This window comes from Aphis gossypii, chromosome 2 (assembly GCF_020184175.1).
Source record: "Aphis gossypii isolate Hap1 chromosome 2, ASM2018417v2, whole genome shotgun sequence".
NCBI classification, from domain to species: Eukaryota; Metazoa; Arthropoda; class Insecta; order Hemiptera; family Aphididae; genus Aphis; species Aphis gossypii.
Genome location: NC_065531.1, coordinates 15911520 through 15976082, shown reverse-complemented (window position 1 = coordinate 15976082; position 64563 = coordinate 15911520). Strand labels below are relative to the sequence as shown.

At 26.0% G+C, this 64563-nt stretch overlaps 6 protein-coding genes across 18 annotated transcripts; 3 read left to right on the top strand and 3 right to left on the bottom strand.

Moving 5' to 3' along the window:
- The first annotated feature begins 5355 nt into the window (after positions 1 to 5355).
- LOC114125447 (general transcription and DNA repair factor IIH helicase subunit XPB) lies at positions 5356 to 10426 on the top strand. The gene is made up of 12 exons (XM_027989100.2): positions 5356 to 5615; positions 6299 to 6388; positions 6472 to 6713; positions 6813 to 7124; positions 7871 to 8115; positions 8171 to 8277; positions 8593 to 8715; positions 8780 to 8953; positions 9024 to 9292; positions 9366 to 9530; positions 9607 to 9942; positions 10011 to 10426. Exons 1-12 carry the CDS (start codon positions 5588 to 5590, stop codon positions 10245 to 10247), a joined length of 2328 nt encoding a protein of 775 aa, XP_027844901.2. The 5' UTR covers positions 5356 to 5587; the 3' UTR covers positions 10248 to 10426.
- On the bottom strand, positions 6721 to 13549 carry LOC114125449 (calmodulin-A-like). 7 transcript variants are annotated; one of them, XR_007604028.1, is made up of 7 exons: positions 13233 to 13549; positions 13120 to 13153; positions 11166 to 11267; positions 10482 to 10766; positions 10369 to 10411; positions 9034 to 9317; positions 6721 to 7095 (listed from the first exon to the last, which is right to left on the bottom strand). XR_007604028.1 is itself a non-coding variant. In XM_027989102.2 (6 exons), the coding sequence occupies exons 1-5, from the start codon at positions 13323 to 13325 to the stop codon at positions 10380 to 10382; spliced, it is 546 nt and encodes a 181-aa protein (XP_027844903.1). In that variant the 5' UTR covers positions 13326 to 13547; the 3' UTR covers positions 6721 to 7095; positions 10369 to 10379. The 7 variants fall into 7 exon arrangements, 4 of the variants coding, with proteins under 4 accessions (XP_027844903.1, XP_050056669.1, XP_027844905.1 ...); XR_007604030.1 differs by having other exon boundaries at positions 9034 to 9184; XR_007604029.1 differs by lacking the exon at positions 6721 to 7095 and adding an exon at positions 7680 to 7922.
- A 1118-nt stretch (positions 13550 to 14667) lies between these two features.
- On the bottom strand, positions 14668 to 25782 carry LOC114125448 (cytochrome b5-related protein-like). Of its 3 annotated transcripts, none has more exons than XM_027989101.2 (6): positions 25645 to 25782; positions 19229 to 19447; positions 18411 to 18808; positions 17794 to 17982; positions 17419 to 17622; positions 14668 to 15749 (listed from the first exon to the last, which is right to left on the bottom strand). In XM_027989101.2, the coding sequence occupies exons 1-6, from the start codon at positions 25672 to 25674 to the stop codon at positions 15455 to 15457; spliced, it is 1335 nt and encodes a 444-aa protein (XP_027844902.2). In that variant the 5' UTR covers positions 25675 to 25782; the 3' UTR covers positions 14668 to 15454. The 3 variants fall into 3 exon arrangements, with proteins under 3 accessions (XP_027844902.2, XP_050056394.1, XP_050056393.1); XM_050200437.1 differs by lacking the exon at positions 25645 to 25782 and adding an exon at positions 22099 to 22348; XM_050200436.1 differs by lacking the exon at positions 25645 to 25782 and adding an exon at positions 22514 to 22635 and having other exon boundaries at positions 14669 to 15749.
- Positions 25783 to 25791: 9 nt separating this feature from the next.
- LOC114125446 (glycogen debranching enzyme) lies at positions 25792 to 39727 on the top strand. Of its 5 annotated transcripts, none has more exons than XM_027989095.2 (21): positions 25792 to 26208; positions 28396 to 28499; positions 28569 to 28800; positions 28870 to 29053; positions 30614 to 30748; positions 30815 to 31033; positions 31329 to 31567; positions 31663 to 31875; positions 31938 to 32120; positions 32472 to 32601; positions 32678 to 32801; positions 32897 to 33162; positions 33518 to 33840; positions 33914 to 34858; positions 34921 to 35137; positions 35211 to 35574; positions 35641 to 35858; positions 35919 to 36104; positions 36172 to 36390; positions 38609 to 38711; positions 38829 to 39727. In XM_027989095.2, exons 1-20 carry the CDS (start codon positions 26183 to 26185, stop codon positions 38693 to 38695), a joined length of 4614 nt encoding a protein of 1537 aa, XP_027844896.2. In that variant the 5' UTR covers positions 25792 to 26182; the 3' UTR covers positions 38696 to 38711; positions 38829 to 39727. The 5 variants fall into 5 exon arrangements, with proteins under 5 accessions (XP_027844896.2, XP_027844899.2, XP_050056392.1 ...); XM_050200435.1 differs by lacking the exon at positions 25792 to 26208 and adding an exon at positions 27281 to 27414; XM_027989096.2 differs by lacking the exon at positions 25792 to 26208 and adding an exon at positions 27827 to 27967.
- Positions 39728 to 44104: 4377 nt separating this feature from the next.
- On the top strand, positions 44105 to 50497 carry LOC114125453 (serine/threonine-protein kinase STK11-like). Its single transcript, XM_027989108.2, has 7 exons — positions 44105 to 44745; positions 46873 to 47046; positions 47130 to 47262; positions 47328 to 47464; positions 47536 to 47721; positions 49539 to 49705; positions 49781 to 50497. The coding sequence occupies exons 1-7, from the start codon at positions 44399 to 44401 to the stop codon at positions 49897 to 49899; spliced, it is 1263 nt and encodes a 420-aa protein (XP_027844909.1). The 5' UTR covers positions 44105 to 44398; the 3' UTR covers positions 49900 to 50497.
- A 3656-nt stretch (positions 50498 to 54153) lies between these two features.
- LOC114125450 (esterase E4-like) lies at positions 54154 to 62157 on the bottom strand. Its single transcript, XM_027989106.2, has 8 exons — positions 61247 to 62157; positions 60135 to 60272; positions 58345 to 58693; positions 56600 to 56790; positions 56162 to 56503; positions 55458 to 55614; positions 55257 to 55383; positions 54154 to 54589 (listed from the first exon to the last, which is right to left on the bottom strand). The coding sequence occupies exons 1-8, from the start codon at positions 61463 to 61465 to the stop codon at positions 54382 to 54384; spliced, it is 1731 nt and encodes a 576-aa protein (XP_027844907.2). The 5' UTR covers positions 61466 to 62157; the 3' UTR covers positions 54154 to 54381.
- Positions 62158 to 64563: the final 2406 nt, after the last annotated feature.

Sequence of the window (64563 nt, the reverse complement as noted above, 5' to 3'; positions counted from 1 at the left end):
AGTTTAATAAAAAACTTAAGCATAATTTTGTACCTATATAGGTACTCACAATTCAGCGTCGGTTTTGAACTTAAAATTATTAAAAATGTTTAGATAACATTAGTAATACGTATTATGTTTCTATTTCCAACTCCATACTTCAAATACAATAAATGAATAAACATAATACAATATTATAATATTATATATATATATATTGCGTATTTAATAATATAAATAAATTCAATCAATAATATTATTATTCAGATTTTCTTTATATTTCTATAAATTCTCAAACATCATAATTAAATAAAGAAAGTTTATATTTAAATTAGATTTATTTTTATTTAATAAGCCATCGTATTTATTTTCACACATTAGGTTTTTTCTACATAGTAGTTTATTAAATATTATATACCTACTAAAACTTTTCTTTGAAATTATTATAACGAAAGACTTTTTTTTATGTACCTGTTTAAATAAAAAAAAAAATAATGAATAAAATAATAATAACTATAAAATATTTATATTTTATAGAAATTACAACACATATTCAGATTTCCCATGAATTATCAAATTCTTTCATAAGATATAAATTTGGTTTACAGAATTTATAAAATTAATTAAATATGTAAATTAAATTAAAATAAAAAATATTTTTAATTTAATTATATAATGGTGGATTAATCATATTCAAACGTTATATAAAGAAAAACAAGAATCGATATACCTAACTTTTTTTATATACCTATTATGCTAAGGTGTTTTTATGCGAGCATTGTCGACGATTCGTGGTCACGTGAGAACTTATTTCGCAAAATAATACATAAGTTATAATACTTACAAAATACGTAACGTCGTAATGCAGTATTATTAATAAATATAGGTACTTCAGAATAAAAGTTCAACGTGCGTAAAAATAGTATTATTTTTAGTTAAATTATACTAAATAGGTACACTATAATATCAAATATCAAACGTGTAGATATTTCGATAATAATAATACATTATAATATAATCATAGACGTGAGTGCATAACTACTCTTATTCTCACCCAAAGCGGCAAAAGCCACCTAGAAAGTATATTCTTTAATGACCTGCACCCATAGACTTAAAAATAGATTAACTGATTACAGAGACTAAAGAGAGAGGTCCAGGAGCCGACAATTTTAGAAAAAGAGAGTATACACTTTGGGTTCCATCATATGAACAAGTATTGAATATCTCTTTCTAACAATGTTGGCTTTTAGAAGCCTATAGCTGGAGAATGGGGGACTCGTTGTCCATGTATTAAGTATCGATATGACTTAAAATTTTAAACATACCAATTTTTAAGATCAGCGGTGGTCACTGGACACACAGGGCTGTGAGGGAAAGATAATGATCCTCCAACTATATTTTTGGTTTAATATAATGAGTTTTGTAAAGCAATACTGTCATATTTTATTAATTTAGAAAAAAATGAAACATGAAAACAGCCAACAGGTAACGAAAAACCTATGGAATAGATAGTCTGTGCCCTAAAGCAGGGGTCGATCGCGAGGTGAACGAGGGTCGATCGCGACACTAATATCATTTTCCTAAATTTTTTTTCCGAGAACAAAATTTTTTTTTGTAAATTAGTGTATCTTTGTACATCCATATCCCACTAATATGAAAACTAAATTTAGAAAAATGAGTCTATAAACAGTGTAAACTAATATCCAGTAATTTTTTTTTTTTATTGACATCCTTTTATTTATTTTTTGGTCGATCGCGAAAATCTAGAAGAACTCAACACAAGTCACAAGTCTTTTAAAGTTGGCCACCCCTGCCCTATAGAACATATAATAATAAATTACTATAATATATTAATTCAAATATATACATTTACTCTTATCTGTAGACCGGTCACACTTTTTTAAAATGTCAGAAGTCAGAGATACTAGGTACGTCATATTAGTTATTACAGCCTTTTCTACACTAGGCTAAACCTAAAAAATACTTTTTTTAAATGGGAACCAATTCTGCTCAACCTTATAAAATACCTTTTTCAAACGTGAACCAATTCGGTTACTCTTTATGTTCCGACTTATCTCAGGTAAATAATGATGAAAATTGGTAAAGCCAACAGAAAAATTGTGGATCTAAGTAAAAAAGTTTTTCTGCTACTCAAATCTCTTATAGTGTTTAAACTTAATTTTTTTTAAATTATTATAGTGTACTAAATACAGCATTATAAGAGACACGGATTATAATAAAAAAAAGTGTTAGGTTAAGTATGAGTGTACGACAGATGAAAGTTAACGTTATGTATGAACTTTTATAATACTCATTAGTATAACTAGTAAAGTTCTATCAAAAAAAAAAATAATAATAATAATAATTTACAAAGTACCTACTTCCCAACAACAAATAAGTATAACAGACACAATTTTTTTTTATATATATATATATATATACTCGTATACATTTGAAATTATAATTTTGTCAATATTCGTCAAAATTTCAAAAAAAATACATTCCTACTATTTTGAAGTTAAAAATTCATAAAAACTTTTTTTTTTTAGTAGATATCTATAAGTTTTAAAAGTTTAATACAAGATTCTTCATAAGCAGTTCATACTATCAAATTTAAATCATTAAATCTAAAAAATGTATAAAGACAATTATTTTTTATAGACATTTTAAGTTCTAATTTGGACGAAACTACTTATTTAAATGATAAATAACGATGTGTTGATGATTTTGTCATAATTTAAAAACATTATTCGTGGGAACTTATATTTTTATGTTTTATATTATTATGAATTTTATTATACCTACGCAATAATATTTTTGATTTATTTTAAAATAGGTATTATCTATTTAAGCACTATGAATTTATTTTTACTGTTTTGCGGTATTTATAGAAATATGTTATTAAATATTTTTGAGTTACGTACCTATATTTAATATTTATATAAGTTCATATAATATAGTATTAACTATAAATATTATAATACTATTACCTAATAATAAAAAATAAAGTTTTTTATTTTTACTATTGATGGAAGCTGGCAAGACTTATTTTTATTTTTCATTTATTTTTTATTTAACGTCTTTTAGCGTGGGTAAACGGCGCGTACGAACGACCGGTATGGATGACTAAAGCGAACAACACTCGTGACAATTAAAAATGTCAATCGGCTATACAATATAAATGATGATACAATAAAAAAATGAACGAGATCATTGAAGTACCTACCTATAATGTACTCGTTACTTAATGAACATTGAACACTTAATTTTAATTTTATAAATAATATATTATGCATTTATTACATCTTACATTGGTATATATATATACGTCTATAACCGTCTCTTACCTGAATGCCTGCAATATCACAAATTGTTAAAGATCAAACAATGTATTGATTCGTGGACTCGTAGATATTTCGAGATGTACTTCACGACGGTATTCTCTCTTGAGTTCGAATATTATCGATTATCTAATGTCTATAATAATCAAATTTATTTTTTTTTTTTTTTCGAAAATGGATAAAGGAACATTGAATAATAGTTAATACGCCAGTTAATAAACCAATTTGGCCACCTCGATTATGTTTATCAGCTATAATTATACTCTTATAAGTGAACCACATTTTCGTATGGTACAGAATTGATTTAAAGATGGTCGGCAATGGATTATATAAATTATGGATAAATAATTTTATGTATTTAATAATACAGAGTGGTACGAAAACAAAAAAAATTCTTGTGAAACCGTTTTAAGTTTTTAGAGGTTGGTACTTTACTTTTTTTATATATCACAATCCTTATCACATTTCGTGTTTTACCGCTCGGATAATATAAAGAAGGGTAACCACTGAGATAGATAAGATATACTGGAGCGCGCACTCGCCATTCCCGCAATGATACAAAAAACGAGCCGTCTCGAATCCCGCTTCCCCCACCATCGAAGGGCAAAACATTTCATTTTTACATACGATATACGTGTAGTTATGATTATATTCGTTCATAATTCTTAATTTATTTTCTTATTTCTTTAACAAATTAAATGTAGTAGTAATTATTCATTACCTTATTGTATTACCATGATTATAATATAAGATATAACGATATGGAAAGTGATCAAGCAGGGATTTTGAGATTTACAATGGACATTTTTGTTTATAAATAGTTGTTCACTACATAAAGTGCTATACATTATAGGTATAAAATTCTTCCTTTTAACTTCAATCAACCATTTTTTAAGTAATTCAGGATTATTAAGTGGAAATCTATATATTATAAAATATTAATATTTAGGTAGGTATAATAACTTAATTTGTTAGTTATTTTTGTTCAATCAAACTTATTAATATAATATAACTTATTCAGTTAAATTTTGTATTGTTTTAACTTAGCTTTTATAGTTAATTATCATTATTATACAATTAAGTTAATTTTAATTTTTTTATGTATAGATATAGCCTAGAGGTTATTGTTGAATTTTATCATGATTGTATAGACTACTTGTCGAAAATTATTTTTTAAATTAACAATTTACTATTATTATATTATTTAATTATTATGACTATGATCTCTGGTATTATAATTATTAGTTATTATTATGTTACCACAAACGAGAATATTTTGTATTTTTAATATTTTTTTCCTATGTTCTATTAAATAATTATATGATAAAATTATTTAAAAAATATTATTATTTATTATTAAAAATGTATTATATGATTATAAATCCATTGTATAATCAACAATCAACCACAGTTTATAAAATATTTCAAAATACAAGATTACAATGATAGCACTTTTATTTTCTTGGGCTTTTTTTCAGGTGTGATTGTAGTTTGGGTTTTTTTTCGTGGGTATTTTTTCCGCTTCTTATTGATTAAATATTTAATTATATAAAATTATAAAACCATCGGGGCTTCAAGAAACCTCTGGGCCCCTGGCCACAAATAAAACTGTATAAAATGTTAATATTTAGGTACTTGTGGAACTAAATACTTCCACCTTTAATGTGCCTATTAGTACATCCAAAAGCTGAACACGAGACAACCATATTGAATATAGGTACTAGGTATACAAAATTGTAACAAATTACAAACTAACGAAAAGGCTTGAGATTATATAGGCATTTGATTAAATATCTCAGCTATTAAGAACGAAAATAAATTGTTATTTACAAATTCATCGTATTTTCCTATGTAAAAATGAAATGTTTTGCCCTTCGGTGGTGGGGGTAACGTCAAACACGACGGCTCGTTTTTACGGCCGAGTGCGCGCTCCAGTATATCTTATCTATCTCAGTGAGGGTAACCTAGGTTCGCTCGCCGTTCGCGGTTGATGGTCTTTGATAATTTGATAATAATATTTTTATCATAAACTGAATTAAGATAGTTGTGTATGTTGTAAAATGTAAATTGTGAGTTGTGAACTTGTGACTATTCATATTTATTATTTCATTACCTACGCTAATGAGTAATGCCTAATTGCCTAAAACTGAATTATCGATGGTTCTTCTGAAGTACTTACAACAATATTAGTCTGTATAATAGTAATACACTATACCATCATATGCATTAATTTTTCACTGTTTACTTTTTCATTGCATTAAATAAAAATGGGCAAAACAAGAAAAGAACATCCAGGTAATTTTTATAGTAGTTTACTATAGTTCGTGAATGGTCTATAGACTATTGTACTCTCGATATCAATAAATAATATCCCCTAATTATACCACTATGATCATTAAGTTAAATTGTAGATATAGAATCATAATAATTCTTTATTTTTATTTATTAATGGGTCAAAAAGATTTTATCATTAACTCACTAGACCAATTTGCTCCTGATGGGACTAAAATATTAAACAACTCTGTGATACAGTATTAATGTATTATATACAATATGCTGTATACTTTCATAATGTATGGTTTACATACTTTTAATGAAGTTGTATTATAGAACTAAAAGACAAGCTATTAAAGTATAACCTGTTTAAAGATTTATAAAATATTAACATTTTAATTACCCCAAAAAAAGTATTATTTTGAATTATAATTAATCAACTATTAGTTATTCATCTATTTCTATAGTTGTTAAATAGTAATACAATTTTAAAATTAGGCGAATGTTATAAATGTAATAATTTGAAGTACCATTATTTTTATTCAAAACTTTTTAAATTTTATAATTTTTTAAGCTATTTGCTAATGATTATATTTTAAATCAACTTTATTTAGCTATAGTATAATGTATTTTTTATTATTTTATATTTTATAATGTATTAATATTTTTTCTATATTTTTTTAAATAAACATTTCTTTTTTTAGAAAAAAGAGGCAGAAAACGAAAGAAAGATGATTTTGATGAAAATTCTATGGGTTTGGATGATCCTGTGTTATTAGCTGTTGATGAAGAAGGTCTTTAGTCAAATTGTTTTAAATTATTTAATACTTATTGTAATTAAATGTTTAAATAATATTTTCTTTAATTTTTAATTCAGAGGGTTTACCGAATGCAGCTAAAAAGACTGCCGAAACTACAATAAACAGTGTCGAAGATGAATTTGGAGCTAAAGACTATAGATCACAAATGAACCTTAAAATAGATCACGCATCTCGACCATTATGGGTTGCTCCTGATGGACATATATTTCTTGAATCATATTCTCCTGTGTATCGCCATGCTCATGATTTTATGATTGCTATTGCTGAACCAGTTTGTAGGCCAATTCATTTACACGAAGTAAACATTTTTGATTATTTTTATTTATTTTGTATAATATCTAAAACTTGATAGTTATTATTCTAATACATTAATTATAAATATGATTTTTAATTTCAGTATAAATTAACTGCTTATTCATTGTATGCAGCTGTAAGTGTTGGATTAGAGACTAAAGACATAATTGAATACTTGAAACGTTTGAGTAAAACAAGTATACCTGATGGTATAATAGAGTTTATAACTGTCTGTACACTTTCTTATGGAAAAGTTAAGCTTGTACTTAAACATAATCGATACTTCATTGAATCACAACATCCAGATATCTTACAAAAGCTTCTTAAAGATCCTGTTATTGGTTCTTGTCGTCTTAAAAGGCTGGAGGATACTGATGCATTAATCACTGAAGAAAAAAAAATAGAAAAATCACATGTAATATACTTTTATTTATTTCTATTTTTATTTTTAGTGCAGGGTAAGTTACTTTTTGAAAGTAACTAAGTGACATAAAATAAAACAACAACTAGATAGTGACTTGAATAAAAGAAAATACATTTTAATTGTTTAGAATATGTATTTTTATTTTTATACTAAAAAATTTCTCAAAGTAACCACCTCGTCTTTTGATTTAAATATGAAACTTAAATAATTTTTAATTTGCTGAGATTCATATTAAGAGACTAAATATAGGTAAAATGTAAAGTAATTTATTAATTTATTTTCAACGACTCAAGTCTATCAACTAAGTTATAGGCAATATTTGATAAATATATTTATTGATATCTACAAATAAATCAATTATAGCATACCGTAGCTATCTTATGCTATACTCTAGTAGACTATACTACACATAAGTTCATAATTATTTTTGTCTATTGTTATCATCTATTTTTTTTCAATACTTAAAATATTAAATAATGTTTATATAAAATAATCAATACCTATACTAGAACTAATCTGTAACTTAATAGTTGAATATTACATAAATAATTGTAGTTAGCAATAATTTATTTATAATGAATGAGTACTATGTGGAATATTATTTATAAAATTTTCAAAAAAACATGTTTTTGTATACTTAACATATAAAATATAACTCTTTATTTTGCAGTTATTTATAAATAATTAACAAAGTTATTATTGCATGATAAAGTTGTAAATATTGTTTTGTCTTCTAGTTTCCGGGAGATTCTTCAAAAGATAAAGAAGATCATCTGAACGATGTAGTTCCTAAAGATATAACAGATTTATATGAAAAAATTGATAAAGTTGAAGAAGAAGAAGAAGAAAAAACACAAAATCTTGTATCATTTGAAGTTCAACAAGAAAAAATTGAAATTATACAAAAGCGTTGTATTGAAATTGATACACCTCTTTTAGTTGAATACGATTTTAAAAATGACAAAGTCAATAAAGACATTAAGTAAATATATTAAATTATTTAAATTAACAAGTTGTAAATTTTTATTTATTTATAGTATAGATTTAAAACCTCAAGCAACATTAAGACCTTATCAAGAAAAGAGCTTGAGAAAAATGTTTGGGAATAGTCGTGCAAGATCAGGAATTATTGTGTTACCGTGTGGTAAATATAAACTATATCATATTTTAATAGATAACTTACACTTTACAGTTGTCATCTGATTACTTAATATAGCACTAAACCAATGGTTCTCAGTATTTTTCAGTATTTACTGAATCTTTATTATTAATAAAACAACAAGTATCTAATGTTGATATACTGCTATATACTTTAGTATAAATAATACTTAAATAGCAATATGTATTAAATAAATACTCTTTCTGTGTATTGTCACATGTGTATTTTTAAAATACATACTCACTTTAGTAAGCTAAAATTATGTTAATATAATATTTATTTGTTGAATTTTGTTTTTAGGAGCAGGAAAAAGTTTAGTAGGGGTAACAGCTTGTTGTACTGTACGTAAACGTGCTTTGGTCCTATGCAATTCAGCAGTTTCAGTTGAACAGTGGAAATATCAGTTTAAAATGTGGTCCACAGGTACTTATTATCATTTGGAAATTTTAATAAATACATATTTAAAGTTATAAGATTTGTTCCATAGCTGATGACAGTTTGGTATGCAGATTTACTTCTGATGTTAAAGACAAATTAATGGGTTGTGGTGTGTTTATTACAACTTATTCAATGATAACACATACACAAAAGAGATCTTGGGAAGCTGAACAAACAATGAAATGGATTCAAGAGCAAGAATGGGGGATAATGGTATTGGATGGTAAGTAATATAATAAGCTCAGTTTTTTCAGCAGGGATTTATATGTATTATTTTTATTTTTATTTCATAGAAGTACATACCATACCAGCTAAAATGTTCCGACGTGTACTGACACTAGTTCAATCACATTGCAAATTGGGCTTAACGGCCACATTATTACGAGAAGATGATAAAATTGCAGATTTAAACTTTTTAATTGGTCCTAAATTATATGAAGCTAACTGGTTGGAACTGCAACAAAAAGGTTATATAGCCAAAGTTCAGTGTTCAGAAGTATGGTGTCCAATGGCTCCAGAATTTTATCGTGAATATTTAGCTACCAGAACATGTAAAAAAATGGTATTGCATTACAATTTTGATGTTTCTAAAACAATATAATAAATAATATTATTAACATGTGTCTTTTGTACAGCTTTTTATTGTGATGAATCCAAATAAATTTCGTGCTTGTCAATTTTTAATACGTTATCATGAACAACGAGGAGACAAAACTATTGTATTCTCTGATAATGTATTTGCTCTTAAAGAATATGCCTTAAAATTAAATAAGCCTTTCATTCATGGACCAACGTCTCAGGTAATAAATTTTTATCAATGAATTTAAGTTTTACTAAATTAATAATTAATATGTGTATATTATTTTATATGTGTAGGCAGAAAGAATCCAAATAATACAAAATTTTAAATTAAATCCAAAAGTGAATACCATATTTGTCAGTAAAGTTGCTGATACATCATTTGATATGCCAGATGCTAATGTTCTTATACAAATTTCCTCTCATGGTGGAAGCCGGCGTCAAGAAGCTCAACGTCTAGGTCGTATCTTACGAGCTAAGAAAACTGCAATTGCTGAAGAATATAATGCATTCTTCTATACCTTAGTGTCACAAGACACGATGGAAATGAGCTATTCAAGAAAACGACAAAGATTTCTTATCGATCAAGGATACAGTTACAAAGTGGTAACAAAACTGGCTGGAATGAATGAGGTAATCTATATTTAAATGAAAATTAGTAAAAAAAATATTTTGTTATTATACTGTATATTTTACTTTAGGATCCAGAGCTTTTTTATTCTAGTAGAGAAGACCAAGGTTTATTATTAAGTAAAGTATTAGCAGCCAATGACACAGATGCAGATGAGGAAAGAATGCCGTATGAGGGTACATCCAAGTCCTATAAGAAAATGTCTGGTAAAATGAGTTCTATGTCTGGTGCTGATGATGCAGTCTATGCAGAATTCAAGAGAAATTCTGGTGTAAAACATCCGTTGTTCAAAAAATTCAGAAAGTGATGTTTTTATAATATTATGGTATCATATTTTTTATCTAATAAAATAAATGTTAATTTCTTAATCAAATCAAATGTTTGTATTTCTACAGTATTAAGTATAAAAATATTTATTTTTCGCTTACCGTTATTTGATTTATTTCTTAGGACTTATTATTGTAATAAATTCTAAAACAGAAAATATTTTTATTGTTTTTAATTTAATTGAATATATTAAATTATTAACATTCATCATTACCATTATAATCAATTTTTTTATCGCCATTTAAATCGGCTTCTTTTATCATATCCTCAATTTCCTCATCGGTAAGTCGTTCTCCGATACTGCACATAACACGTTTGAGTTCATCAAATGTTATGAAACCATCACCATTTTTGTCAAATACTCTGAATGCCTGGTGCATTTCTTCTTCACCATCTACTGCTCTTAGTTTTCTTGCCATCATTAGTAGGAATTCATCAAATTCAATACTACCATTGCCATCTTTATCCACTTCTTTAACCATACCTCTCAAATCAGTTTCTAAACATAAGTATATAATAAGTTAAGAATCGATAATTATTTAATAAATTTATTTATAATTTTTTAAGAGATAACTATTTACATAACATCAGTTTATTACAAAAAACTATTTTTTTTTTTTTTTATACTTTTATATCTTATTAAGAAATTAACTCTTAAACATTTATTTCAACATTTTTATACACCATATGTGATAAAACATTTGCTAGTTATTTATAAGCTTTTAATATTTTTTTCAATATTCTAATTACCATGATAATGCAAGTAGATACCTATTCAAACAAAAAGTTTGGGAATGTAATAAAAGGCTCCTAAATTATCTGTATAGTAATTAATTTAAAATATTAAAAATACATAGGTATTAAAATATCATCATATGACTCATATAGATTTACCTACCAGTAGGCTTCTGTCCCAGAGATCGCATAACCACTCCTAGTTCTGCCTCAGTAATTCGTCCATCGTGGTCTTTATCAAACAACATAAATGCTTCTTTGAATTCTAAACAAAAAAACTAATTTATAAGTATAATTTTTTTTATTTAATGATGGTTAAAAGCTACAAAGTTGGACACATTCATTGATTAAAATATATATATATAATATATATAGGTTTGTGAGTATTATGTACCAAGTTGAAAGTTCAACAAAAATAAATGACAAATGTGTTATATACCTAATATTTAATAACAACTAGGTATATTATGTAATGCCTAACTTTTGTTTTGTAAATATTTTTAATCTACTATATCTTATTCACAATCTTTGTGTTCATAATATAATAATTATGTTTAAAAAATCTATGTGGCCAACTAATAGCACACTTATATACGTATTCATATGCATATAATATATATTTAATATTATATGGTTCATGGCCCATGGGATGGGAACCGCTGTCATTTAGAATTGCGGAAAATTTGAAAAATATTCGTCAGAAACATAAACGTTGTAAATATGTAATAATACAATTATGTATAGATAATTTATACCTAATTTGCAGTCGTGTGCAGTATTATTCTAATGTAAAAGTTAGGTTGAGTTTCGCATTAATGTGGAGGAAGTAGGTTCATCAATTATCACAAATAATATATACAAAATACGTCGGTCTACGAAGAAATTACAGTCATTATACGACATAGGTACGTAGTACGCAGTAAGTAGTAACACTAGTCTCGTAGGTACCTACAGAGCCGTGTAAAGAGGGGCAATTGCCCCCGGGCGCCTTAATTTTGTAAAAGTAAGGGGGCGCCTATATTTGCGCTTGATATGCTACCTGAAGCCCCAAATGAAAATTTGCCCTGGGGCGCTAAATTACTTGACAGTAGTTATCTACTATTATATATTATCATTATTCGCATTATATGGCACATAGTACCTAAAATTAGTATTTTATATTTTTATGCATATTATGAGTAGGTATATAAATATATTTTTACCTATTATAATTTTTAGCGCCGACTGTTATTACAACTTAAGTAAAAATTACAATTGTTTTATACGTCTAATTATACATACTACATAGGTAAATTAATCTTAATAGGTACCTACCTACCTATAATTATGGACAATGGTTAGGTAGGTACCTACATGCTATGTATAGATAATATATTTTAAGTTTTAATCGTAAATTGGTTTATTAATATTATCTAATTTACCTTTGTCGGACATTTTTCTAATATATTAATTGTATTAAGATTATATAATGTAAATTTTAGGTACCATACCGCCTATACCTATAGGTATTCCAATTTTAATAGCCAATGCAACTTGCAAGTATCTATTCTCTGTCTTTAAAAAAGAATATAAATTATTATGCATTGACATTGAGAATAGCATTTTTAAACGTATTGATTGTTTCGATTTAATAAACTAGTTGTCATTGTTTTCATTAATAGAAAACGTAAAAAAAAAAATTATAGTTTTTTATGTAAATTATTATATAATAAAATGTTTTTTTATGAATTTTAATAACTTATTTTGTACAACAATAATAACATACAATCATAATAACTTTAATGAGAATAAAATAATTCTACTATGTACTATTATAAAGATATACAACTTAATAGTTATTGATGATTATCGTAACTTATAATATAATATAGTTCATGCCTCCGTGGTTTTTATGTTTACCTACTGGCCACTTGTTACATTTTATTATTGAAGTAATGTCATTTCTTAATCATTTTAAACAAAAAGGTATTGAATGAATTATGTAGTTAAGTTTAATTTAGACAATAATATATAATAATATTAATATATTGTATTGTAATATTAGTTACCTATACCTATAGCTATATGTTAAATAATAAAGTTACCAACTAGATAAATAAATATAAAAACAAATTTACCAGCAACTTGATCTTCAGACAAACCAAATTCATTCTGAAATAAAATGTTGTTGTAAATGTTCTCGTTTATCATTATAAGTTATTTAAAATAATAAAAGTGTTAAGTATAGTACTGATTGAGTCCGTATATCATATCTACTCGTCAGTTTCCTTATTCTCGAATATTCATTTTTATAACGGTCATTATCACTATTTTTCGCACTCATTGTAATTTGTATATCCGTAGACAATTATTTGATTGATTTGTAGTAATAATTGATAAATAATAACTTTTTTTTTTTTAATTTACGCTTTAAGAAACTAAAAGCTTGAACCACATTTTCCGGGTAAATAAAACGTGCACCCGTGCACGGTATAATTTTAATATAAGAGTATTATACTAAGTATATATTTACGAAAAAAAGAAAAAAAAATTGGCGTCGTCATCTTCAGAAAGTTGGATGTGTTTATTATTTTTGTTATTAATATATATTATTACACGTATAAACGTCTCCCACTGCAGAAAATAAGCCAATTTATTTTTAGACAGAAGTGTTAAACACTTAAACTGCCAGTGGATGAAAAATTATACACAATATTAATAAGTAGGTAATAATAACTAAAAAAAGCGAGGTCAAGTGGGTATCGCTCTGCTGTATAGTAGGTCACTATAATGGATGTATTAAACTTGAATCCAATGATAGGTATCATTGTATACGATAAACGGTTTTGAACGGAGATGATTTTTCAGCCTAGGATATAATTTCCAGTGGTTGGTGAAAAAGGTGGTTATGTTTTAATGGCCTGAATACACTAAAATTTAAGTTATTTTATAATTATTGTAAGCCAAACTTATGGAAAATCTTGTATTAGTTGTATAAATGTTTAACTCTTATAGCTACTTATAAAAAAAATTTATGAATTACACCTACAAAATAATTTTGCAAATATACAGGATTTTGACGAATTGTTGTCAATATTTGAACTTCAAATGCTAATAAAAAAATTGGTGCTATATATTCTTATAATTTTTAAATCACTATAAGACTAACTTATAAGGAACTTTGTATTAAATTTTCAAGTATTTGGACTCAGCCAAAAAAATTTTATTGATATTTATACAAAAAAAAAATAAACAAAAACGAATATTTCAAATGCTTATAAATAGCATTACGCGATTTCGTAAACATTTAAAATTTAAACACCCACATACAATTTTTCCTATTAATTATTATGATGTTTTGATTTTTCTCTATATAGCTATTTGAAGGAAAATTTTTAAAAAATATAGTGTTGCATTTTGTAATCTTAGATATAAGCACAAAACATTTTTTAATTTTTCAATTACAAAATTACTAGCAAATTTTCGTAATTTTGACATCGTAAAAATTTGAACTATAACCGCTTATAAAAAAAAATTGTGGGTAACAGTTGTTGATTTTTTTTTTAAACTACAATAAGAACAACACATCATAAGGAACCTTGTATTAAATTTTAAAGTTTTTTGAAAACCCAACATTTTTTTATCGACAATTAAAAAAAATACTTAAAAAAATAGAAAATTTTGGTTGACTACAAATACCTCAAAAAAAGTCAAAATATTTTAAAAATTTAACTGTTCATAGATAGCACTAATTTAAACATTTAGTGAAAATTTCAAGTATTTACAGCGATTAGTTTTTAATAACAACCAAATAAAAAAATCGATTTGGTAAAAAACTGGTTATTTGCGTAATAATTCGCTAGTAATCTGGGTTTTAGATGTTTAACCCCCCATACCCTGCTCCAATAAGTAAGCATATATAATGATTTCTTATATAGAATATTACATTGAATAAGTACATAAATAATATTAACAATTAACATAACAACATTTTATAAGTATGACATACTTATGTAATTTTGTAAGCAATAGACCTTTATAAATATATATGATACAATGAAGAAATTTTTACAATATGTTTTACATCTACTACCCAATACAATTTAGGTTAGGTCTATTGGTATAATGGTACCTATGTTATGACTTAATGACATAAACAATGAATTGTAAACTATCTAGAAACTATAACTCATAATTCATAATATATAATATAATAATTTATATAATAGGTGCAATGTGCATACAGTATAATACATAATATTATATGTATTATTTTAATTAATATTTTGAATAATATAGGTAGGTACATTTGCGTCATTTATAAAATTTGCACTTAATTATATACAGTATATTAGAAGTTAACTTTTGAAGTGAAATCATTTGTTAAAAAAGTCACTGTGTATAATTTAGCGAAAAGCTTTTAATAATTTAAGCTTTATAATACAAAAATAGATAATATTTTTCATTCCTAAATCAATTCCAACGATGTTTTCTCTTAGGATTGTTTGGAGTCAGGCGAACCAATTGCTTAAACTGTCCGCGTATAATAGATGTAAATGGTTTCGATGTCCTATCTAACCCAAATTCTTCACATGTATTTAGGAAAATGTCTTGCAAGAATGGTATTAAACTGTGATCTAAAGCCGGAAATAAATGATGCAATGTATGGTCACTAAACGTTACCAAAGATACAAATACATTATCAGTTATTTCGTTCCGTTCCACGCTGGTATCTATTTGATGAAGTCCCCAATCGATGTCTTTATCACTAAATAAAATAGTATAAATCGGTTAATAAATACTAAATAATTATTTTATAGCAAATATGCAATGACGTAAAAATATGAACTTTAAATGCTCATTAAAAATTAATTTAACTTTCCGATAGACATTTTTTTTTAATATAGATTGAAAACCTTTTAAAGAACTTTAAACTAAATTTTCAAATCTTATAACTTGAGTTATAAATTATTGGTATAAATATGAAAAAAGTCTATAAATTTTTAATTACAAAATAATTTGCTTATTTTTCAATTTGTTAAAAGTAATTACTCCCAATGTTAGGTATTTTATAAATGATGACAATTACAAAAAAACATATAATTGTAAAATCAACATATTTATCGCTCTACTCAAAATTTAAAAAACCGACCAAGTTATTCTGCTATATGCCTACTACCAGTATATAATAATATTATCAATAGGGAATTATCAATTATAAGAACCTTATGATCCTGTCATATACCTAATTTAAATCCTAATGTGTGTTAAATTGTTAAATTTTCAATGTTAAATCATAAAGAGCGAAATACTATTATAAACGGAGACGACATCGATACGTCTTATTCAATTTTATAATATATTTTTCTTACTATACAATATTATTAATTATGAGTAGAGCTCGAATTTTAAAGCATAATAAGCAACTAAAAAACAAAAATTAACATGAACTAGTTATAAAAATCAATAAAAATAATTGAAAAAATAATTAAAAAAGTATTAACTACCATGTATTTCCCTAGATTTTCAGTAGTGAAACTGACTCTATTGTCCGACAGAATATTTTTATACATAGAAAACGAACTCTTTACATCCACTGAAGTGATCATTCGATGGATAGTCATACTTCATATACAAGAGGTTAAAAATTACAACATTTAAATTATCTAATAAATTTTGAAATGGTCGTTATCGATGTTATAGCATACTGACCGTATAACTCGTAGGTATAAGTACTTCACTCTATAATTTTAATATATTATGTAGATTGAAAATCTATAAGTTTCATACATTTAAAATTCAAGAAGATAACGATAATATTATAACAATATAACAACAATAATAACCCAATACAACCATTTAGTCCGCATTCTGGGTTTTTACATTTCTTATTAATTATTATTATTATTATTATTTTATTTTAATAGCATAATAAACATATAAAAACCCACAGCTAGAGTAATTGAAAAAAAAACAATAAAAAACCAAAAATAAATTGGTGAAATAAATGTATGTATAAAAATTAGATTTCCATGTTATGTAATATAAAAAAGAATCATATATGCTCTATATAATCTGAGCTCTACTCATAAGAAATAGTAATACAGTAGTTTGAACTAATTTACAACAATAACATCACATATTCATATAGTCATATAGGTATACTATACATACACTATACAGTCATACAGAATAATTATAATAATATAACAACTATGTACAAAATTATTCATATTGTATTTTTATTACTAGTTATTAATTATTTTAAGCCAATACTGATATATAGTAGAGGCTATTTTATAGTCCATGCCGTGTTGCGTGCTTCAGTAACACACACAATAGTGGGTGTATAAATGAGATAATAAGAATAAGTATTATATTTAGTTAATTATTCAACTAATAAATATTCAACTATATTATATTCGATTTATTCTTACCTTATATGGTCTCCATCATGGAAGTTATTAGGAAAATGATGAGAAACACTAAATCCAAGAAATGAAAACACAAAACTACTTGTCAGTATCATAATAAGCCACATATTAAACACCGAACCAATGGTCATGTGGCCACAAAGCATCAATATACCAGGGATAACGAACATTAGAAAGTCAGCTTTATCATTCATGCGTTTGAACGTTCTGAAATACATACCTATTATAATATTTTATATTTGTATATCTATACAACTGTATATATACGACAATAACGAAATTACTATAAATTAATACCTATAAATAATTACTTTTAGGTATGGTTGTATTGTATAACATTTGCAAGTCCCGATTGTAAAAATAATTTTGTAAACTTACCTGACGACAAATTGTCCTGGTGCAATAAAAGGGTAGACAACGAGAGTAAGGTACGGTACATAACGAACTAATGACGGTTTGTCATTGGTCGGAAACCAATGAATAAACGGATGTAACAATATCATCTCTAAGTCTAGTATTGTATTGGTGTAAACGTGGTGACTGATTACATGCGATATTCTCCATTCTCTATATTGTAAAATGAAGTTCAAAAATTATAACTATTACAGAAGTACACAATCAATTATCAATAAAGCTATTATATAGCATATAAATTAATAGATACATAGATAAATAATTAATAGAATACTAATATTATAAGTAATTCATTTACTCACTTTGATTTTTTATTAATGAAAGTTCAATCAAGTTATAATCTTTAATTTACTCATAAATAATTAAAATATATGCCTTTTTCTAGTTCCTATGTTAGGTTAGGTTATTTATGTTTATTATCATATTTATCATAATTATTGTAAATTGAATAGTATAATTAATCATAAAACTATTTCAACTAATTAACTATATACTCTATATAGGTAATAAGTATTATCCAGATTATCTGCACTGAGCCCAAACAAGGGCGTTTATTACTATCAAATAAATAAATAACCTACCTCACTGAAAATAAGCTTAACTGCATGTAATACATCCTCCAATTGTCCTTAAGGTGAGTGAAATTATGACTTGCAACGGTTCCTAGCGCCAAACTGACACCTGCCAATAAGGCCAAAAATGTGCTTTGAGTTTGAGCGACTGCCGCGCTGAGGATTAGTGTTACGAAGAACCAAGTATCGATAACTAGTATAGATTTAATGGAAATATCACGATGGTTAATATCAGATAACTTCTTGTTAACTCTAGACTTTAATACGTTATAAAATCCATCGGGTTTGAATGTGAAAGGTGATTTTCTTGTTGACTTTGCTTGACACACGTAAAATTTACGCATCACTTCCTTTGCAGCTTTTTGATTAACATGATACGTTTCAAATAATTCTGTAACATCCGTACCCTAAAATATATGATTCATAAATTATTTACTTAAATACGATTATATAATGATTAAATGTGGAGATTTTTCTGTCAATATTTGTCATTTACAATAGTATTTTATGGTAAATTATGATTAATTAAGCCAAATTAATTTTTCTTCTACATTATATGTTAAATACCTATATTATTTCAGAATAAAATATTTATATTTATAATATATATAACTTATAAGTTTTTGTCTTTGATTCTGGCGAATAGTCATCAATAAAATAGTATATATATAATAATGAATAATCATTTGAAACTTCAAAATAAGTTGGTACTTAAACTTAACGTCATAACACACACTCATGTAATATCAGAATTTTGAATATGATGTTGCTTTGTATATATGGCATGGGCCAGTTAACTTATTTTTACGAAATATGTAGGTACATACTTTTGTAATTTCTAGCCATTGAGATCCTCCGGGGTGTTTATGTATCCATTGTTTAAGATCATACAGTCCATCGTAAATTCTCCATAACCCGTCTGCGCCATCTTCCTTTCGACGTGCTTCAATCCAACTGTCCGCCGATCTTATATTGTTGTCTGTACTTATTAAATTATTCCATACAGGCCAACTACTAATTCTCGGAGCCATTTGTATTATATAGTTCTAAAATAAAATCATAAAAAATAAACAGAACTTTTTCTCTATTACATAGTATAATATAAAAATTAAACGTACCTATATAATACAATAGTTATAAATATTAACTTATAATAGACTGTATAAAGTAGTAAACATTATATTCAATTATTCAATATTCTAATCACTATAGTAAATGAATATAATATGGTACATAAATTATAAGATTGGGTTGCTTAAACATTTTTTCACATTATAGATATACACAATAGTATAAAATTGTTAAACAGTAAAGTATTGAAAAGTATAGATTTAACAAAACGTGATGAAGGAATATATAATTTAATGTAGAGTAATGAAGTGCGTTATTAAATCAATAAACCACGGAAATCAAATAGCAAAAATGTCAGCATTTAATAAAATAAAATAAATAAGAATCAATTTTTAATTTTATCCTAATTTCCAGTCATTAAGTTAAAATATGTATTATCTTAATAACCCCCCCCCTTTAAACAAGAAATAATAAGTTCAATTATTCACAAATACAACTGTACAAGTATATAGAAGTTGCTCAACCTTAAACATTTTGTGAATAATTATCCGTTAACGTATTAAATTTGTTAGTATTTTTCTACTTTACGAGTTCCCAGAATTTAATGCATTGCGTAGATATATTCATATATTATCCGTACATAATTATTTCAATTTAATTAAATAATGAATCGATAAGTGCTACTTCGTACCTATGTTGTAATGGTCACTTAATTTCCTAGTTGACATGTGAAAATTACTTCTAATTATCAAAAACAATATTATAATTTATAGACATGTTTAAAGTTTAAAGTATAGTTACTTAGTACTTATATACATAATATTTAAAACTAAAATATATTATATTACGCGGTATAAACACTTTTAGTAGGTACTATAAGCATTTAAATAGTAAAATTATATATTAATTGATTTAAAATTCCTGTATATGTTATAATACAATTATATACGTCATTACTCATTTGACAGCCAAATGTTAGGTAAACTAAAAAATGGAAGATTACAGAATACATATAATATTACAATAATACAATATATTTTATGTGTATTACATATTAGGTATAACTTCATATACATTATGAAAATTACAGGATAATTATTTCTTAACCCACACACGCAAAGTACCAACTTATTCAATTTATTATTAGAAAACTCTATAAAATATAGTATTGAAGCGTTTTTATAGCTCCAAAAACTAATTCACATAGGGCAAAATATTTTGGTACGAAAGAAATCATAAAATTTTACTTAAAAATTAGTATGGCCAATACTATAATTCCAAAAAGCAAAAAAATATATATTTATAAAACGAAAAAATTCTATAATGTTTTCTGAAAGTATTACAATAGGTAATTGTAGGCTTGGATCTATAATTTATTTGCACCATTATAATGCATAATGTTGAATATAGCCAATATAGGTATACTTCAGGTGGAAAAATACTCCCCCACGACAAATACATTTATCAGAAAAATGTATTTATTAAATGATTTAAATATACAATACTCGTTACGATTCCCTATAGAACTCATCTAATTATATTCAATAAGATATCGATAATTATTATCAATATTTTAATAACGTACCTATATAGGTACTATTTAGTGACATTCCCATAGTTAGAATAGTTATAACTTATAAGTTAATAAAAATAATAATTACAATTTATAAGATATTATGATATAAATCATAACACTATAAAATATACATAATAATCAAAAAAGTGAACCTCTCTTTCAGTAAAATGTCTGAATTTAATAATATAAAAACCTAAAAATAATTTATTATTTATAATAATACTATAATATAAAGCTCTTATACATAATATTATAATAATATAACACATTATTTTTAAATAATATTCAATATCTTTTTATAAATTAGGTAATGTAAGTATTTCTAGTACCTATTTGAAATGCATTCAATATTTTTAAAATTTCTTAAATTGTTTATAATATAATTGCAAACTAAACCAAACTAAATTTAGTAAAATTCATTATGTTAACTGAGTGAAGTATCAATATATGAGTAAAGCTAGAAATTTTCTAGACTGTCATAATTTATAAAAGTTAATTTTACAGAGAATTGCAGAATTTTTTGAATAAAAAAGTAGGGACTCGAGACTCTGATGCGTATACCCTTGAAAAATTGCAAAAACATCACTGATTATACGTACTATTTTGGCCTCGATGCATATGTATACAAATTAAAAGTATATTGAAGACTAAAAACGTATGATAGCTTTTTTCCTATAATACCTACAACAAAATACGCTTTCTCTAGACTGTAATAGTTTAATAGGTACTGATACCTATACATAAAATACATTACATTACTAGTTATAGGTTATAAAAGTAATAAATTAACTAAGTAAAAAATAATAACTAATAATAGCATATCGTGGAAATTTTCTTTTAAAACTACTTTATGGATTGTTAGAGACAATTTTGAAGACATATGATAGATAAGGGGATTTTGCAAAGAGTGAATTTTAAAATGATATTTTTTCATTGCATGGATTATGGATAAACTTTTTATAAGTTATAGGTTTTTCATGCAATTGATTTTAACAGTTCTTGTTATTTATTTTACATTAGATATATAAAATTGAAATACTTTTACAATACCTTATGCGACTATTATCCATATGATGTCAACTGTTGAGTGTTAATTATTATTACGATTTTAGTAGGCGATTACTCATTTATTGTTAAGAGATAAAAAAATAATAAAAATGTTGATATGTGTTTAGTAGACAGATGTCAGATTGTTTCCGACAGATTTTATACTTCTCTTCCTTGGCACCACATATGTCTATCATACAATAATATACAACAACGATACGTTGGTTTTAATTAAATCTTAATGTATCCTTATTTCTTATATTCTTTATTCTATCACAAAACTTAGATTTCTTTTAAAAAATAGTAACAATTAATTAATGAAAAAATCGATATTTGTAAACGAAAATATAGGTATAAACAAATTACAAATACTATGTAAACAGAATGATGAAATGCCTTAAAATACAGTTTTACTTACCAACGTAGAAAAAATTTGAAAATATAATGGCGGAATCAAACAATTTAAATAATAACTTCTCGTAGAAGAAAAATTACAAGCAAGCGTGTAGCTATAAGACAATTATAAATTGACATATATTTGAGTCAAACAACGGAACTATATTTTATACTAAGGTTCACAAGTCTCCACCAATAACATACAAGGACAATCATGTTTACCTAATTCTACTTATTACCTATATGGCTATATGAATAAAAACAATTAAATATAATTTAAATTTTTCATCGTAATTATAATATAAAACTCTTTTAGTTTTGACAAATGAATTGCTCAATTATATGTATATATATAATATGCTTAATACTTATAAATTATAATTCAAGCATTTAATTTTAGGGTCCATGATTGCAATTAGATAAGTTCAATTTTCAGTTATTATATACCTTATATTACACTATGTAGTACCTATAGTGTACTTATATATATATATAAATCTATAGACTAAAATATTTTCCTGAAACAGATTGCCACTAAAAATTTAGCGAAATTATGAATAAATGTAAGGGTATGATACTTATATAATATGTAACCGCTTACTTATTATTTTTTTTTGTGGGAACTTACCAAACCCCATAAATGAGTACCTTCTCTAACCTAATATGATGACTGTTACTAGTTGTCAGTGTTTATAACAACAGCATATTTAAAAAGTTTGAAAACGGTTTTTTTTTTGTAATGAAAATCTTTGAATAAAGATCATCTAGAACGTACATACTTTAGAATATATAACTTTAATTCCTCCTTATTTAATGTTCTAAGCTTCTAAGGGATCTCTATCACAATTATTGTTATATACCTACCTATTATACATAAAATAATAATATGCATTGCGATTTTAACCATCATAAATAATAATTTTTACTGTATTGTTAAATAATATTATATAATTAAGTCGATTAGAATAATTCGTAAACCAGCTGCATATTATTTATTGCGTCCCAGAAAAGTGTATATTTTATAGGTAGGAAATTCAACTGATAACTTACGTTGCGCTTTGTGGACGCAAGTCAGCTATTATACGCCTATACTATTATTGTCAATGTTATCGTGTCACTGAAGTCAATATTCATTCGATAATTAATAAACTGCACTATAGTATAGGGTACTAATATTATTTAATATGGTACCTTTAATTGTGCTATGTATAAAATATAGAGTAAAGAATACAAAACTACAAAATATATACATACAATCTTAGATCATACAATAAGTTAGTTGTCAGATTTGATAAGATTATAATAGATACTAATAAAAATTATGTCGATAATAGATTCTGTAGTTTACTTGTATTATATTTTCAGTTTACAATAATTCTTCAGTACGATTATTTGTGTTAAACCAAAAATACTGTTTTTTTGATACTCATAAAATTCACCAAAATTAAAAAAAAAAGAAACAATATTATGGGACACTAAAAAGGCAGGAACCAGTTGCCCTCAAAAGTACTTTTTTAAATACCAATTTCTCCCCCCCCCCCTAAAAAACTATTGTGAGCAAAATATACCAGTTGTCCTCATATATTATATTATTACAATACCAATCCGCAAAATAGTAGAGGTAAATATATAAATAATAATATGTATAATGTATAATATATATATATATATATAATAAAAGAATAAATACAATAATTTAAATTAGAAGTAGCACGCAATGTAATTTGTCAAAAAAGTAAATAAAATAGTATAAAATGAGAGCAAATAATTTAGATATTAAATTATTGAAATTATAACTCGCATATTGCGATAAAGCTTATTTTAATAAATTTTCGTTGCTATACCTATATACCGGTTTCTAACCGATTTCGTCGTCACTTTACACCAGTTGAGCTATTTCTATTATTAATAGGAACAATTTTCATTATTTTTATAATATATTATATAAATTTTAAATTATTTACTTTATTTATTTATCACCCCTATTTTACGAGTTGGTATTATAGTCGCTTATTTCATTTATTATAATATTTGAGGGTAACTGGTACATTTTTTAAATGCCGAAAACAGCTATCGAGTTCAATTGATAAACGCCTTGGGAGTTGGAAATGTAAATAAGCTATGACATAGCTGCTTTTACCTTTTTGATTTAGACGAAACTTACTCGCAATAAATAAAATCTGGGACGCAAGAAGTAAACAAGTTTAATAATTAAAAAAATATACTAATTAATTATTATGTCGTATATAATAATAATAATTATTATAAATTATAATTAATAAACACAGTCAAAGTGTGGCTATTAAATATTAAGAGTTCATCTTATAGTAATTGGGCGGAAAATAAAGTTAACCCCTCCACCTTAGGATTAACACTACTTTATTAATTATTTACAAAATAAAATTTATAGATTTTTAAGATTTTTTTTATGCTTAAAAATCACATAATAAAATCAACAGATTCTAATATTCTATATTGTTTCCGTCGTATATACACGCTGTAAAGTAAATTTATTGTCAAGTAATAATTATTAGAAATTCACAATCAACACTATAGAATATTCTGTTCTCAGTTAGGCCCTTTTCACACATACACGGTTTCCGTGTACACGGAATAGATAGATGAGAAATAAGTTAATTCATCAAATTTACAAATTATAACTGATTTACAAATAACCAAGATCACTTAGATAAAAAAAAAAATAGTATATATTTAGTGGTTAATTAACTATAACCTAATCTAATCTAACCTATTAATTAATACCTAGGTAATAACAAAGAACAAACGTAATAACTAAAAAGTTATAATATCATAAAATATAAATTTTATATTTTAAATTTTAATAGGTACATATTTAATAAATAATAGGTACCTAATAAATTACCTATTTAGTATTTATTTTAATAATAACTTGTTGCCAACTATTACACTTCTACTCGAGAGAGATAAATATAAATAGTAAATAATATCTAAATGATAACTCGAATAACGAATTCCTGCTTCTCAAGCTTTTGCGGTTGGTCGAAGCCCGAAAGTATTAAATATTTTAATTGAATGTTATTAAACATTAATTATTATTCACTTATAATTCTATACGGATTATTATCTGTGGTCTGTGGGCTATATTACAATAATATACAGTTATATAATTACCCCTGGGAAGTCTGACCGTTCACATTTCATGACGATATCGTAATGTAAATATTATTTTGTTATTAAAAATAAAATACTTATTCTCGTAAATTGTTATTTGACTTATAATTAATGATCATTATCGATTGTCTGTTGCGCAGCTTATTCGATCTCGCAGGTCCGCTCTCTTTGTCCGATGACTTACTGCGTTTCGCAAAGGTATACCTTCCTACCTGCTACAACGGCGACATAAACCGTAACCGTATATTATCATATTTTATTCGTCATTAAAGAAGTGGTTAACACGGTCAGTGGTCACGTTATGTTCGACAGTATCGTTTCTTCTCTTATAATATAATATTATTCCGGTGTATTATTCCTAAAAGTTTTCGATTTAATTTTGTTTCATTTAAAATTTTCTTTCTTTACGACTCAATTATTTAGACGACCAGACTGTCCTATACCTACGTTAAGTATATGGATTTTCTGGAGTCCTCCGACCTCCGGATCGTTTGAGTTTTTTTTTGTTTAGAAACCAAACAGAAAACCACAGCCAATCATGGGAGGACAATCCACCAAAATTCAGTGAGTTTCTTTTATTGCCTATATTTATTTACCTATATATCATTTATTTTGTATAGGTACCTAGTGTATTAGTGTAGTAGTAATTATTATTCCATTGTTGGACATACGGCTGACTATTAAATATATTTCTGTTTTGGAATTTGACTTGCGAGCGTTTAAAAACCCACCTCGTATAACCCTAACAGCTAACAGGACGTGCTATAGTATATTTTAATTTTTAATAACCATTGAACTTTAAATTTAGGCAACAAAATAAAGGTTATGTTAATGCAAGTAAAAACTTAATATATATATTATATAATTAAAAAAAAGGTGTTAATCGACCCCTCGCATTTTCAAAATTATTTAATTTCTAAAATGTGTCGTACAAGTTATAACCATGCTTTTTGATATTGTCCCTAGAATCTTTTAAGTCGGATCCGGTTTAAAACCAGATCAGAAATTCAGATGAAAACTGGCCAATTTCGGTATGCCAAAAATTTATGTTTCAAGAATTTTGACAATTCTTTTACCTACTTTTATAATAAATTGATATCCAACCTAGCCAGTGTATCGAGTATTGTCTTAATTTGATCACGTTTATTAACACTAGTAGACCTATTAATTTAATTGAACTTGTGCTGTAGTGTGATGCTTTGTAACGGGCTTTAAGTTTATTTCTGTCGTTGTCGACAACATGTGACTCTATTTCACCACTATTTATTTCCCATTTATTTTCACACACAGTTACACGAAACCTGATTGCTAAACGGACTTTGGTACTTTACTAAGTTTATTACTTTAACATGGGCGACAGGCGCACGTCTACGACTACAGAACCGTCGTTATTCGTCGTTATCACCAACAGCGCACATTATGAGGTTTATAAATAGTATTTCTAGGTCAAACAATATTGTACGTGTTGTTTTTGTTTAAAGGTTATCAAGTGCAGTCAGTGCAGGACTAGAAATCATAAAGTTTACGATAAATGATAATGATTAATAATACGTGTTTTCCTGAAGAATAATAATAAAATATTAAAATATACCTATATTGACGCACTTTATACTTAAATCGTTTTATTACACCGTGTTCGATTTTTTACTTTTTAGTACCTAAACTTCAACTGGTGTATTTGCAATTAGTTTTTAGTTAATAATCGAAAATGCTGTTTTATGAATAAATGTTTATACTATAAACCTAAGAATAAAATAAAATAACTAATAGGTTTGTTTTTTGGCGTGTATTTTTATTTTGAGGAGTTCAAAAGTCGGTGTTATACAACAAACTATCCGTACTTTTAAAATTGTGCATTTCTTTGTTATTTTATATTTTTAGCTAGTAAATAGTGATGATAGTTGACCTTATGACCTTATTTATTTGTCGTCATAACTTAAATTGGTAGGATACTAGTATTAAATAAATGCAATCATGCAAATTTATCGGTATCTTAATAATAGTGTTATTTATATAATTATAATATTATATTATAGTGATTGTAAATCTATAACAATTAACAATTAAATGTAGTTATATAATACCATTGATTAATTTGATTAATTTATATTTATATTCAATGATAATACTGACTAAACAACTGACTTAATTTCAAGAGGTGCACATGTGTGCGTTAAGCGTTTCAATGTTGCTCAGTTGCTGTATTTTACTCGCAGTGATTACTAGTGTTGTTTTTTATTCGAATAGTACTTACTTGCTAATTTTTTATTATCTACCTATTTTGTCCGGTTCATTAATAACTTCGAACATTTTAGTGTTACTGGTATGCCTTTATACAACCTATCTATGAAATAATTCATTTCCTTTCAAATTTTTAATTTATAGTATTTAATTTAATAATTATATATATACTCAAATAATCCATTTCCATTCAAGTTTTTAATTTAATATATTTGATAATGGAATAATAATGACTTTTGTTTCATTTTTATGTACAATGCTATGCTCAGCAAATATTTATTGGCTATAATATGTAAAGGTCAATTAGATAAGATTAAAGATTATATTTAAAATTTGTGTATTTAAATATTGAAAAATAGTTTATTAATAATTAATCATTTCCAATGGCAAAACCATGTCTATTCTTCTTGTATTTATAGCTCTTTTTGTAATTATTGCCATTTTTATGATGTTAATCATTCCATTTGTATATAATTTGACCATAATATTATTTACTAAAATATTTTCCAGAAATAAAGTTATGGAGGTTAAGCCGCCTAGTAACCATAAAATGCGTATTGTCACATTGGAAGATGGTCATTTTCAAAATGAAACATTATATAGACTAAAAAAAGGTTAATATAGATTTGTATTTTTAGAATAGTATTTTGAATCTTTTTTAATTTTTTAATTTTATATTATAGGATGGTATTTAGAATTTCGGCTGGGTCCATCACTTTTTGGACATGATATTGTCATTTACACTAATATACCAGCAGAAGGATCTGAATTTGATAGAAAAACTTATCGTCGCCTTGATTGGATTAGAGAGTGGTCAAGTGATGATATAACTATTGATGATTCATCATTGTCTTGTCTTATCCAAATGAATAATGCTGGTTCTTTTCATTATTTCTATGACCATAATGGAAAAAGGTAAATATGTATTAATTTTTACTGTAGAATTTGTGAAATTAACATTTACTTTTTTTACCTATTTTTAAGGAAAGGAAGTGGTTATATTAATGTTGACCCAAATTTGGTTGCTGGAGATAAAGATATACCTTTAGAATCACTGCAAACTGTATCTGTTTTAACAAAATGTTTAGGTCCATTTTCTTCATGGAAATCTAAGTTACAAGTCGCGAAAGAGTGTGGATACAACATGGTGCATTTTACACCCATTCAAGTATGATTTGAACATTTTCTATTATGAGATGTTAGTTTTTATAAGCAATATGAGTTCAATTTGAAGGTATATACTATATACTGTTTCCAATTAAGTACCTGTTAAGTTTAATACAGACTGTAATCTGTATCCAAGAACCAATAGAATCTTGTTCCCTGAACTTATTTCTTTGGGCTTCCATTCATTAAAGCTAATATATAAATATATAAATGTCTTTAAATTTATAAGTTTTATTTTGATATCTTTCTGTATTATAATAATAATTTTGTTAAAGTCATTATTAGATGCGGAGCTATGAATTTATTGATTTTACTATTATGTTTTGTTTTTTTTTGTGTACGCGATAAGTAGTCAATAAAATACTTCCAATTTCAACTCTGAGGGTGGTTTTAAATTGAAAATCAGATTTTGTTTGTGATTTAAATCGGTCAAAATTAAAAATGTCTAGTACTTTTTTTTTTTTATTCTGGGAAAAAACAAACAAAAAGTTAAGAAAAATATTTACGTAATATTCAGTTGTTTTGGTATAACTCACAAAGTTACAAAAGAATAACCCTAGATACTTGAAATTTTCGCCAAATATTTATATTATAATTTTCATTATAATGATAAAAATTGTCATCATTTTTAACCCTTAAACTATTAAAGGCATGATAAATTTTCATTTTTTTTGTATAATTGTTGATAAAAAATTAATCACGGGGCTTAAATTCTTAAAAATTTAATCAAAATCCCACATAGACATAAGTTGTTCTAACTTCTAATACACTAAAATATTAAAAATATATAGATTCAAATGTTTTTATATGCATTTGAAGTTAGAATTTTGACTCAAAATTGTTAAAACCATCTTATTGTAGTTAGAAATTTTTAAAAACTTTTCTTTTTATATCAATGTTATGACAATTTAATACATGATTCTTAGAAAGTAATTCATACTAAAATTATCATAATGTTCATACTGACATTAACAGACACTATGGACGACCCCGAAAATAATAATATTATTACGATAGTAGTTACATTAGTTACAATTACAATATTATTTGATTTTTTCGTAAAATAAAAAAAAATTATCACAAATCAATATTAAAAATGTATAATTAATTTATGTTTTAACAATAAGACATAGTTAAGTTACAATTACCTATTTATAAAAGTTAATAACTTGGTTACTAAGTTTTTTAACATTCTTTTATTTCATTAACTAGTTAAGTTAAAAGTTAATTAAAAAAGTAACTTTTAACTTTTTGACTAGTTATTGCCTAGTTTTGGAAAATACTAACAAGTAGTTTTCATTTAATTTATAAAATTGTTGACAATAACCAAATAAGTACTCATTTATAAATTATAATTTTCAATTTGCACACACAAAAAAAAAACGGCATACAATAGTAAAGTTTATGTATTATTTTATTAATAATTAGTCATTTTATATTTCATGTAAAATTAAATATAATATTATATTGTATAAAAAAAATTAAAAATTACAATTGATTTATAGATCTATATTTTTGTTTATTGTAATATTTTTAAGACAATAAGATTATTGTTTCTTAGGAGCTTGGAGGTTCAAAGTCATCTTACAGTTTACGAAATCAATTGGAGCTAAATCCATCTTTCAATTATTCTGATCATCAAGTTATGTTTGATGACGTTAAGTCTTTGACTGATGAAATGAAAACAGAATGGAATGTAATAATTTATATTAATTAAATGACTAAATTAACGTTTATTAATTTTCAATTGAATATTTTTTAGGTATTAAGTATTTGTGATATAGTATTGAATCATACAGCCAACGATAGTCCATGGCTATTGAAACATCCTGAATGTGCTTATAACTTGGTTAATTGCCCCTATCTAAAACCAGCTTATTTGTTAGATTACACGCTTTATCACTTTACCGTAGAAGTTTCTAAAGGCATATGGGAATTTTTTGGAATTCCTACGATAGTCAACAGTGAAGATCATCTTGCAGTAAGTATTTTATACTATTGATAGTAATACTTCAGTTTTTTATTTTTGCTTATATTTTATAATACATAATTATAAATTTAAGTCATATCTGTTGATTTCAACTGTATTTTATAATTTTGATACATTTTTTATTTAACAAGTTAAAATAATTAATGATGGTAACATTGGGATTTTTTAAAAAATTTATTGTTTTAAGTGTTTATAATAAAACATTTTTTAAAGATCATTAAATCATCTATACATTTTAAATTATATATTGATATCCTTTGTACTTGATTTTTTATAATTTTTACAGTCCATACGACATGCATTGTTAACAACAGTATTACCAAAAGTAAAAATTCATGAGCTGTTTCAATTAAATATTGACAAAATTGTAGCAGAATTTCAAGAAACAGTCCGTGCTGGTCTTCCTCCAGTTGCTAAAAATCCAGAATCTGATGACGAATTAACAATAATACCTGATCCAGAATTTGGCAGATTAACAGCTACAATTGATATGAATAAAGCATTGAAACTTTACAATATATATAGGTATACAATATACATACTAAATATTACATGAATAATTATAAACAATTTATTTTATTTATTATACTTAATAATATTGTTCAATAAAATTATTTTAGAAACAATTGTTTTGATGAAGATACTAGGCTACGTCGTTGTAGTTTAGAATTTAAATTAAAATTGGAAACTTTGAACAATGTAGTGTTCAATGAAGTTCAAGGACATTTAATAGCTGCTGTAGATAATAGTATTTCTGGCATAAGATATTTTAGAGTTCAACCAGATGGTCCTAAATTAACTAAAGTTTCTATTACTAATCCTCTTGTACCAAGGTAAAAAAAAAAACAATTTTAATTACATGGTATGTAAAGTATAAAATGAATTTTATTTTCAGGTATTTTACAGACTACGAAGGTGAAACTGCTGAAGAAGTATTGCATTCTTCAAATGGACAATTTGTAATGGCGCACAATGGATGGGTAATGGGTGGTGATCCGCTTAAAAATTTTGCCGGACCCGACTCTAATACTTATTTGCGTAGAGAATTAATTGCCTGGGGAGACAGTGTTAAATTAAGGTATGTTTTTCCGTATTAAATCTCAATTGGCAATTTGGTAAACGAGTTATGTTTTAACTCATTATTTTATCAGCCTAATACAATTTTCATATTTATATTTTAATATTTTAGTTTTTAATTTTTTTTTTGAGGCTGTGCCATATCAAAATTTATTATTTCTACCAGTCGCTTATAAAACTTAATTAAAAGAAATTTGGTTTTTATTGCAATCTTTAAACATTTTATACATATTATAATTTAATTATTAATTTGAAATACCATTATTGTATAAAAAAGTATTGTTTTATTATTTTTATTGTAAAACATGTTGCAATTTTTTTGTTTATTACTAATATTAATTGTTACCTTTAGATATGGAAATGAACCTAAAGATTGTCCATTTTTATGGAACCATATGCAGAGTTATGTGGAGCAAACAGCTAAAATTTTTGATGGTGTTAGATTAGATAATTGCCACTCAACGCCATTGCATGTTGCTGAAGTAAATTAAATATATTGATCTAATAAAATATATTATGCATGTAATATAAATAAAATTAAAATTTTTGTTTTATTAGTATTTGCTTGATGCTGCTCGAAAAGTTAAACCAGATTTATATGTTGTAGCAGAGTTATTTACAAATTCAGATTCTACCGACAATATATTTGTTAATAGACTAGGAATTACATCACTTATTCGTGGTAAGATAATATGCTTTTTAAAAACAAAATTCAAGTAAAAAAGTTACTTTCATCCTTTTTTATATGAATTATTTTTTTAATAATGTAATATTTAGAAGCAATGTCTGCATGGGATTCACATGAACTTGGACGCTTAGTTCACCGTTATGGCGGCGAACCAGTCGGTGGATTTTTTAAACCATTAGAACAACCAGTAACTCCTACTGTTGCTCATGCTCTTTTTATGGATCAAACTCATGATAATCCATCTCCGATTGAGAAACATTCAGTTTACAATTTGTTGCCTAGTGCAGCTTTAGTATCTATGGCGTGTTGTGCTAGTGGAAGCAATATGGGTTATGATCAACTAGTTCCTCATCATGTATGTTAAATTGTATTGCGAAAATTACAAAAAAAAAAAATTTTAAGTTAAAAATATAGTGTGCTACTTAATATTTTTCCCACTATACCAAAAAAAAAAAAAAAACATTGAATCGTTTTTATGATTTTATTAAAATAATTATGGTTATAATTTATCAATAAGGTTGCTATGGTAATATAATTATATTAATTTCTTTATTCATCAGTTGCTGGAAGAAATCTAGGTATTGTTTAATAATAACTTTATAATTAATTTCATCTTTTTTACGGTTTGGTTGCCATGATGGCAACTGTGTAATGGTTAAAAATAAAAATGTATTCATCCAAAACCATTTATATTAATTTATTATTTTTAGATACATGTTGTTGAAGAGGAAAGACAATATATGGAATGGTCAGCTAATGAAATTAATACTACTACAGGGATAATAGCAGGAAAGAAAGCATTAAATGCACTTCACTATGATCTGGGAAAAGGTGGTTTTGATCAAGTTTATGTGGATCAAATTGATACTGATATTGTTTGTGTGACACGTCATAATAGTAAAACTCATGAGAGTGTTGTACTTATGTCATATACATCTTTTTCAACTCCATCCAACCAAAATGGTTTAGGAAAAGGGATTACTGTAACTGGAAGAGTTGATAATGTACTAATTGAAACTTCATTGCAACATATGTAAATATGATTTATTTTTTTCCTATTTGAATATGATTAAGTAATATTTATTGTATTTTATATATTTGTTTAGGATATTAGACAATTCTAAAGAATTTAAAAAAGATGAAAATAAGATCAATGGCCTAGATGATTATGTATTAAGCTTAAGACAAAATGTCAATACCCAAGAATGTTTAATGTTAGATATTATACCTTCAGCTGATAAATTTACTGTTAGATTAAATTTTACTGCAAAATTTAAACCTGGTTGTGTAGTAGCAGTTGCTATTTCCCCAGTAGAGAAAACAAAAATAGCTGTTGAACAGTTGTTATCTGATATTGATTTGGTACAAGCAGTGAGTCGTTTATCTCTATCCGACATGAATTATATTTTGTTCAGATGTCCTGAAGAAGATGAAGGAAATGTTTATGATGTACCAGGATTTGGTAAATTAGTGTATTGCGGAATCCAAGGATTTATGTCAGTTTTAGACACAGTGGCTTCAAATAATGATTTAGGTCACCCACTGTGTGAAAATCTCCGAAATGGATTTTGGATTATAGATTACATATGTGGACGCTTAAAACGTAAAGAATTTGAAAACTGTCCATTGTATCAATTTGGAGACTTTTTAGAAAGATATTTACAGCCTATTAGGAACTTGCCATCATATTTAGTACCCTGTTATTTTGAATTTTCCTTGAGAAAAGTATTCAATGCTTTGTTGAACCGAACATGGTCAATGATGCCTGGAGATATTAAAAACGGTTCTACATTTTGTAAACATTTGGCTCTTGCTTCAATTCAATTTGCTGGAATAGTTAAATCTAGTCCTCTTCCAACTCTTTCACCAAACCTTTTAGCACCTTTACTCAAAATACAAATATCACCTGATGGATTATATCATCCTGAGTGTATAACACTTGCAGCTGGATTACCACATTTTTCTAGTGGTTATATGCGAAATTGGGGCAGAGATACTTTCATTTCATTGAAAGGATTATTGCTGATTACTGGCCGCTATGAAGAAGCCAAGTATAATATTATTGAATTTGTGGGATTAAATATTTTAATTAAAAATGTATGTTTATTTTTAGGTACATTATTTTAGGATTTGGTGGTTGTTTGAGACATGGTCTTATTCCAAATCTATTAGATGGAGGCAAGAACCCACGTTACAATTGTCGTGATGCTGTTTGGTGGTGGTTGTATGTAATACAGCAGTATGTTACAATGGTACCTGGAGGTATAAGTATTTTGGATGATCCAGTTAATAGAATTTTTCCAAATGATGATTCTGAACCCACATCAGTTGTAAGTTTTGAATTTAAATAAGTTTTATATGCCATGTATCACATACCTATTTATATCTTAATTGAATTTCTAGGAACAACCATTATATGAAGTAATTCAAGAGGTTATGTCAAAACATTTCCAAGGATTATGTTTTCGTGAACGTAATGCTGGAACATCTATTGATGCCCATATGAAAAGTGCAGGCTTTGATAACCAAATTGGAGTACAACCTTTAACTGGCTTTGTATTTGGTGGTAATGAGTGGAATTGTGGTACTTGGATGGATAAAATGGGTTCTTCAGATAAAGCTGGTAACCGAGGACGACCTGCTACTCCTCGAGATGGATCTGCTATAGAGTTGGTAGCGTTGTCAAAGTCAACTGTAGCATGGTTAGCTACATTGAAAAAAGCTCAGCAGTTTAAGTATTCAGGAGTTACCCGTACTAATAAGGATGGTACATTACAAAAAATATAAATTTAATAAAGTGTTCATTTGATAATATAGTTCTGTTTAATTTTAGGATCAGTAACTACATGGACATATAAAGAATGGAATGAAAAAATTCAAAAAAACTTTGAAACCTACTTCTGGATACCTGAAGAGAAATTTAATCAAAAGCAATTTGAACCTCATCCAGAACTTATTAATCGAAGATGTATTTATAAGGATACAGTCGGTGCAACAAATAAATGGGGAGACTACCAATTGCGATGCAATTATGTTGTAGCAATGGCAATTGTAAGTTGATAGTATTATGTGTTGTAGCCTAATTTATTAAATATTTTGATTATATGTTAGGCACCAGAGTTGTTTAACCCAGATCATGCTAGAAAAGCTTTACAAGTAGTAACAGATGTACTTTTAGGACCACTTGGTATGAAAACTCTAGATCCATCAGATTGGGCGTATAACGGCTTTTACGATAATGATAACAATACTACTGATTTAAATGTAGCCAATGGTTTCAATTATCACCAAGGACCAGTAAGAGAATTGAATCTATTAATATGTTAGAAATAAAATTATTATTAAAAATTTTATTTTTTTTTAGGAGTGGTTATGGCCTGTTGGTTTCTTTTTAAAAGCTAAGTTAATATTTTCCTCAAATAAACGAGAAACTATATCTGAAATTCAAGGTATATTATCTAAACATTTTGAACATATAAAAACATCAGTTTGGAGAGGCCTACCTGAATTAACCAATAAAGATGGAGCCTTTTGTGCTGGATCATGCCCAACTCAAGCCTGGAGTGTTGCTACAATTCTTGAGGTAAGAAGTAAATAAACTACTTATTTAGTATTTATTTAACCATACAATTTAAAATATAGGACTCAGGTTTACTCAGATTTGAATACCATGTTATAAAACATAATTATGGCGTAGAAAATTGAAAGATGCACTTAAAAAAATTTTAATTTTAATTTATTTTTTTTATTTTTGATTGTACTATATAAATAAGTAATGTTTGATTTATATAGTCAATAGTTGTGTCATTCAATTTGAAATAGAAATTTAAAAACTTAATTTATTGTAGTTAGATAAATCGTTGTAACTCTGGCACAACAGGTGTTTAGTGACCATTTAGTTTTTGTAAATTGAATAATATTATTACCTTTTTATCAACCAAGTGGATTCAATTTTGACGATATTATTTCTAGAATGACATGTCTTTTGCAAATTTGTAATATTATTAAATTAAAATACTTTTAATTGTTTTATTTCCACATTAAAATTTTGCAGCTTCTGTGCTATAGTTGGGGTTGAATAAAAGGTAATTTTTTTATTCCTAGTCAACAATATTCCTAATGAATTTTTACAAAAACTCAAAAATAAGCCTCAAAAACATTTATTTTTGAAGTGATGTACTTAATACAAATTTATAATGAAATTAATAATGTCGGTCATTAAAAAAAAAACAGATACAAGTATATTGAAATCTGAGTCCTAATTATAATTAATTTTATATGCTTTGGGTATATAGCTTGTATTATCAAATTAATTAATTATTTTTATTTATATTAAGCATTACTTTACGTCTTTACCAGTCAGCTAGGAAATTTAATTTAAATAATAGTTATTCAATAGGCTGTTAATACATTTTATTTTTAACTATTTATTTATTTATTTATTTAAATGTTATGTCTATATTAAAAGTAAAATATATTAATATATTATTAGCTATAATAATAATATCATGGCATAAAATATAAATGGATTTTTTTTTTTAATTTTATTATTTAATGATAGTGTTGTATTATAAAGTTAAAAATTATTTTTAGACTTATAAACAAAATAATATTTTATCATCAATTTAACATGTTTTTTTTTTTTTGTTACTAATAAATTAGTTGATTGTGTAATTACATTTTAAAATTATTTATTTTATTTACATTTTATGTAAAGTACCTATTTTGATTTAATTATCCTGTTACCATTACTTGCCTAGTTAATACGCTTAAAAACAGATAATGCTTGAATGCTAAATTTAAAATAAGGCTTTACTTGTTTATTTTTTGGGATTTAAAAAATGCTTTATTCATTTATATTTTAAGATTTATTTATAAATAACAAAAATTGTAAATCATATTATATAATTGTAGTAAAATCAATGTTTATTAAATCAAATTAAAATAAACATTTAAATGAAACTCTTATTATATTATGTTTATATATAATAAATATATTATTAATTTATATTAATATATTTTTTCTATGTTCAAAATCTTAAAAGTACAATTCATATGTCTTTTTTCTTAACTGTATTATAAATTTATAAATAATAAATATTAAACTACCTATATGAATAATATTGATCTTAGTATCAGCTTTAATATATGTATATCACAGAAGCAAAGTAGTTATACTTAATATTTTAATAACAAATGTATTATGTAAACCATATTGTTTTATATGTATTGAATTATTGAATTAATAATTTTATTCTAAAAATTTAAATCAAAGAGTTCAAGATCTCAGATTTATAAGTGAAAATTTTTAAACTTGTTTAATGATTATTAGTTTCATCGAATCTGGGACAAAAAGTTTTTATTAAAAGTTGGATAAAAAGTCCGATTTCAGTTTTTATTGGCAAACAAAAAGTTCTAAATTAGTCAAAAAGACTAATATTCTATTTAGTGTTTTTATATAATTTATTATGTAGACATATAAAATATAATTAATATTAATTTTTGTTTATTAAGATTAAAAAAATTTTGTACATATATATTATATTCTTATATTTTTTCTATTTTCTTATTCTTAGGTAGGTAGGTAGGTAGAGTTTAAAATTAAAATATGTTAATTAAAATCAATATAAATTAACAAAAATTAATAATATTTTGTATTTTTGGACTTTTTGTCCGACACTAAAAATGTTCTCAGACTTATTTTCCAACTTTTTTTAAAAGGATTTTTTGTTCTCAGATTTTTTGACTGATTTCCAGTTTCATCAATTTTACATTCAATTTTATACTATGTTTTTTTATAGCTTTATAATGAAAAAGAAACTATTCAAGTGCGTCCTGTTCGCACTTATACGTCAGCAGTATTGTCATTGATCACCAAAATATTTTAACCCCATATACTAATAAGTAATATACTTGCATTCATCTAACATAAACAACTAAACACTAATTTTATTATGATACTATAATTATTTATAATTAGGATATTTGTTAATATATATTATGTTTATTTTTATTTTTCAGACTTTAATGGCTATAACAAACTCAAATCAAATCTAAATCAAATTTGTAAATATACTATTTATTAATAATTATTTTTATTTATATTAAATGCTATTACTTAAATGAAAATTATTGTGGATGTTAAAAATGTATAATTCAATTAGACTGATCAGAATTTTTTTTTTACCAAATATATGTTATAAAGAATTTGTTGTTCGTTTTATAGAACAGATTAAATATTTTTTTATGTATACCATTGTTGAATTATTGTGAAATTTTTATTTTTTATTATTGTATAACATTAATTGAGTAACAAATACAAACTGTCTATTATTTAAATTTGAAGATACACTATCTAGATGGCTTTTTTTTTAATCAATTACTTTAAATTTTTAGTTTGTTATAACTGATTTTTATGAGTGTTAATAAATTATTATTTAGTACTATAGAATATAGATTAATTTATTTCACTTGATAGTTAAACTATTAATCGATATGTTAACCTGCTATAACTTCACAGATATATAAAATATAAATTAGGTATTTATATTCTATATATCTGTATGGTTATAACTTATAACTATTCAATATTTTATTATTATTATTAAAATAATTAAAAATAGTAATAAAATATTTTTCGGTGAATTGTTTAATCTATATACTATGTATCGTAATAAAAATGATAATTTTCAATATTATACTTTCATTTGAAATAGTAATATCTAAAAATCATGCGTGTTATAACGTAAAGACTATATTTTCTTCTTATTTTAATCTTTGTAAGTGATTTTTGATTTTATAAAAAAAAATTTTTAACTTTATGATTGTTGATTACCTACCTACTTAGTACTTTATATTTTACTCTTGTTTTGTCATTTTTAATTCTAAATAAATGTTTAATAGTTGAATATTATACAAAATGTTTTTCTTATTTAATTTTTTTAATGTATATTTCATATGAAAATAATATACTTTTTTCACAAATTAAAATATTACAGTGTATTACATTGATAATAAAGAAATGTTTTAACTCAATCTAATTAATCCAAATGGTGTTTAAAACAATTTTAAAGTATATAATTTTGATCATTTTTATATGAACATTAAAAAATAAATAATTGTAGATAAATAAAAATTATTACAAAAAATTAATTGACAAAAATACATATTTAATAATTTTATTAATTCCTTTTTTAATTTTTTTTATTTTAAATAATTTATTTTAACTTATATTTTATTTTTTAATACTATAGGTGAATTCAGAATTACTCAATTTCGCCCGTGAGAAGTTTTTATTTTCTCTAAATGAAATTCTTAAATCAACACACGTTGTGTTTTAAAGAAGAAAACAAATTATAATTAATCAAGTTCTAAATAGTATAGGTAGGTACTAGTAGCTGAATTACAATTAAAAATACTATTTACAAATGATTCAAATGAGTAGGTACGTATAATTATAAATTAAAATTTGTATAATTTAACTTTATTTATAAATATTTAAAATGACCAATCCATAACCTCTTAGTATATACTACATTTAGAATTTTGTTTTATGGTACCTAATGGTCAGGTCTTCCAACTCTAAAAAATATTATCTACAAAATATAATTATGATTCTCATTATGAGAAACCAAAGCTAGGCACTAACTAGTTAGTTTTAATTCATATTAACTTTATAACTTAACTAGTTGAATTTAATGTGGAAAATAGTTTAATCTAACTTGTTAGAAAAAAAAGTAACTAGTTATTATTATAATTTTATTATATTATGTATTATTATTTAATATTAATATTTGAAGTTGTTATACTGTACTGTATTTTTTTTTTTTGTTTCACCTTTCATGTTCTAATAATCGACAAGTGATACACCAATTAATTTTCAAGAAATTGAAATTATTACTTATTTAAGTAGAACATTTTGACTAAATTACTAGGTGTTTATTTTAATTTTTCAGTTTTAATCAATAATTGAAGTTAGGTAACTTATTATTTACAATTTAACAAAAAAAGTTTTTTAATCTATAAAAAAATCTAATTTCTAACTTCTACTCTAACTTTAGTCTTTAGTTACTATTTTCACCAAACTGACTTCTAACTAACTTAGTTTTTTTATTAAAGTAACTTCAACTTGTTGAAAAAAATGACTAACTTGCCCAGCTTTGGAAATATTACCTACATTTATTATAATATTAGTATTTAATTATTATAATAACATATATTTATACCATATTATATCAACTTATTTCACTCAAATTCTATGTTTATTGTTTAAATAAGTAATTTCTTAACCAACTACCTGTATAATTATTTTTAGATTTTTTGGTATTAAAATCTTTTATTAAATTTTCCAAAGTTAGATGTGTAAAGGACATTTTTATAAATAACTAATTGCAAAAAAGTTTAGATCTTTTTTTTATTGCAATTTTGACGAATTACATCAAAATGCTAATTAACAATTTATAAAATTGAACTTATGTATTTTTGATTTTTTTTTATACAGATATAAGAACAACTTATATGGGATCTTGGATAAAATTTTTAAGAATTTTTACCCAGCGAATAATTTTTATTAATATTTAAAGAAAAAAATCAAAAATGCCTATAGTAGCTTAAAAAGAGTCGAAATATTTTGAAAACTATACAATGATGATAAAAACATTTTGTGAAAATTTCAAGTATCTAGTTTTTCGTTTTTAAATTATAACATAAAATATTAACAGTTTGAGAAGTAATAGTTATTATACGGATGAATGTATATTTACTATTTAGTATTTTATAACACTATTTTAATTGTTGGTAAATTACAAATGTTTTTCCAATAAAATTTATCATAAATAATAAAATATGATTAAATTATAAAAACTGTAGTATTTTACTTAAGAGTTTAAGTATACATCTATTGGCCGTTTATAGTATCTTGTTTATGTCATTTTTAATTGTTGTCAATGCGATATTCTAAGAAGCGTATCACGGAGACAATTTTTAATTCACTTACTGTTCATACTCGCTAGGTATCTGACCAATTTTTTACAAAAAAAGTTTTCGTAACCTACATTTCATTTTCTATAGAAATAGAAATATTTAGTTATGGATCCGATTAGAAATGATATTGAATGCGATATATATCGTCCAAATGTGGAGACACCAATGCGCCGGTCGAAATCTCTACTTATGACATTATTGAAACTCCCGGTCCCGAAATGGAAAATGTCAAGATGGTGGTTCCGGTGGTGAGCCCAGACGAGAAGCCAATATTGGACGCCGGCGCCTTCCGCGGAGCTGATGACGGAAGCCATCAGTTTCGTGGAAACGGACATCAATTCGCCGGTCGAAACCATAACACACGACATTGAAACTGCTGGTCCCGAGATGGAAAAGGTTGAGGTGACACCGCCGGTGGTGTGCCCCGTGGAAAAACAGACATTGTCGCCGAGCGAGGAAAATGACAAAGAGACCACTATTATTGACACAGACAAGACGGTGCCATTGCGAAAGAAAAAAAGTCGATTCTTGTCGGCCCTGCGGAGAGGTCTCCGCAGGGTCTTCAGGACCATCTGCGGTTGTGGTTGCAGCGTAACGTCATCGAACCACCCAGATGAGGAAGAACATAGGGACGAATTTGTCCACGAGATCGAAAAATTCAATGACAGACGCTCAGTTTAAGGGGAAGAAAACCCTTATTTATCGAGACCGTTAGACCGGTCAAATAAGATGTGGCGCAGATTCAGCTAAGTATGGCGGTGGAACGGATGTCCGACAGTTCGAACTCTACCGGCGGAGCACTAGGGCGAAAACGACATCGGACACGAACCACCGCACTGGTTCGCCGAATTTTCGCCCCGGAATCCAGTCGGCTGAGCACACCCGCCACCCGTTCCTACCATTCCACCCTTTTTTTCATATATTAGTTTTTTTAAGTAATTTCGTTAATTTATTAAAAAATAAAAATTATCTTTGTTATACCATTATCGAATAAATAAAAATGCTTGCGTACACAAAATAAACTTTGTTTTTCATATTTTTATCGTTTATTATTATTCTAAGACTCATAAATACCTATGTATAATTTATATTTAAAACCCACATTATTCGTCAGTTCAATACTCGTGAGAAAAAGTCGTACTATGCATCTATGAAAAAAATACTGACAAAAGTATTTTTTGAAAATTAATTACTAAATGTTGGCATGTTAATTAAAAAATAACTGACATCGCGATCACTGTTATATTGTTAAAAATTAATTAAATTTTTTTCTCTGTAAATTACTTGAGTCTACTGCGAATACCTACAGTTAAATTAGATTTGTTTTTTTTTCTAACGAATGATAATAAATTAATAAGTCATTTCTTAGTTTGAAATTGTGTAATATTGTTTTTGATATTTTTTGAATTTGTCTTAAGAGGAGTACCTACTTTAAATTTATAACAATTAATTAAAACATACTGGCAATTGTCAGAGAAACAGTTATTTTCCCAATCTACACCTCAATAAGTTAAAGTCAGACCTTGTCTAAAATAATAAATTATTCGTAGGCTCATTAAGTACACACTTGTGAAAAATAATCGTTAAATTATTTAAATAACACGCTAAAAACTGTAACCATTCCATCTCTCCCTCTCATAAAAAAAAGAAGGAAAAGAAAAATCGGACGACTTAGTGACACTCCGGAGGGTATTTTGAACAACTCTGTGAAAAAAGTTAAATAATGTCGTCACAAATTGGAAAACATAAAAAGGGCCTGTTCTTTTACACAATATATTATAACAATTTAATATGTTAGTGAAGCATTAATTGTGAAATTATTAACGTAATTTTACTATTAGTAATGACGTGAATTTAGGTTGAAATTTTAAGAGCTGATTTTATAATTTAATATTTTAACTAATTTTATTTTTTTCTATTAGGTACAAATTTAGATATTTCGTTCTTGGATATTTTGACTGATTACCATCATGGTATAGTCGTTGTTCCGACTTCCGACGGACGGATTGCATTGCATTTAATGCATTTGCATCCTGCACATTGTAATGCAAATAGCAAACGCAGTAATGCACTACCTATGCATTATTGAAGGCGTTCAAGCCGTTCAAGCCTTCAAGGCATTGTTCCATTTGTGCGACGACGCGACGTCGCGACGTACAATCACGATTCACGACGCGGTGGTATTATCGTAGTACTCTTTGGAACGTCTTTGAGTTTTTCGATCTCCGTGAGTACCATATGATTACTGTTTACCACATAAAAATACAATGGGGCATTATCAGCATCGACGATAATTCTGTGGGTACAATACAAAAAAGAGTTGTAGCAAGCAGTGTGATAAAACAAATTTCACCATTATTAGACTGACTCTCGAGTGTTCATATTTGTTGTTCTGTGATGCAGGTACTTTTATTTGTAAACATTGTAATCGTTTTTGAATTGTTTGTTGATCTGTGATTGAACTGTCGTAACCATAATACTATTTTACAAATTATCATACAATCGAATTATCCTTCAGTTTTTTTGGTCGAATACGAACAGTATTAATAAGATTACAGATTTAAAGTTTAAAAATAGGTATATGTAGCATATTTAATGAAAACGATGTAATGATGATGGAGCAGACAGAATTTGACGAGGATGTTATGCCGAGTGCTATTGACGACGACGAAGATGTATTCAAAGACCTGTTAAATGTACCGGCCGATTGGTCAGCAAACGATTGTTTGTCCACTGGTATTTTCAACTCGTTTGATCCCGATGAAGTTGTATATCGGGCCCAAAAGAAACCATGTAAAACAGTCGGTAAATATGTGATGGGCGATTTATTAGGAGAAGGTAGTTATGGTAAAGTTAAAGAAGTACTTGACTCGGAAACGCTTGTTCGTTGTGCAGCTAAAATATTAAAAAAGAAAAAACTCAAACGAATACCTAATGGAGAAAAAAATGTGCTCAAGTAATAAAATAATTATTTTATTCCTAGTAATAATTAGTTTTAATAAGCTTTAAAATGCCTACACTTTTATCGATCATATTAAAGCATAGATAATCTTACAAATAAAATATTCTTATTTTTTTAAGAGAATGTCACGCCTGCATTCATTATTCTGCAAACATATAAAAGACAATTTTCTATCAGCAGTACTAATTTTGTATAGGTATTATTGATATAAAAGTGAATTTCCCGTTCATCAAACTTAGTGTCAAGAACATTTGTAGTGGTGTTAGTATCTTGGTTTTTTTCCAATTTTTAAGTGAACGATAAGTATGTAAGATATTTGACATACTTGTTATATATGAATTATTATACTTAGAAATTAAAACCAATGTACGTACACAGATAGGTATTATTTTTACATTTTATAATAGGTCAGCTTTATCTAATATTAAGAGTTAAGACTAACAATGTACAATTGGTTCTGTTTCTGTTGAAAATTGTATTATTATTTAGTATAATAAAACGCATGTTTTAAATATGTATTTATATGCTGTTTGAATGTGTGACCAATGACCATATAGGAATTTTTTTTGTGTTATTGTTAGAAAAGTGACATACGCACTGGGTGAAAACAGCAAAAAGACGTACGCAGTTGACGTGTTAAGTAATAACTGAATTAATGAGATTTATAAATTACTTTATTATAATTAGCAAACAGTTAGGAACTTCATAGTTTTATAATATATTATTATATTATATTATTTTTATTATATTTCACCTTACTAGATTTTTTTGTTATGTGATTAAATCTTTATGTTAATATATCAATTTGAAATTTTGTTGCACCTCATTTATTTTATATTTATTTAAGTTAGTAGTCGTTATTAATATAATAATAAATATTACACATAATAATGTAAGTAGTGATATTGATATATTTTATTCTTTTAATCATTGTAGCGATTATAAACTCTTGGTAGGTAATACTTCAGTAGTACTGTTATGGTGATAAGTAGGGCTAGGATTTATATGCATTTGCATGTATTTTTCCTTAAGTCCAAATTTAATGGTTGTCAGATTTGTCCACGATTTGGCTTATTCTCGTTTAAATAGAACCAATTTATTTTTGCATATTTTTGCATATTTTGAACACAATGCATATAATTGCATATTTATAGATTTTTGGAATTTTGACTTTTTTTAACTTAAATTTTCAAATTTTTATAATTTATTGTTAATTTTAAATGGTGTTTTTTTTCATAAAATCGATAATTTTTGGTTTATCCGTCGAATTATTGTAAATATAAAGTATAAATATTATCTATCTAAGAAATCGATATTGATTAACTCCAGGATAAATCGCATTATTTAAAATATGCACCAATAACCTCGTGTGATGTGGGAAGGAGTTTTAGTCAGTATAAATCTATTTTACGTTCAAATCGCTGGATGTTTGTATTTGAAAATTATTGAAACAACACATTATAGTAGCATGTAATAATGATATAATATAAACTAATATTCAATATTTTAATGTAATAATAATACAATTTTGAATTATGATAAATAATAATACTCTAGAAATAATAAAAATTTGTTTTGCATATTTTTGCATATTTTGGTAAATAAAATGCATATTTTACAATTTTTTATTGCATATAAATCCTAGCCCTAGTGATAAGTTATTTTATTACAGCAGCGTAGCTAGAAGGATGTTATGGAAACATCCCCTCTTTAACTATTTATACAAAAATCTATGTTCTATATGATTCAGATATTTACAAAATATGTTGTCATACAGTTCTATTTCATATTTCATATTATTAGTACGAAAATTGATGACTAAAATTGAGTGTGTTAAGTTCCTCATTTGTTGTATTTAAATATAAAATTAAAAAAGTCCTGGCTATGTGCCTGTTCCTTAAGCTTAAATATTGTTTATTTTTTAGAAATATAGTTTATTTTTTAATAACATTTTGTTTTTGAATTACTGACAATAATAGTATGTTTTTAGTATTATATATTATCAAGATTTTTGAAAAATATATTTTATTTAATAGATTTTCAATATCTTTATAAAATTAATGAAATATTTAACTATATTCAACTTGTTATATAATAATAAAATTTATTATTATTTTTTAGTGAAATTCAACTTCTAAAAACATTGAGACATTTGAATGTCATAGAGTTAGTAGATGTGATAGTAAATGAAGAAAAAGAAAAAATGTATCTTCTTTTGGAATATTGTGTTGGTGGTCTTCAAGATATGCTAGAACACTCTCCAGGAAGTAAATTTCCATGCTGGCAAGCACATAAGTATGTATTTTATTATTGAGTTACCTAGTTAAAAATAGTATTGAGAAAATAACTTTATGTTGTTTAATATTATGTGGTATTAGCTACTTTAGTCAATTAATAAATGGACTAGAATATTTACACAGCCGTGGTATAATTCATAAAGATATCAAACCAGGGAATTTATTGCTCACACTTGATGAAACACTTAAGATATCAGACTTTGGAACTGCTGAGGTATGTTGAAAATATAATTGTAAAATTTGTATCTATATTAAAATGTTGTTAATTACAATTTTTAGGCATTGTCACCCTTTGATCCAGAAGGTATATGTGCGTCTAGTCAAGGTTCACCAGCATTTCAACCGCCTGAAATAGCAAATGGAGCTGATGAGTACTCTGGCTTTAAAATAGATATTTGGAGCAGTGGTGTTACATTGTATGAATATTAATGAATTATAAAAATGTTATATAATAATAACAAAATCAATTATTATTTTTTTTTTTAAGGTATAATTTAGTTACAGGAGAATATCCATTTGAAGGTGATAATGTTTATAGATTATTTGAAGCTATTGGGAAATGTAATATACAAATTCCAAGCTTCGTGACAGAACCTTTGAGATCTTTGCTAGTTGGAATGCTTAAAAAAGATCCAAAGAAAAGATTTACCTTAAGAACAATACAAACACATCCGTAAGTTAACAAAGTGTTTTAAATACAGAATGGATCATTCTAAAATAAACAAATAAACATTAAACTTATTTTATGCATAACTAACTGGTTGACAACTATTCAATTTTAAAAATCAGGATTTTTTTCCAATATGAAAAAATTGTTTTCTGATTTTTGTATTATTATTTTAGACATACTATATTATAATTTATAACAATAATATATAACTATTTATGCACTTAAATAACAAGTGAAGCAATATCTTATAAATTATAATTTAAGTAATATAAAAACATAGGTAGATATTAGTTTATTTTGTATGATTATATAAATAATTAATGAAATGATTTATAATGAAAAAAGTAATTTAAAAATAGGTATTAGGTAATATTAATTATAAATGTGAAATTATTTATTTTTCCAATTATATTTTCCTAAACTCTTGGTAGTGTGTAAAAAAAAAAAAAAATAATTTTTTGTTACTAAATTCATGAAATCAGAACAAGAACTATTTTTAGAATGTGGTATTTTTAATGATATCATATACCTATTCTCTTTTTATCAAATCGACAGGCATCTGTTCTGTCTATTTAAGTTTCATTACAGATAAGCTTCATATGGGAATTAGATGATGGTATATTTAGAATAAATTCTAATAATATTTTTTAATTTTTGTATGTTAAAAGTTTTTCAATTTTTTGTAAACTGTTGATTTTTTTCAAGTTAAGATATAGCTTAAAATCACAAATTTTTAAAATATCTTATTTAAAGAAATCACATTAACTAACTTAAATATTATAAATTACTTTTATAATATTTTGATAAAGTAATAACTCTGATTTTTTGAAGTGGATTTTATTTTTTTAATGATGAGGATTCATAGTCAAAATGACTTAATAAATTATTTAATGCAGGTTTTATAGAACAAATCAAAGTAATTTTTTATTGTATTTATGGTAGATATTGATAATTTATTTTTATATTATTATAAAATTAGAGCCGTAAAATTGTTTGCTTTTTCGAATTGAAGTATTAGTTTTTAACTCATTAGAACTCATATCAGATTTTAGAATTAACTTAAGCTTTTTCAAACATTGCCGTTATATTATTACACTCATTAACAGCAATCGATTGCATAACAATTATTGATATCTTTTGTTGTTTGTACAAATGTAAAAAAAATAAATCAATATTTACTCAACGTAATAATAAAATAATATTTATCGGGATTTGAGGGTGGGAGGGGGTGATATAGAAATAACGATTGTTAGCAACCCAACTAAATGACTTAATTTTTCAGAATGGACTAAATATAAATATATTTACCTAGTTTAACTATCCCATTACTCAATTACTGAATATTCCTAAATAAGTCTATATAAGAAAAAGTTAATATTTGTATATATAAAACTTATAAATATAAATAAATAATTTTTTTTTTTTGTGTAAACATTTAAAAACATATTATATACGAGTAATTAAAGATATTAATATTATTTCTTTATCTACAAATAAAAAATTTATTAGTGGTTAGTGGGTGGTATATTTTGATAAGTTGACATTTATAACATTTTATTATATAAAAAATAATATAGTATTGAAAGGTTCAAATTTGTATTGTTTTTTAATATGTATTTCAAAAAATTATTTTTTCCTTGAATATTGTTCATAATTATATTAGAATTATATATAATTCTTAGTTTACCTCATTTATAAAATTAACTTAAAATTTAATTTAATTAAAATATTACTTTTTTTTCCTTCATTGACGTTTTTTGAATGTTTAAAATAAATCTGTACTTTCATACATATGTTTATATGTTTTTTTTATTGTTTAGGTGGTTTGTTTGTAGACATCCAAGAACATCTGAAAAAGTACCTTTTCCTCCTTTGCGTGGTGATTTCATGCATAACATGACTGTATTGCCGTACTTATTTAATTATCATTCATGCGAAACGCCTTCTGAAAATGAAGAAGAGTATATAACAGAACAATTAATTAAAGGTAATAATCTTAAATATAACAAATGAAATGGTATAAACTTACCGAGTTGTATTAATTATTTAATATATAATTCAGATCGACCAAATGGCAGTACATCAGTTCCCATCGATGATGTCAATGATCCATCTAAACGACCCTGGCACAAGCCAATCATGTGTAATGTTAAAAAAATGGCCTCATGTCGATTGTCATGACATTTGTCGCTCATTTTAGTATTGCATCTTTCATATTGTTTTATGTTATAACCATTATTGGTTGAAAAGATTTAATTATTTTTTGAGGTACACGTGAAGTGGTTATTTTCTCTTTTATGGAATCAAGTCCATTTTTTAACAACAATGAAGTTATCTAAGTTAAACTATTGATTTATAGACTATTGACTTAAATATTTTTTAAATTGTATTGATTATTTAAAGTTTAATGATAGTTGGAAACCATAATATTATTTAACAAAGTGTATATATTTAAAAAAAAAGACTATTGTGGAAAAGACAGCTAGATGTGATGTACTAAAGAGAAAACTAATACTCACCTACCTTTAATGTTTTGTTTATTCATTATTTACTTTTGCATAATATATTTATATGTGTGTGCAAAAAAAACCATGTCATATTAAATACATTTTGTTTGCTTTTTTTAAAATTTATTTATTTATAAATATTATATTATTCTTTATATACAAATATATATAAAACATAATAAATCATAATATAATTAAAGATGAGCATCCTGTTGTTACAGTATTTAGAATGAATTAAATTGTATTACGTTATTACGTTAAACGCCCAAGCAGATTATAGTAAGTATTTACAATATTTTTATTTACTGTTTAATTTCTATTAATTTTAAAATACATACATCATTGTATTATTTGTAATGTGACTAGTATGGTATGATTGTTTGGTGCTGAAATTTATAATATGTTAATATATTATTTATTTATATTGGAGTGGTTGAAAATATAATATACTAAAAATTAGATGTTTTATTTTGTGATATGTAATACTTTGATTATTTACTAGTTCTTCTGTAATCTTGGGGTTCAAGAGTAGACTTTCAACTTCTAATTTTCTCTATGATTTATAATTTTTTTATTACTTATATGAATCAATATAATAAATATTAATACAGAATAATCCATGATAATAACTGTCAATTGCTGATAAAATTATGATTGTAAAATTTAAAGTGGTTGAAGGCAATGTCACATTATTTTTGATAAATTAAATACATATAAGTGTTCTGAGTTTTAGTGGTCTATATAATTTCAAATGAGATTTATGATATTTGATAATAATAAAAAGTCAAAATTCACTATGTAAATTAAATTCTATATTTTTGTTTAAAATATATCTAATTTAATAAAATTAATGAACTGGGTATTTTTAGCTTATAAAATATTTATTTTAAATTACATCTGTCTTATCAAGATGTCTAACAATTTTTTTTTTTATTATTAAACTAATCAAATAATTTAAATATAATTAAACATTTAAAAAATATTTTTATAGGTATAATCATAAGAAAGTCAAGTAAAATTACAATAAATTTAAATTTGTAAATAGCCTTGTTTTAAATTTTACAACTGAATACCTACCAGATGTATATTTAACATGTTATTTCTCTCAGCACTAAACCATACATTTATTTTATAGTCTTTGGTTTTCAAGACCATCTAATAGTCCAGTGGTCAAGGACAAAGACAAAATTATAAGTCATAAAATAGAAGATTAATTAAAAAGAATATAAAATAATAAAGTAAATGAGGTGTAGACTTAACATTATAATTTTGGTAGTGAATTGTATAAATATATTAGTAAATATTAATACAATTTAACCCTTTTTAGGATATTTATTGACATGAAAAACAGTACCTACCTAAATAATTGATTTATTATTGAACTTTTAAAAAAATATATAGTCAATTCAAGTTATTTTAGCTATTTAATTTTGAAAATTTTTAGAAATTTGTAAATTGTTTATACATTTGAAGTGCTATTAGCTTACTTAAAAATAAATGTATTAAAAAAAGTCTAAGTGGACCTTATGGTAATATGTTTCCTTAAAATTTGATAATAGGTAGTTCAATTCATTGTATCTTATAGGTATTAAGAAAGGCCGAAAGGGAGAAAATATGTAACCATCTGCGATCCGCCATTACAGTAGGTGTCGGGTGTACCTCGTCATTGAGGAGTAAGTTACTGTAGTGGATCTTAGATGTGTTAAATTTGAATCCAATGATAAATCATTGCATACGAAAAATGATTCTGAGCGAAGATAGTCTAGGAATCTATACAACTAGGTAATTATATTTTATGATATATTATATTTATATTGCTTTAATAGTAATTTATTTAATTAATACTTAATAGAATATTACAGTATATTAAAATAATTTTTGCCATGTACACTGAATTTAAAAATGTAATTGCATGTAGGTAGGTACATACATATCTAGCAACTAGTACTCGCGAATAATATTTTTTAACTACTAAAAATAACTAAAATCGTTATTCTTGGTTTAACATTTTAAGTATTATCTAATTTCGTCCAAATTTAAACTTAAATGTCTATACCTAGCTTTTGTTAAATTTTACACACCGAACAAACACGTTTGGCTAATAGTATGTTTGGATCTCGCAGTTAGCGACTCAGTAATCGAGTAATCAGTTATTTTCTCTTGTTAATGTTTACAATGAAAACATTTCAAACCACGACCCTATTGGATGAATAGTAAGTTTTTATAAACAAAAATTTTATAAATGGGTCGTACTCAATATGACTGAATGTATAATGCATGAAAATATAGATGTTGGTGTTAATTCGCTGAAAAATATAATAGTTGATGCTAGTCTTTGGACAGAAATACAAAGTTTTAATGTGACATTAAAACGAAAGGTAGTAGAATTGAAATTGAGTAGTGAGAAATTATAATTTGAAATTTCAAGTTCATATAAATTTATTATCACGGACAGGCGACAGCTCTAAAGAAATATCGAGTAGGTCATTTTAAAAAAACAGTTGTATAGTGACGAAAGAAGTCGCGAGAACTTTAATAAAAATAATTTACAAACTACCTCCAATAACAGTATGTGATTAGTGAATGATTTTTAAAGTGTAATAATTGATCTAAAACGAAGAAGCTGAGGGACATGAGCAACAAAATATGAACATTTTGGCTATTCGTAAAATTAAAATACCAACAGTTTCAATGAATTATAAAAAGAAGAGAAAATATTATAAGAAGAGCAAATTCATATCATCAACTTAAAACAGAAAAAAGTTTCTGATGGTGATTCGTGGATTAAATGCTGAAACCATATAGGTAAGTTGATAGATACTCCTAAAAATGTATACTTATCCATACATTCTATAAATAATATTATAAAAAACATTGTTTACCTCAAAGTTATGGAAAATTGATTAGTTTTGGTTGAAATGTGGTCAATATTTAATTTTGCAGAGACGAGTAGGTATAAGTTAGGTATTACCTTAGACCTCAGTGTGTTCCGAGAAAAAAAAATATTTTTGACGTACCTACGCTGAATGCGTTCCAGATCATATTAGTTTTCCTGTAAGACGCATCACGAGGTGTTTATTTTTACTTTTTTAATAGTCTTATACTATTGATTATAGAATTTTCTATAGTCAATGCTTATATCCATCCTTAGATTTGTGTAAGTGAATTTATTTTTTATAACATTATTATTTAATATCGATTTTTTTTTGTGTAAATACCTACAGCTTGTGCGTAGTCAGTCAATAGCGTTGTCCAAATTCGAAATGCTATTAACTATTAAGTACTAAACTCCCTGTAGTCTCTGTAATTAATGATGGCGGATTTATGGCGGTGCTTAGACCTGATTTTGCTTTTTATCTTATCCTATGACAATCGCCTAAACACTCCGTAATAGCAAGCTAGGTATTAATTTTTAATTTATATTTTTTGTAGTCATTATACATCAGTACTAGTAGACGTCTAATGTTTTAATAAAAATTAAAAATTCGTTACATCATGAGAGTTTTGGCCAATAAAACTTCGTTATATTGAGGGAACAAAACTACATTCAATTTTTCGCTGTATCAAAAGAGATTTGCAAGGAAACGACAGTTTCATTCGTTTTATCGAGATTTTCGTTATATTGAGCTTTGTTATATAGCGATTTGACTGTAGGTACATCGAAATTTATAGGGCTAAGATAATATTGATGGTCTAAATAATAAATATCCTTGTCTAATTTCCTTTTAACATGCATGCCAGTTAATTAAAAATTACTTTGATTGTTATTTGTTGCATAGATATAATATGTATAAATATACCTATATTATATTATATAATATCTATGAATATTGCACAATAAACAACGACAGCTTCGTGAAAGTAGGTATAGCAAAAGCAGTGTTTGCGGCATTGTCGGTTCAAAAAAATAAATAAAGAAGGTATAAAAAAATATTTTGAGTTTCTATATAATATACATTTAATTTAACAAAAAATATAACTAGTTTTTTTTTTCATTTTAACTTATTTTTCTATTTGAAAAACATAACAATATTGTATATAATAATAATAATAATTGTACCTATACAATTTACAGTGTAGACACAATTATAAAACATAAAATATGTAAAAATACTTTATATTTAATATTTTAAGAAAATATTTTGTTACGATTGTCTTATAATTCGGTGTGCTTTATATTTTCCGGCAAATTAACGCCTGGGAACTCGGTTAGTGGCAACGTGCTCCAGAATATATGGTTTCCGGGATTTAAGTACTCTTGAGGTTCTAATGTTTGGTTCTGTGTGATCTTAACTAATTTTAATGGATCTGTAGGATTTTTTGACACTGGTGACCATACTGTTGAGTTTCCTACATCTGGAACTCTGAAACAATGTGTAGCCGTGTAGTTTTAGTACCTTTAGTTTGTACATATGTATGTAAAAATGTGTATTTTTTCATTATATTAATAATCAATATGCTACAAAGGACAGAAGTGTAATCGTCATCGTCTACTTATAGGTTTAAAATTTAAAATTTTGGCCTAATAATTTTTGCCACTGAGTGATTACTTCATTATGTCAATCGAGCCATATACATATTGTTAATCTTCAAACATGCTTATTACAAAATTATTTATAGAATGTAATATGTATGTAATAAAACTAAGGTAAAAAAAAAAATTAGTAAAACTTGATATTTAGGTTTTTTAATTTTGTTCGTTTAGTCAGTTTTTTTATTGCAGCGTCAATCACTGGTATTTTCTAAAATTATTTTGAACCCAACCCAAATGCCTACAGTGGCTGATTCATGGAGGCATACTTTTACGTCAAGGTTTCGGAATCACTAAGGTTAAGTATATAATATATTTGAAATATATTTTGAATTGTCAGTTTAATGGCGATTTATTAAGTCTCGTCAAAAAGAAAAGAAAAACCTATTAACAATTAACTAAACGATTGTGGGATATGTTAAGGAATCTGCTTATTAAGAATTATGATAAAGATAATAAAATAATTAAGGATAGGTACTTAATACAAATAATAAACATACCCAGTCTTAGCGAATGATGACCATATTTTCACCATAATTGGAATTAATTTGGCGTCTTCAACATTGTCGTGTGGATCTCCGTATTCGGTTTTTATAACGTACATTGTATCGTCACCGTGTGATACTCCTATAATGAATAAATATTAAATTATAATACTTAGATAACACTTGCAGGTATTATCTTAACCAGATGTTATTTACCAAATTCTTGAGAGGGTCCAGTTTTGGAATATTTGTCTGAAAGTGAGTATTTACCCCTATAACCAAATTCATAAAAGTATACTGGCGATGTATTTATTGAAGCCAAATGTTTGGCTGCTCTAGCTACTGGTTCTTTGAACAATCTGTCTGAAAGCATCTAAAATGGATAATGCCATGAGTTATTTATTAATTTTTTTTAATTTTTACAAAATAATTGTGTTTTTAATGTTTTAATATTAATTTTAAGTAGGTAACTTAGTTTTTATTATAAGTTTAGATTGCTAAACTTATTTTGAGGGGCTAAATCATCATATTATTTTTTTTATAAGCTTTATTATTTATATAAATAAAATAAAACTATTATTTATACAACATTATTTTAATGGATTTATGTAATAATTATAAAATAGATAAAATTAATAATAGTAACGGAGCTTTAGTCTAAAGTTAATACGCGCTTACGATTTATTTATTAATAATATTTTACAATCCTTGATACAATTTTTAATCATATCTAAATTTTAACAGTTAATTTTTTAGTTTAGTTATTTTGAGTTAATGACTCATGTCTATGAACTGTATACTTAATATATTATATTTTGTTTAATACTAGTTAAAAATAATATAAATTGTTCTAAAATGTTTAAATTAGTATATTATATATTTGTATATGATGTGAGCTTAAAATACTAATATTATCTTACTTCGACAACTTCATTTTTAGTTTTTGTAGATACTGTATTGTTTCCAAAATAAAATGTTTTTATTTTTTGTGCGATTTCTAGTCTTAAAGATTCATCTGAAATTGTGTTATTGTAGTCCAATACGAATGGTAGTATTTCGTTCCATTTAGATTCCATTTCAACCAGAGTTTCTTCATGTGATACCAATTCAGCGGCTGGATAGAGGCCATCTTCTTGAGTAAAGCTTAACAACAGCGGGACATCTTGAGCTGGTAAGTTCTCTGGTAAGTCCGTTAAAAATCGGTCTGTTCCGATTGTTTCAACAGTTGGTCCAAATGGTGAAAAAGGATTGTACTTCCACGGCTAATGAGTATGAAATACATAATGATATAATAAATAATATTTATAGTATACCATTTGCAAGACTGCACGATTATTTTTAAATAAAAATATTTTTACTAAGAAATTTTTCAAGGAGTTTGCAATGGCTAATGCTGGTCTTGATCTAAGGCATTTAATTGTGTCCTTTGAGTAGTATGTAGGACATCCTAGTGACTCTGCTAATTCCTTGGTCTTTTGAATAGTGTTTTCTGTGATGGCCCAGTTACAAAAAGCACTTCCACTTTCAGCGATTCCTCGATTAAATAAACCTGTATGTATGAATTATTACTGTAATGATCGAATTGAATAGTACCTATATAAATATGAACAGGCTATATAGAAAAGTTTAGATACTGATTGAATTCTTTCGCTATTCGCTCGTCCCGACACAAGACAAAAGTATTGTATAAATATATTTTAAATGAATCAAACGCCGTAAAAACAATAATTTATATATTTTTACTTGGGAAAATTCTTTCAGATTATATAAAAATAGTAATTACATATACAACAGAAACATGTGGAATAATTACTAAATGTCTAAAACATACGGAAATCTAAAAATTTTACATGACTTTACCACTTAGGTATTAGATTGAGTCAGTACAGTCCAATTGAAAAGAATAAAAATGGAAGTAAGACTATAAAGAAGCAGAGAGTTAAACAGCAGAATTTGATCTAGAAAACTAATGGATATTACTGTAAGTAATACCCATTACCTTACCATCTATTTAAGAAAATCAATGGAAGTTCAGCTATTTGGAAATTCGCCCGTTACTATAAAATACTTGGTGCCTGATGTCTATTTTCCTTAGTCATTATTTGATGCTTGGTAGGTAAGTTGGAAAATAAAAACATAATAATAAAACTTTCTAAGATAAAAATTAATTAGAAAAATGACTCACATAATTATTTGAATATCCGTATCTTATTATCTCTATTTATTTATTGTCTTAGTTTTCTTCAAACCAACTTCATGAGTTATCATAAATCTCGTTGACACATTTTTTTATAATTAATAATCCGATTAAAATGGATTGTAACGACTAACGAGATACCTTTTGATTAAACAGACGTGGTATATTTTTATTATGTGTATGTTTTGAGTTCTTAATGTTTATCACTTATATACGTTTATTTATGAAATTTTTAGATTAATGTTTAATGATAATCTTTGTGTACAAATATACAAATATACACAATGTGTATAACTATATACTACATAATATACTTTTATTTTTAAGATAGATTAGATACATTATTATATTATGCTATTTACTATAGCAAATAGTAAATAAGTAAAGTATATCTGTGAAAATAAATGAAATTAATCCTCGCTAAATTTAGATTCAGGAATCTTCAGGATCCCTAATACGAACTTAACACCAATTTAATAATAATATATTACGTATTGTATAATACCTGTATAATTATGAAACAAATTATAATATACTTACTCTTGAATAGATAATAAATTATAATAATAATAACAATAATTATAATATACGAAACTAATGTTAATAATTTATATCTATTTAAATAAATCGTCATTTGGGAATATTAAAATATTAAATCAATACTGTTAATTGGTACGTGAAAAGTGTCTAAAGATGGTTAGCTATTAATCTATTATGATACAAGACAAAAAAATCAAGTGTGAGTAATTACTATCTAGTTTAATCACTTTGCACTCGGGCATACTTTGAAAATATAGTAATAAGTTCTTCAAACAATATAGGAAAACTTTTTCTCCTTCAAAAACCACAATAATTTATTGACTGAAAATGAATGAAGCTTAATACAATATATTTCAGACGACTTACCCTGCGACATGGGTGACAGAACGTGGTAATGTACACTAGCCCCGCCGGCCGACATGCCGGCGATGGTCACTGAACCGGGGTTGCCACCAAACGCAGCGATGTTGCGCTGGATCCACTTAAGAGCTGCCACCTGATCCTTGAGGCCGTTGTTTCCTGGCAATACGTCATCTCCGGTGCTCGCGAATCCCAAAGGTCCTAATCGGTAGTTGATCGATACGTAAACGATATCTTCGCTGTCCAAAAGATAGTGTGGACCATAACCGATGCCCGCGCCGAACTGGAACGCGCCGCCGTGGATGTACACGATCACGTTCATCAGACCGCCGGGTATAAGCCCTTCTTGAGGTAACTGCGTAAGATACATCAACATACATTACATACACGAGGTGATTTTTTTTCGACATTTATATTATATCATTATACTGAATATCGACCATATCGACCGATATATTCGAATATATCGTAATAGATCGATTATATTATTTGAGTTCTATATAATATACCTATTGAAAGTTTATAAGGTATAGTATTATCAGGGTTAGGCAGTATCTTAGATATAAATTGTATTTTGTATCTTGTATCGTGATACATTTTTAGCAGTGTTGAATAGTTTAACGCAAATTACAATAAATTTTTGTAACGAAATTACTTTTTAAGCGTAGTTTATATGGTGTAACGTATTATTTTTGACATTATTAAAATAAGTTAAAAATGACAAAACGTCAATAAAACCTAGAGCCAAAATATTTGAAAAACTAAAAACCAATTAAATTTCTAAAAATTCGAAAAGTTCAGACTTTAAGATAATAATTAATATTATATTAAAGATCTCAGAAATTAATGTTAATGGTGAAAAGTAATTTTTTTTGAGTCCAGATTCAAAAAATAGTTTGAATTAAAATTAATTATGATTTATGATTTGTGAGTAATCCAAAATCTTAAATAACAATTAAATATTATTATTTTTCATCAATTACTGATGTATCTATATATTTTTTTAAAGTAACGATAATTGTAACATTTTACTTTTTGAATAAATAAGTAAATTAACGTGATAAAAACAATTTTGCTTGACGCAAATGTAATTTAAATGAAAATATTTATTGTAACGAGTAACGTATAGTTTTATTATTTTTTTTAAAGTAATTTACTCAACACTTTCCAAATGATTAGATCCTTCACTCACGAATCACCACTAAGTTTATTGTATAAAATACACATAATCGCATAATTAAATATTTTTGTCGATTATTTATTCGTATAAGTCCTTAATTAATTTTGTTTTTATGGCACATCATGGGCCATTGAGTTGTACACTATTGTTTTGAATGTTTGTCACGTGGTAAATTGGTGCTAACAATTAGTTATATGGATTATATATCATAGATCAATGGTAAATTGGTAATTGGTAAATTGGTTTATTAGAACTATTTTTATCATATTGATAATTTATATACTTTAATATAATATATATTGTAGATAATATTAAGATTTACGTGTAATGGACTAGGTAAAAGTTTTATAATTATGTATATTATTACTTAGTCATTTTCAATAATGACTAGTAGGCGTCTAAGCATGGCATATAATGCCGAATCATACAAATTATTACGTATCTACGTTATTAATATACTTAATATATATATAGGCATAACGATATAACAATAACAATATAAATATATCCTACAACTTATTTATTTCAAACTATTTGATGTAACCGTTGGACGTTGGTATGAAACAAGAAAATTCATAGTTCTAATTGTTATTAAAATATTATACTATTTACTTACTTTTGGAGTATAAACATTGAGATACAGGCAATCTTCACTTCCGACTACTTTGAATTTTGCATGGTCTAGTCCTATGCAATTACTGCCGGGTATTGTGGCGTTCCACACACCCACCCATGGTTTTACTGGTTGTGGTTCCTATAAAATTAGATAATATTAATTATTAATTATTAATATACTTCACAATATTATTAATAATATTAAATTCACAAAATTCTACTAAATTACTTCGATTTTGAATAATAAAAAAGAAGAAATGTTGTTTCAGCGGTGAGATGGGAGTGAGTGGTAGGAATAAATAAACGAGCCCTTATATTGGACTATCTGCAGGACAGTCTTGACAATGATACTGTTAAATTAAATAATTGTCATCAATGTTATGTAAATCAAATTTTTTACAAAATCACGAACATTTGGGTATTATTTCGTAATATTTTGTATAAATATCTAAAATTTTCAATTTTAATGGTTATGTATTGAAAATGTAATACAAGTTTTGACATAATATAGTGTAATGTAAAATAATTAATGATAGGTATTCGTATTACCTTAGGAATTATACATGTACATTATTTTGTTTACTGTATAATAATATTATTGTTTAAACTCTATCGTTTTCTATAATGTGAAACTTGGTCATTAATATAAATACAAGAATTAATTATTATGAATTATATAATAATATATAAGTATTCACACGAACTATTTTATCAGTGTTTCTCGATAAAGAATACCATCGATATCATATGCGTTCGCATCTCCTGAGATTTTTTCAAAACCCAAATTTTGATTATTAAAACTATACTTAGTTATAGATGTATAATTTTTTATTTATCTCAAAGAATAAGGTTGATCGTTTAGGAATGGAGTCCTAATAAATTTGTAATATTAAAATGTATTTTTATCGATCCCGATCACCCAGCCATTAAAACTGGTAATGATATGATAGAAATATTATCGAGATATATTATAATCTATTTATATATAACATAATTTTTCTATTTTGTTTTTATTTTAATGTTAAGTGTTATTTGTTGTAAGCTTAAAATATCATTTAACATTATCATCATAATAACAAAATCACCGGAGGTCGTTACACAATACACACCCACCTTGAAACGGTTTTTGTAGACCGGTGGACTGGCGTACGGTATGCCCAGGAAAGCGTACAGCGGTCGGCCGGTGACGGCCGTGTGGTCTATGCTGCCGGAAAGTTCACCGGATTCGACCCTTACTCTGGGCAGTGGCGCTGACGACGACGTCAACGCGCAGCAGATCGCCGCGGACGTTAGACAAACGTACGCGACGATAAACCACGTCTGTCTGGTCATTGCTAAGCGCTCTCAGGAAGTAATAATATTGATATACGATTTAGGCGTTGGTCAATGTTTCTGTACGAAAAAATGCGGTGACTTATGTACGTGATAACGTTACTTGCTAGTCGATTTCACGATTTTTCGGTTGAACAGACGGGCGACAGCGACACTCTTTACCGGTGGATCACACACTGTGGGCTTTATAACGAGACCTCATCGACATCATCAGATGCTTTTATACAGGGCGTGAGTTAGGCCGTCATCTTATCGCACGATGATTCCAATGTTTGCTCGGTGCCGTGTATAATAAAAATAAATACCGTCTAATGTGTGCTTGTACTCTTTCTACTCGCATACAATATACCTATCTAATGTTGTTTACGATGGTTACTGTACTTAGACGACGTCAGGTCGAGGTTTATCGCTTATCAACGAGGAAACTGTTTCATAACAACAACTGCGTCACGTATACAACCCGCGGTCGTCGTCACTCGGTTACTCGGTGACACCGCCTACGCTTCGACCATCGTAAATCATTTGCCCGGCGTAGTTGGTTGAATCCGTGATAATATTATGTTGTTGTGATGTGTGTTTGATTAACTTAATAAAATACGTGTCACAGCATCGATATTTTCCTAGTGAGTACCATCGAAAAACCCGTATAATATGATTAAAAAAATAACTTTGCTTGGTTAAAGTCGTACACGATTCAAATAGGTTTACAAACTAAGATCAAAAAAAAAAAAAAAATCGTAGATTATTACTCCGAGTACATACCGATTGTAACCGCTGTACTCCGTGGTCCCATTGATTATAAATACTGATAAATATATAATATTTTTATCAATGGTAATACGTGAATTGAGTTGTAGGTACGGTATATCCAGTGACGATTCCGTGGTGTGAATTAAATAAAAGACGCTACGACAGTGCAATTAGGTATCTATAATATGTAATAATTATATTATATTGAATCAGAGTTCAATCATTTAAACCGTGTAAACTTCGTTGTTTTCCATGCTCAAATTATCATGTTATTTATTTATGTTAATATTATCAATTTATCATAACGCGTATTTTTGTTTTACTCAACCATTTTTTTTATACAGAGTAAAGAGGGGATTTTGTTGTGATACATAATAATACGAGAATAGTGTAGTATAGACTTGTATAGTCTTGGTACTAAAGACCACGTGCTATAGAGTATAGACTATAGTAGGTAGGTATGTCGTATATTCGTATAAGGTATACTCATTGATCGTTTATTGTCAAGATGTAACAAACGAGCAAGTGACGTTTTTTCTAATCAAACCACTTGTTAAATCGTTGCCAACTTAAAATAACTATAAGTCGATTTCAATAATTTGTTTCTTAACACTTGTTCTTAACACTTTGTTATGGAAATGGCATCGATTTTTTCATTAGGGAGTACATAATAATTAGTATAACACCAAATAAATATTAATAATTCAGCAAAATATTGTCAAACAAAACGAGTATTTTTCTTGTAATCTTTATACATCATCAAAATACAACGCAGTCTGTATTTAAAATTTTACATAATTTAATTAGCCATACAATATACTATGTATATGTGTGTGTATTGTGGTATACTTAAATACCAAGCTAATATTGTTATCTGCATTGTATGGTATTATATAATATAATATGTTTTTATTATTATTATTAATTCTTAGGCCACAAATCTAAAGATTATTGGCTTAAAGCTAACTATATATACATATTTTAAAGAGAGAAAAACAATCAGAAAAGTATTATATAATATATAGTTTAAATCATATAAAGTTTTAATAAATTAAAAATATTTCATTTAATATTTTGTTCGTCCGGTCCCAATGTTAACAGATTGCCTGGAAATTTTTGGATTTTTCTGATATCATGTTTTCGTATTTTTGCAATTCTTTAATGTCCTAGCAAAATGTCTAAGAGGATCTGTAAGCATTGTCTTTTAAAATGCATAAACGATTTAGAATTTTAAAATGTTCATGATTAGATTTAACATTAAAATATAACAATAATAATGTATACCTTTTTTTATTACCTTCATTATTATTGTTATATTTTAATGTTAAACCTCTAATAAACCTCTTATTAGATACCTATAATATTTCTCATTTTAAATTCGATACTATGAAAATTTTATTTAATATTAAGTATAAATGAGTTAAAAAGATTTTTCAAAACGTCCTCTTAAACTTTAACTTCATCCTAATTTTGTCATTGATCTGGTTCTGTATATTTTAGGTGTCTGTGTGTCAAGGAAGTGTGTCCGAATCAATGTGTTTGTCGATTATCTATCCCGATTTTATAAGTCAAAACTAGGCTAAGAGTATACTGCGGTTTTAATATTATTAAGTTCAGTGTGATTTTAAGTTTGAACATTGTTGTTGCCACTAATTGAGTATTCATTTTTTATATTACTCAATGTCGTAATATTATATTAATGGTTTGACTGTTAATTTGAAGGGAATTTATCTGGTTTAGAATTTTTTAAGATATGTCTTTTGACATGCGAAAGTTTTTAATATTAGATAGAGAGAGTCATTGAATATGTTGGTATTATAAATATTATATTTTATTTACTGATAATTATGAAATATTATAATTTATATATATATTTAATATATATATATATATTTTTTTTTATTTCTTTTATTCAATTGTTTATTCTGATTGTTATTTTATGCACCTACTATATTTTTTTTTTACAGTAGAATACAATTTATATAATACTGTAAATTATTTTTAACTTTTAAATATTAAAACAATTGTTATCTAAAGTATATATTGTTTTAACGTTACGTGATTTATATTAATTTTGGATTTATAGAGACTTATTATTCACATTAGTTAGGTATTTATAAATTGAATATATATAATTATAGGTTATGATTATGATAAAATATTTAATTATAGTAAATTATTTTTTTAAAACTCGTTAAAAGAAATTTTATCTTAAATAATTTCTTTGCTGTTGTTGGAGACATTTATGTCATACGTTATTACTTATTATGTTAACTGAGAGATGAATATATAAGTGATATAATTTGTGTTTTTGGTTCTTTTTATTTAAATTTACTGTTTTAAAAATT

Bases quoted from the DNA above. Each gene is read 5' to 3' on its own strand.
- LOC114125447 (XM_027989100.2), top strand. From the start codon at position 5,588: ATGGGCAAAACAAGAAAAGAACATCCAG. The intron at 9,531-9,606 runs GTAATAAATTTT...TTATATGTGTAG, and splicing joins TTCATGGACCAACGTCTCAG to GCAGAAAGAATCCAAATAAT. The intron at 9,943-10,010 runs GTAATCTATATT...ATTTTACTTTAG, and splicing joins AACTGGCTGGAATGAATGAG to GATCCAGAGCTTTTTTATTC.
- LOC114125446 (XM_027989095.2), top strand. From the start codon at position 26,183: ATGGGAGGACAATCCACCAAAATTCA. The intron at 29,054-30,613 runs GTATGATTTGAA...ATTGTTTCTTAG, and splicing joins TGCATTTTACACCCATTCAA to GAGCTTGGAGGTTCAAAGTC. The intron at 34,859-34,920 runs GTATAATATTAT...GTTTATTTTTAG, and splicing joins GGCCGCTATGAAGAAGCCAA to GTACATTATTTTAGGATTTG.
- LOC114125450 (XM_027989106.2), bottom strand. From the start codon at position 61,465: ATGACCAGACAGACGTGGTTTATCGTCGCGTACGTTTGTCTAACGTCC. The intron at 60,273-61,246 runs GTGGGTGTGTAT...CTAATTTTATAG, and splicing joins TCTACAAAAACCGTTTCAAG to GAACCACAACCAGTAAAACC. The intron at 58,694-60,134 runs GTAAGTAAATAG...TATCTTACGCAG, and splicing joins TCAATGTTTATACTCCAAAA to TTACCTCAAGAAGGGCTTAT.
- LOC114125448 (XM_027989101.2), bottom strand. From the start codon at position 25,674: ATGAAATGTGAACGGTCAGACTTCCCAGGG. The intron at 17,983-18,410 runs GTAGGTTATTTA...TTTACAATATAG, and splicing joins TTAAGCTTATTTTCAGTGAG to AGAATGGAGAATATCGCATG. The intron at 15,750-17,418 runs GTAAGAATAAAT...TATTTTATTTAG, and splicing joins CATGATGGAGACCATATAAG to TGATAAAGACATCGATTGGG.
- LOC114125453 (XM_027989108.2), top strand. From the start codon at position 44,399: ATGATGATGGAGCAGACAGAATTTGACGAGGATGTTATGCCGAGTGCT. The intron at 47,722-49,538 runs GTAAGTTAACAA...TTTATTGTTTAG, and splicing joins AGAACAATACAAACACATCC to GTGGTTTGTTTGTAGACATC. The intron at 49,706-49,780 runs GTAATAATCTTA...TATATAATTCAG, and splicing joins AACAGAACAATTAATTAAAG to ATCGACCAAATGGCAGTACA.
- LOC114125449 (XM_050200712.1), bottom strand. From the start codon at position 13,325: ATGAGTGCGAAAAATAGTGATAATGACCGTTATAAAAATGAATATTCG. The intron at 11,268-13,119 runs GTAAATTTGTTT...TTTTTTGTTTAG, and splicing joins GTCTGAAGATCAAGTTGCTG to AATTCAAAGAAGCATTTATG. The intron at 10,412-10,481 runs GTAATGATGAAT...TTTCTGTTTTAG, and splicing joins TAAAAAAATTGATTATAATG to AATTTATTACAATAATAAGT.